The sequence below is a fragment of the Acinonyx jubatus genome, chromosome X (assembly GCF_027475565.1).
Source record: "Acinonyx jubatus isolate Ajub_Pintada_27869175 chromosome X, VMU_Ajub_asm_v1.0, whole genome shotgun sequence".
Classification (NCBI taxonomy): Eukaryota; Metazoa; Chordata; class Mammalia; order Carnivora; family Felidae; genus Acinonyx; species Acinonyx jubatus.
In genome coordinates this window covers 44995960-45065940 of record NC_069389.1, presented here as the reverse complement: position 1 = coordinate 45065940, position 69981 = coordinate 44995960, and the positions used below count along the sequence as shown (strand labels likewise).

The 69981-nt window shown below is 44.9% G+C and overlaps 3 protein-coding genes across 5 annotated transcripts; 2 read left to right on the top strand and 1 right to left on the bottom strand.

Moving 5' to 3' along the window:
- The first annotated feature begins 13987 nt into the window (after positions 1-13987).
- On the top strand, positions 13988-16499 carry HSD17B10 (hydroxysteroid 17-beta dehydrogenase 10). The gene is made up of 6 exons (XM_027053506.2): positions 13988-14084; positions 14405-14569; positions 15165-15329; positions 15442-15570; positions 15652-15760; positions 16166-16499. The coding sequence occupies exons 1-6, from the start codon at positions 14058-14060 to the stop codon at positions 16354-16356; spliced, it is 786 nt and encodes a 261-aa protein (XP_026909307.1). The 5' UTR covers positions 13988-14057; the 3' UTR covers positions 16357-16499.
- Positions 16500-16645: 146 nt separating this feature from the next.
- On the bottom strand, positions 16646-32091 carry RIBC1 (RIB43A domain with coiled-coils 1). Of its 3 annotated transcripts, XM_015083551.3 has the most exons (7): positions 31710-31884; positions 23716-23829; positions 22298-22379; positions 21750-22094; positions 17802-17920; positions 16969-17363; positions 16646-16867 (listed from the first exon to the last, which is right to left on the bottom strand). In XM_015083551.3, the coding sequence occupies exons 2-7, from the start codon at positions 23827-23829 to the stop codon at positions 16786-16788; spliced, it is 1137 nt and encodes a 378-aa protein (XP_014939037.2). In that variant the 5' UTR covers positions 31710-31884; the 3' UTR covers positions 16646-16785. The 3 variants fall into 3 exon arrangements, with proteins under 3 accessions (XP_014939037.2, XP_026909306.1, XP_053058328.1); XM_027053505.2 differs by lacking the exon at positions 16969-17363 and having other exon boundaries at positions 31710-32091; XM_053202353.1 differs by lacking the exon at positions 16646-16867 and having other exon boundaries at positions 16965-17363; positions 31710-32091.
- SMC1A (structural maintenance of chromosomes 1A) lies at positions 32015-67938 on the top strand. Its single transcript, XM_053201642.1, has 24 exons — positions 32015-32225; positions 36229-36417; positions 36528-36640; positions 37623-37826; positions 37920-38158; positions 38816-39074; positions 39157-39297; positions 39984-40066; positions 40222-40429; positions 41489-41674; positions 41767-41946; positions 42044-42190; positions 42290-42427; positions 43234-43350; positions 43457-43563; positions 46513-46654; positions 48652-48797; positions 48886-49039; positions 50089-50199; positions 59577-59764; positions 60706-60769; positions 60846-61022; positions 61306-61416; positions 61858-67938. Exons 1-24 carry the CDS (start codon positions 32117-32119, stop codon positions 61939-61941), a joined length of 3597 nt encoding a protein of 1198 aa, XP_053057617.1. The 5' UTR covers positions 32015-32116; the 3' UTR covers positions 61942-67938.
- Positions 67939-69981: the final 2043 nt, after the last annotated feature.

Sequence of the window (69981 nt, the reverse complement as noted above, 5' to 3'; positions counted from 1 at the left end):
TTGGTCCCAGAGCGGGCGTCTTTTCTTCTCCACCTGGAAGTCGCACAAATAAAAAAGGAATTTGCCGCCTGCCCGAGCTCCTTCACCAGACCTTTTGGGTTCCCTCAGACCCCCACCATTAGGACAGTCTCTCATGACGCAAGTGGACTAAGGTAGAGGGCATAGCACTAAGATTGATCACTACTCACCGCTTTTTTTGTGGCAGACACAGTATGCTCTCATAAAGCGAGTGAGTAGTCGTATTCCCACTTCACAAAGGAGGAAATTGAGGCTGGGAGACGAAGACGACTTGACCCGTGTCCCACGAGTGCCCCTTCAGTGGGTGCGTGGTCAAGACTTATTACAGACACTTCCTCAAAAGCCTCACACCCAGAATGGGCACCCCCACACCATGGGCCCCCAACTTCTGGGTGCTGCTGCCCCACCTGGGTCGATTCATCTCCCCCATAGTCATTTATTCTATGCCAAGTCTTTCCTAGCTGGACCCCGGCTTCAGAGAGGAGGGGATTATCAGAATCTCTCCCTGGTCCACATGATGTGGAGGCTGGGAGAGTTGGAGAAACTAGGTAAACTCCCAGGCTGGAGAGCTAGGAGGCCTGGAGAGGGCCAAGCCCCCTGTGTCTGACTCTGACCATGAACAGGGGTGGGGGTCTTCTGCTTTGCCTTCATTAGGAGGAGAGGTGGTGTTGATGTGGGAAACAAAGGCAAAAGAAAAAAATTAAATTTCCTTACTACCTACAGCCCATTGACAAGTCCCATTGACAGGCAGAGTGACCTTCCTCTGGGAGCTCAGCTGCCACAATGTTGACGCTTTGCTAAGGGCAAAAGGCAATCTTAGCTTAACATTATCCTGATGCCCCCAGGATCCTGTGAGTCTACTTTAACATATAGAAATTCCTTTGGAAACTTCCTTTCTATCTAGCCCCACCCAAGATATATGTTAGCAATCATCCTCCAAGCTGATGGCCCATTGATATACAGCTGAGGGGAGTAAACTCCTGAGAGTTTACCAAACACTAATAAATGACGTTTTCCTAACAATAGCTAGTCCCCTCAGGGTCCTGGAAACCTTGTTTCCAAAATTCCTTGGAGGCTTGTGTTGTGCCTAACCCCCTCCCAACTTGAAAGTATATAATCAGTCACCCCTCACTGCCCTTGTGCAGCTCTTTCTGCCCAGGGGTCCTGTCCCCATGCTTTAACAAAACCACCTTTTTTTTTGCACCAAAGACGTCTCAAGAATTCTTTCTTGACTGTTTGCTCCCAAACCCAACATTTCCACATCAGTGTGGCATCCTGGAGGGAGAAGAATGGTTCCATCCATATTGCCAGAGCCTCCCTCCTCTGGCTGCTGGCTCCTGCCCCCTGCCACCTGGCTGTACTCCTCCTCTGGTGCCAGGTGGCCCCTTGTTTCTAGCCTTTGTTCCTACCTGCTTGCTTTTCTGCCTTTCCTTCAGGCTGTCCACATCGTCTTTCCTTCCTCCCCCATTTCCTCCCTTGCTCTGGTCCTTTTTGCCTTCTTCGACCTCCATATAGCCAGAATACCAGCTGTCTTCCTCCCATTCCTTTTCTCCCTCCAAAAAGAGCCCCAAACTGGTCCTATAATGAATGGCTTCTCTAAGCCTTCAGATGACTTCCACGTTTCTCGCTTGTCTGCTGGGTGCATGTGTAAACCATGAGGTAATTCTTCCAAAGCTGTGAAGGGAAGGTGGATGGATATAAGTGGAACTGACACTGTGTGATGATCACAGCACTTATTGATTTTGTAAAAATTAATAAAAGAAAACCCCATTTAGAATGGAATTCGGAGGCTGCCAAGGGGAGCTCTCACCCCTAGTACTAGTTATCATTGAAGACCCAAAAAGAAGAAACTGACTTTGCAAGTCCATACTACTTTACTAACCCAGTGGAAGGTTTCTTCCTACTCTGCCAACAGCCCCGCCAATGAGAAGCCACTATACTTCCAACCCCCCAGTTTATTTCAATAGATTAAAAAGAATTTTTTTTAATGTTTATTTTTGAGAGAGAGAGCACAAGTGAGGGGAGGGGCAGAGAGAAAAGGAGACACAGGATCTGAAGCAGGCTCCAGGCTCTGAGCTGTCAGCTCAGAGTCCAACGTGGGGCTTGAACCCATGAACCGTGAGATCATCACCTGAGCTGAAGTCTGATGCTTAACCAACTGAGCCACCCAGGCGCCCCTCCAATAGATTTTTTTTAAGTTTATGTATTTATTGTAGAGAGAGAGCATGCTCTGGGAGGGGCAGAGAGAGAAGGAGAGAGGGAGAGAGAGAGACAGAGAGAGAGAGAGAGAGAATCCCAAGCAGGCTCTGCACCGTCAGTGCAGAGCACAACTCCATGGGGCTTGAACTCACAAACCATGAGCTCATGACCTGAGCCAAAAAGTCATAGGCTTAACTGACTGAGCCATCCAGGTGCCCCTACTCCAATAGACTTTTAATTTATAATAGCTCCTCCCAACTGTCCCCTGAACACACATACTTTTCCTCTATAAAAGAGAGTTCCTCTCCTTTGTTCTCTGGACTTGTCTATGGTTTTATCATACCTTGCTTGTCTTGAATTGTAATTCTCAGCTATTCCTGAATAAATCCATTTTTTTGCTGGTAAAATAACAGTTTTATTTTTAAGTTTAACATTACTTGGTGGCCCAAGAGGGTATCCAGAGAAGACCCCCCTCCCCAAAAACTCCAAGGCTGGTGAACAAACAGGTGTTTACATGCACAGAGCCCATTGGGCTCACTGCTTTCTTGCTGACTCTGGGGTTTTGAGAATAAGTTTTCTTCTGGTTTTTATGCTGAATGCTTTGTGTTTGAGCTCCCCATAATTTATTCAGGATCTATTTTTAAAGCTTTGCTTGTTTGTTTTTTTTAAATCTCTTGACAGTACTCATTTGGCCTTTGGGCTGACTCCTTTTTGCAATCAGACCATTCCTGATAGAACTGTGCTGGCCTTCAGTCTGAATCCTGTTTGGAACCAGACTGTTCCTGTTGGAACTTGTGCCAGTTTGAATTGTGTAGGACTCTGAGCCAACTCCTTTTTGGGATGGGACCATTCTAGTTGAGCTGTTCTCATTAGAACTGTGCTGGCCTTTGGTCTGATTCCTCTGGAACCAGGCTGTACCTCTTGAAACTGTTCTGTTGAGGAATTTTCTCTTTGCTCTAGAGAAAAACCTGTAAGAAATAGGATTCCAGTCATCAAAATGCTTTGAGGGCACTCCTCTCTACTGGGACACTGGCCAGTTTTATGTTTAAAAACTATGGTTCCTCCACATGCACAGTCATAAGTCAGTGGACTGACTTAACCAAAGAAATTTAAGGCTTTAATGGACATGATCTTGAACTTTTGATCTCCCCAAAGTTGTTTGCTCAAGATTAAATTAGAAAGCTGCAGCTCCTAAAAATAAATACATACATACATACAAATTTTTAAAGGGTAAAAAAGGGAGAAAAGAAAAAAAGAAAATTAATGGAATGTCTATTTTATTTTTAAAAAATTCTTTAACATTTATTTTCAAGAGACAGAGACAGAGTGTAAGTGGGGGAGGGGCAGAGAGAGAGGGAGACACAGAATCAGAAGCAAGCTCCGGTCTCTGAGCTGTCAGCCTAGAGCCTGATGCTGGGCTCAAACCCACCAACCATGAGATCACGACCTGAGCTGAAGTCGGATGTTTAACCTACTGAGCCACCCAGGCACCCCTGGAATGTCTATTTTAAATGGTACCTGAGGCTTCCAAATGTTTTCAGGATTCTAAGTGTCTCTCTTTGCAGAAACACTATTTCTAAATTAACTGAAGAAAACAATTGAAAGAAGCCAAAATGGCTTCTGAGGCCTCTTTTTTGCCTCCCCTATTTTCTTTGCAGACCCATGGTGGCCACCTTGTCCTCAGGCTCTGCAGTGGCTGGCTGGTGCCTTTTTCCTCTATTCTGTCTGCGGAGCTTAACTTTCCTCTGAATCTCTCCCCTCTCGCTCCTCTCCTGCTGCCGTTTCAAATTCTTCTGAGGATCCAAATAAACTTCAAATTATGTTGCCTGGATTAAGGCCAAATTATGAGCCATAATTAAAGAGTTTCCTAAAGTGACTGAGGACCCCCATAAGATTTCCAAATAATTTAACATAGTTATTCAAATTTACCAACCTGGTTTTTCAGATTTCTATCAATAATCCACATGCTTGTTGGCAAGGACCAGGCCAAGCATTGGATGAAACTAGCTAGAATGGATCATCCCAAAGGGGATTTAGAGAAACAAACCCCTAACTTTTGGCAAGATGCTAGAGCACTCACTGGAAATCTCCACCGAGCAATCACAGTAGCTTTTCCCAAGACTGCTGATTGGAGCAAAATTCAGGCCTGTACACAAAAGCTTGATGAGCCTGTTCATGACTATTCCAAATTGTTTTTTAGAGTATTCTGGTCTTCCTTTAGATGTTGAATCCACTGGGTAGCATTTAACTCTTTTTTTTTTTTACATTTATTTATTTTTGAGAGAGAGACAGAGACAGAGAATGAACAGGGGAGGGACAGAGAGGGAGACACAGAATCCAAAGCAGGCTCTAGGCTCTGAGCTGCCAGCACAGAGCCCGATGCAGGGCTTGAATCCACAAACCACGAGATCACGACCTGAGCTGAAGTCAAACACTCAACCGACTGAGCCACCCAAGTGCCCCTAACTCTATGTTTACTAACAAGCTGAACTGGGATCTTTCTCTTTTGGTTAAAAGGGCCAGGATGGGGGCGCCTGGGTGGCTCAGTCGGTTGAGCGTCTGGCTCTTGATTTCAGGTCAGATCATGATCTCACAGTTCCTGAGATTGAGCCCCACTTCAGGCTCTGGGCTGACAGTGTGCAGCCTGCTTGGGATTCTCTCTCTCCTTCTCTGTCTCTCTGCTCCTCCCCAACACGTGCACATCCTTCCTCTCTCTCTCTCTCTCTCTCTCCCTCTCTCCCTCTCTCAAAAAGAAATAAATAAAGATTTAAAAATTAAAAAAAAATTGGGGCATCTGGGTGGCTCAGGTGGTAAACATCTGATTCTTGATTTCGGCTCAGGTCATGATCTCGCAATTCATGAGTTTGAGCCCCACATTGAGCTGTGCTGACAGTGCAGAGCCTGCTTGGAATTCTCTCCCTCTACCCCTCCCAGCCTTTGTTTGTTCTCTCTCTCTCTCTCTCTCTCTCTCTCTCTCTCTCTCTCTCAAAATAAATAAATAAACTTAAAACAATAAATAAAAATAAAAAAATTTAAAAGGACTAGGGTGGAATGGGAAACTGCCTACTCCAGATTTAGTTAATATGGCAAACCAGCTTGCTTGCATCCTAGGTGAGTCATCTAAAAGACTGCTTTGATTCTCAATTTTCAACTCTGGCAAATGAAATCCATTAAACAAAACCAAAAACTTTCAAGTTTCTGCTATTATTGCAAAGAGCCAAGGCATTAAAAAAAAAGAGTTTTACAAATTTAAGTACTCCAGGCACCTTCAGCCCTCTAGTCAGTCTTTCTAATGTCCTCCTAATTCCCAGTGACTGGGGCTCTGAGGAACTACAAGGGCTCATCCCAATCCTCCCTCTTAACTGGCCCAGAGAAACCGTTCTTCAGATCGGGAATGAATCTCTGTCCTTATTGACACCAGAGCTATATTCTCGGTGCTTAACCCCCCTTCTATAAAGCAGTTCCTGCCTTGGAGTCCTAAAACAGTTCAAATAATGGAGATCTCTAATACACTTCAACAGGTTCCTGTCTCTGAACCTATTCCCTTTTGTCTAGGCTCTTGGAAAGCTACTCAACCTTTTTCTCTTTAGTTACTCTGCCCCTATTCATTTATTGGGTTGATATTTCTTAGAAAAGTATCATGCCAGAATTTCTCCCAAAGCAGGAAAATAATTCTAGAATTTGACAGAAGCAATAAAAATAGCCAACTCGGGGAATTAAATGACTGTTTTGACCTCTTTTATTTGTTCTGTCTCTTATGGCACTGTAGTTGAGCCCAGGGACACTGAGCATTTGTTCCTATTGGATCAGCTACCATTCTCTTTATTGTCAAAATTCTCAACTGCTGTTGACTGAATCCACACTGCACCTCCAATCAAGATTCAAATAGATCCCTCAAAAACTCTTCCCATAAATAATGCCCTATAAATAAAGGAGCCCTTCATGGCATCAAGCCCATAATAGAAGATTGCAAGGCTCAGGGCCTCATTATCCTGTGCACTAGTTCCTGTGACAGCCCTGTTTTACCTGTGAGAAAACCCAATGGCCAAGGATGGAGGTTTATTCATAACCTCTGAGCAATAAATAATACTGCTATTCCTTGGCACCCTGTTCTTCCTAACCCCCATGTGCTGCTAACATCCATCCCCACTGAAAGCAAATTTTCCACTGTAATCTATGCAGTGCATTTTTAGTATTCCAGTTGACAAAGATAGCCAATATCTTTTTGCTTTCACTTGAGAAGAATGGCAATACACCCTGACAGTAATGCCCCAGGATTTCACAGAGAGTTCTTACTTTTCACAAGCCTTAAAAGCTCATTTGGATGATACAAAGTTTTCATCAGGCTTTACCTTGTAATACATAGATGATTTGCTTCTCTGCTCCCTTTCCCACACCTCTTCACAGGAGACAGCATCCACCTGTTAAAACTTTTGGCTTTGGACCCTGCTGGAGCCACTTCTGTCAGCAACACGTGCAAGGTAATTTAGAGGTCTGTGGGGCCAGCCAGCCTGGGTCTGCTCACCTTCAAAGTCTATGCATCACCTGAAAAGGACTCATCTCAAAAAACTTTTCCACAAAGGTTAATGAGTTTTCACTCTACTCCATTCCTGAGGCTCAGTCTAAATTTGTGGAGGAGCCAAGGACCCAACTTGAAGAAAATTTCTCACATCTCTGACATTATTGCAAGCCATATGCAAGTCAGTGTCAGGAAATATACTCCCAAACTAAGCCCAAGGTGCAGAGCTTGGTTCAGTAGGGGTTAGACAGCTATGACTATCTCCAAAATGTACCTTCTGGATTTTTTCCCAAGACTTGGTGTTATTGGTTTTGCTGGCATTGTTGGACTTCCTTTGTATGTCCCAAATATTTCATGGGAGATACTTAAACTGAAAATTATTTATTGTTCATCTGAATTCAAATTTAATTACTGAGCACCCTGTATCTGATCTGGCAGCACTACTGTGAGAGGTATCAAGTAGTGCATTGCTGCTGGAAAGTACAGTGTTTTACACAGACTGAAGTCAGGCAGCAGGCAGCAGATTATGCAGAGCACTGAAAGTGAGCAGGAACCACTTAAAGGGTTTAAAGAAACGAGGACAACATAATAAAATTTGAGTTTTAGGAAGAGGCTTCTGCTGGCTTCTTGAAGGATCCTTTTAAGAGGGATAACTGGGATCTGACCAGTTGCAATAGTACAGACAAGAGATTTGGGGTGGTGATAATTGGAAGAGAGGAAAGAGGAGGTGCCAGATTCAAGAAATATGTAGGAGTTAAATCAACAGGATCTGGCAATTGATTTGAAGCAGTGAAGGGGGGGGGGGCGCCTGGATGGCCCAGTCAGTTAAGGGTCTGACTCTTGATCTCAACTCAGGTTTGTTTGTTTGTTTGTTTGTTTGTTTTTGTCAGCTCAGGTCTTGATCTCACAGTCATGAGTTCAAGCCCCATGTTAGACTCCGCACTGGGTGTGAGGCCTACTTATAAGAAAAAAAGGAGTGAAGAGGGCATCAGTCCCAAGATCCAGTTTGAGTGTCTGGGAATATGGTATTACTACCAAGATAGAGAAGGTTTAAGGGGCAATGATTCAGTTTAGTTTATGCCATGTGTTGTAGGTGCCCAAGAGACATCTGGTGTAGGGGACTAGCATATGATTGGCTATCTCATTCTGAAGTTCAGTGGAGAAGGTGAGCTGGAGGTAGAGATTGGAAGTCCTCAGTAGAGAGGCAGTATTGAAACTAAGAGATGGTTGAGCTCCCCAGAGACAAGGGGTGCAGAAGAAAAGGAACCCAGGAAGACCAAGAAGGAACAGTCAAGGAAGTAGGAGGAACCAGGAGAGTTAGGTGTCACAGAAGCCAAGGGAGGGTTTCTAGGAGGAATAAGTGATCAAACATGTCAAATGCAGCCAGAAAGTTTTGATTATACAAAGGCTAAACAATGGGGGGCACCTGGGTGGCTCAGTTGGTTAAGTGCCTGACTCTTGATTTCGGCTCATGTCATGATCTCATGGTTCATGGGATTGAGCTTCACTACTAGCGAGGAGCCTGCTTGAGATTTTCTCTCTCTCCCTCACTCTCTCTGCCCCTCCCCTGCTCACATGCTCTCTCTCTCTCTCTCAAAATAAATAAACTTTAAAAAAGGCTAAACAATGGCCATTGATTTGAGTGATGGTAAAGTCATGATGAACTTAGGCTGGCATCACACAGATTCATTCAGACATCAGTGCTGTTTATTCAAATGGTAAACACTCAGCCAGCATGAATTCTCAGCATGGTCTCAGATGCTGGCCACATTCCCATGTTGCACACATGCTTTCAGAATTTAAGCCATTCATTCAAATTGTGCCCCAACTTACTCAGGAGTTACAGGCGCACATTTGGATGCTCCCCACGCTCATCATTTGGGGTCCTTTATATTTGTCAATGCCAGCTCAGAGCCAGCTGGAGCCAATGCACTCTGTCATTGCCGGGGTAATGGAAAGCACCTAAAAGGCTTAAACAGGTTATTTTGTGGTTTTTATCTCCCAGGAGTGAAGATTGTCTATGTTTTTCTCTCATCTCCTGGTATGGCTAATACCCCCTGGGGATTGTGAGGTAATGCTGGATGTTGCTGGTTCTGGTGTCCCTGACATGCCCTTCCCTCACTTCTCAACCTCGTACAGCCAAACTCATGATTATCTGTTGTGTGCAAAAATCAAGTTTGCTCAGTTCCCTGTTTTCTAATGACCTTGAGACAGAGGTGTGAACAATAGAGAATGCTCAATGGCACAAATGCCTGAGCCCAGTGGGAAGGGCAAGCCCCAAACAGGACCTCTCTTCTCTGAGATCCAAGGAAAGGCTAGTGTGGGTAGAGACAATGTTGGAGATGACGAGAGGAAATGTTCACTTAATGGCCTCCATTTGCTCTAAACAGAGGAGTTCTTAATCCAGGGTCCACAGCCCCTTTGGAGACTATAGGGAGAATTCAAGCAGCCCATGGACTTGGATAGGGGGGAAATTGCATCTTTATTTTCACTATTACCAACACAAGTTAGTATGTCCTTCTAGGGGATGTGGATAACAAACTACAGTAGTATTAGCAGTACCCATGGCTCTGTTACTAATAGAAATCAGATTTTCATAGCGTATCAGGGTTGTTACAGATCTCTCAAAATAACATCACTATTTTGAAACCATGGTAGTCATAAGACATGTTGATAGAGCTTGGGATTTAATGTATAAAGAAGCACATATATTACCACACTACAGATATATTTCTTATTATTTTGGTAATTGTATTTCTTTTGTAATCCTATTTATATCCTAATACATTCATTATTCTGAGAAGGGATTCCTTAGACTTCACCAGACTGCCAGAAGTTTTCACAGCATAAAAAAGGCTAAGAGACACTGCTCTGAAGAGTAACAATAGCTACACATTTACATAGCTCTTGCTAAAGGCCAGGTACTGAGTACTTTTTTTTCTTATATAATAGTTCACTCATTTACTCCTAACAACCCTACAAGGTAGGTGCTTTGATTATACCCATTTTTTTGATGTTTTTTAAATTTATTTTTGAGAGAGAGAGAGTGTGAGCAGAGGAAGGGCAGAGAGAAAGGGAAGCAGAGGATATGAAGTGGGCTCCTCGCTTACAGCAGAGAGCCTGATGTGGGACTCGAACTCACAAACCATGAGATGATGACCTGAGCCGAAATCAAGAGTTGGACGCTTGACCGATTGGGCCACCCAGGCACCCCTGATTATACCCATTTTATGGAAGAGGAGACTGAGGCACAACAGTTAAGTAACTTGCTCAAGGTCATTCAGCTATTAAGGATGGAATTGAGATTCAAACCCAGGCCTTCTGGCTTCAGAGTCTGTGCTGAAAAGTCAAGAAGTTGAATTAGTAGAATGCCAAGGGGCAAATGGGTTGAGGGTGCCAGCAAGACTGTTTAAAGAGAGAAGAGGAGGGGGTGCCTGGTTGACTCAGTTAAGCGTCTGAGTTCAGCACAGGTCATGATCTCAAGGTTAGTGGGTTCGAGCCCACATCAGGCTCTGCTGACAGCTTGGAGTCTGGAGCCTGCTTCAGATTCTCTGTCTCCCTCTCTCTCTCTGCCCTGGCCTGCTTATGCTCTCTGTTTTTCTCTAAAAAATGAACAACCATTTAAAAAAATTTAAAAAAAGAAGAGGAATGAGTGAGGGTCTACGCTGGCCAGAAGAAAAGTAGGAAGAGGCTACTAGGCTGGAAGGAAATGGGAAGGCCCACAGAATAACAGGGTTCAAGGAGATAAAAGAAGTGGTGGAAGGAGAGTCAACATGACCGGGAGAACATGGTCAGAGTAAGAGATGGTGGTGTGTAGATGCTGGGGAAGTGGGAAAGTCATTCCAGGGCTTGGCAAGGTTAATAATGTGACCTAGGCAGAAGTGGTTAAAGTCAAGAGGAGGTGAAGGTCCTTGCAGTTGAGCAGATGAAGGAATCATGAAACTGGGCCCCCAAATTCTCCCAAGATTGATTGACCAACTGACTCATTCATTCATTCATTCATTTTTATCGTCTGTCTAGTACATGCTGGCAGTTTTCTTGGGATTGGGTAGCCAAGAAGTGAACCAGCAGGACAAAATCCTGTGGCCATGGGGCTTACCTTCCAGCAGGGAGAGAACCACACCACACACACACATACACACACACACACACACACACACTCTCTCATACATAAATTAGACAAGGCTCAGGGCACCTGGGTGGTTCAGTCGGTTAAAGGGCTGACTTTGGCTTAGGTCATGATCTCGCAGTTCGTGGGTTCGAGCCCCACGTTGGGCTCTGTGCTGACAGCTCAGAGCCTGGAGCCTGCTTTGGACTCTGGGTCTCCCTCTCTCTCTGCCTCTTCCCAACTCATGCTCTCTCTGTCTCTCCCTCTCAAAATTAAACATTTAAAAATTTTTGAGGGGTGCCTGGGTGGCTCAGTCAGTTAAGCATCTGACTTCAGCTCAGGTCACGGTCTCGCGGTCTGTGAGTTCGAGCCCCGTGTCAGGCTCTGGGCTGATGGCTCAGAGCCTGGAGCCTGCTTCCGATTCTGTGTCTCCCTCTCTCTCTGCCCCTCCCCATTCATGCTCTGTCTCTCTCTGTCCCAAAAATAAAATAAAACGTTAAAAAAATTAAAAAATAAATAAATAAAAATTTTTGAAAATTAGACAAGGCTCAAGTGCCTTTAGGCACAATTCCATGACCCCAAAAGTTCTGAAAAGCATAAGGTTTTTTTTTCATACTTTGGAGCTCAAACCCATCAGGTGGCAAAACCTGACCTGAAGTAATATGAGGCTATCCATAGTCTTGATTCACACTTAAGTGTTATTGTTCATACTTTTCACTCTAGAAATATTACATTTTAATTATGTGATGCTCTAGACCTTTCTCAGTAGTTATATAGAATAGACTATATGCAGTATACAGAATTATGTTATATAAAATATGTCTTCTTTTCTAAAATTGAAAAAAATATGAATTCCAAAACACATCTGGTCCCAAGATTAGAAAAAAGATTACAGACCTGTAAGGGCTATGCAGATAATTCAAACATGCAATGTGTTGGTTCACAAAATGGCCCCTGTACAAAAAGGGCATGGAGAGACCAAAGAAAGAGGCAAACCACTCCAGATTGGTAGATGGCAGATTTAATAAGCAAGGGAACTTACATACAAGGCTTGTCTTAGCTGAAAGACAAGTAGATATCTGCATCCACCCACCGAAATCTTAAAAATGTATAGAGAGGCTTTAACTAGGTTCAACCATGTATTCAGTCTAGATAGTCTCAACAATACCTTATTCTCTCAAGGCTATGTCCCTGAAATGGCTCCAGCCATGGGAACATTGGGCAGAGTATACATTCCAAAGACAAGGGAAGGGGTGAAGAGATACTCATTGCCTGGCTCCAACTCTCAGGTCAACCAGTGGTCACATCCTCAATGACTTTCTCCAACACGATGGGATAGTAACTAGGTGTCCATAGCTTGAATGATCAGGGAGAGAAGGTGACATTTAAGTTTAGTTCTACATGATGAAAAAAAGAAGAAGAAGAAAAAGGCAGTCATGCAAACTTCACGGAGAGAGAATTCCAAGCAGAGGGAACAGCTAATGCAAAGATGAACACAAAGAGGCCAACTGTGGCTGGAGCATATTGGACCCCGTGAAGAGTGCTATATATTGCTGGGCGGACTTCATGTAGTCAGAAAGATGGTGAATCTGGTACTAAATCCTTTGATGAATATGGTGTAGTGTCCATGAGTGTGGTGATTGTCAACAACTAGGAGGCCTAGAGGGAAGTCATCCTGGTGGGAAAGCATGTGGGGAGATACTTTAGGTAGAGGAAACATAAAGCCAAATGGGACTGAAAATGTAGACTAAGATTTATGGCCTGAAGACCTTGGTTTGGGGAGAAGTATGAAAGGAAGTCAGATTAGGTATATTAGGTGGGTCCAGTTTCATTCTTCTGCATTTTGCTGTCCAGTTTTCCCAGCATCATTTGCCAAAGAGACTGTCTTTTTTCCATTAGATATTCTTTCCTGCTTTGTCGAAGATTAGTTGGCCATATATCTGTGGGTCCACTTACAGATTCTCTGTTCTATTCCATTAATCTATGTGTTTGTTTTTTGTGCCAATACCATACTGTCTTGATGATTACAGCTTTGTAATCTTAAAGTCCAGAATTGGGATGCCTCCAGCTTTGGTTTTCTTTTTTCAACATTACTTGGGCTATTTGGGATCTCTTATGGTTCCATACAAATTTTAGGATTGTTTGTTCTAGCTCTGTGAAGAATTCTGGTGTTATTTTGATAGGGATTGCATTGAATGTGTAGATCGCTTTGGGTAGTATCAACATTTTAACAATATTTGTTCTTCCGATCCATGAGCATGGAATGTTTTTCCATCTCATTGTGTCTTCTTCGATTTCTTTCATAAGTTTTCTATAGTTTTCAGCATACAGATCTTTTACCTCTTTGGTTAGGTTTATTTTTAGGTATCTTATGGGTTCTGGTGCAGTTGTAAATGGGATTGATTCCTTGATATCTCTTTCTAATGCTTCATTATTATTGTATACAAATACACTCGATTTCTGTACATTGATTTTTGTATCCTGCGACTTTGCTGAATTCATGTATCAGTTCTAGCAGTTTTTTGGTGGAGTCTTTCAGGTTTTCCATGTAGAGTATCATGTCATCTACGAAAAGTGAGTTTGACTTCCCTCTCTTAGTGGCTCTTTACATCCATATCTTTGTGATCCAATCTGGCATCTCTGTTCTTCTCAGTCTCTTAACATATTTCTCTCTGGTGGCTCTCAGAATCTACATCTTTGCATATCCATGTTTATGTCTCAGAACTTTGTTCTCTGTCCCTTTGTCTGTGTCTGTACTGTAATTATCTTTCCCGAACTGAACTGTGTCCTTCTGGAAGGCATGAATCTTAATATTCCTTTGGGTATCCCCAGTGACCCGCACAGAGCCTGGCATATGAGAAACTCTCATATGTGTATGCTTGAATGAAGGCTTTTTCTGAGTAAGGAATACTCTCAATCTCCTGTCCGCCTACTCCCCGCGGAGCTGGCCGACTGCTCAAAGACTAGCTAGGGAGTAAGTAGTGCGGCAGGTGTGATGGTATTGTGCTGCTGCTATTGGGTTCTTTATCTAAGTGAAAAAACTCCGGAGGCACCTGGCCTTGGCTTCGCGCAGTGCGCAGGGACAAAAACAGCTGACACCACGCCCCGGAGTCTTGCGCATTGGCCCGTCCCTTCGCAGGCCCCGCCCCATCCCTCCGCCTCGGCCAATCAGGGTCTGCCTCATGGCCAGGCTCCTGGAGAGGCCAGGGCAAGATGGCTGCGGCATGTCGGACTGTGAAGGTAGTGGGGCGTTCGCTCCTGCTGGCTGCCCCGCTGCGCCAGCTGGGACCGCGCGGTCGTGGAACTAGGGGGTAGAGATCGGTGCTGGGAGAAAGGGTCACCCTTATCTAGGCCTGGTAGTGCGGCAGTTGGGCTTGGGAGGTGAAGATCAACTCTCCGCTGCATGTGTATGGGCTGTCTGGGGATGAGACACCACCAAAAGGTCCCACCAGTAAGGAGAGGAAACACACCTGGGTTACACCGCAGGCGTGACCAGGAGTCTCCCTTGCAGGAGTGGGGGTGGTCTACACAGCATAGCCATTTGACCGTATCCTTCACAGGGCCTAGTTGCTCTAATAACCGGAGGAGCCTCTGGTCTGGGTCTGGCCACGGCGGAGCGACTGGTGGGGCAAGGGGCCACTGCTGTGCTTCTGGATCTGCCTAACTCCGATGGGGAGGTCCAAGCCAAGAAGTTAGGGAAGAGTTGCGTCTTTGCCCCAGCTGACGTAAGTGTGTACATGAGGTCACTGAAATAGGCCTGGGAACTGGTGGGGTCCCCTTCCATAAGGGTGCTATCCATGTGGACAGTGGACCCATCTCCTTGCCCCTTTTGGCCTAAGCTCTCTGTCAAGCACTGTGGGAGCATTTGCAATAAGGAATGTACAAAGCCCGGATCCACAGCAGTGGGGATGGAGATTGGACATACCAGAATCTCCTGGAGTTGGTATGTACAGTTTGAAAATGCATATTGTGCTCTGTAGTTTTATATTTACAAAGTTGAAAAACTTTTAGTGAAACTACAGAAAGTGAAGCTAGTTATCTTCATATCACTAATTCTCAAAGCTGCTCTGATCCACAGAAATCTCCAGGGCTATGTGAATTTATCAAAAGAGGGTATAGATTTGAAAAATGTTTTGAACACTGCTCTATACTACCTAACATTTTCACCTTTGCCCCACTCTTGAGTTTTCTTTTGGCCTCTCCCTTGATTACAGAATCCTGTTGTCACTCAAAGACTGGACCTGCTCCCTCCTCCTCCAGGTTTAGTGGTGAGTGTGTGTGCTGGGAGATGTATACTTTTCTCCACTTCTCCCTTTGAAGGTGACCTCAGAGAAGGACGTGCAAGCAGCCCTGACTCTAGCAAGAGAAAAGTTTGGCCGTGTGGATGTGGCAGTCAACTGTGCAGGCATTGCAGTGGCTATGAAGACATACAACTTAAAGAAGAATCAGGCCCATACTTTGGAGGACTTCCAGCGAGTTCTTAATGTAAGGCCTTGGAGGTTCTCCAGGGGTACAAGCAAGAGATATTTGACTGTGGGTGCCCCCACAGCTTTTAGGGGACAAAAGGTCCTACACCATGTTTCTACTGGTCTTCCAGGTGAATCTCATGGGCACCTTCAATGTGATCCGCCTGGTGGCTGGTGAGATGGGCCAGAATGAACCAGATCAGGGAGGCCAACGCGGGGTCATCATCAACACTGCCAGCGTGGCTGCCTTTGAGGGCCAGGTGTGTGGGCAGGGACAAGGCTTGTGTGTCCTTGGTGACTTGTTAAGGCTCTTCCACCTATGACTTCTACTCCTTCTCCAGGTTGGACAAGCTGCATACTCTGCTTCCAAGGGGGGCATAGTGGGCATGACACTGCCCATTGCTCGGGATCTGGCTCCCATGGGCATCCGAGTGATGACCATTGCTCCAGGTAGATATATTCCCTCCCTGCCACACCTGGGATTGGGTAGGATTCATGGGCAGTTGAGAGGGGAAGGTGTCTACCAACTAAGCAGCAATAGTCTTCCATTTCTGGGCATCATAAGTACATAGTTGGGGCTAAGGTGAGGAGGGAATGAGTAAATATGAAAGGAAGGGCAAAGGCGCCTGGGTGCTCAGTTGGTTAAGCATTCGACTTTTGATTTCGGCTCAGGTTGGTGAGATCGAGCCCCGCGTTGGACTCTGTGCTGACAGCACAGAACCTGCTTGGGATTCTCTCTCTCTCTCTTCTCTCTTTCCCCCTCCCCAACTTGAGCATGTGCTCTCTCTCTCTCAAATAAATAAACATTGAAAAAAAAAGGAAGGGTAGGCCTCTGACTCTGACTGTCTTGTCTAGGCCTATTTGGTACCCCACTGCTGACCAGCCTCCCAGAAAAAGTGCGCAACTTCTTGGCCAGCCAGGTGCCCTTCCCCAGCCGCCTGGGTGACCCTGCTGAGTATGCTCATCTGGTACAAGCCATCATCGAAAACCCATTCATCAACGGAGAGGTCATCCGGCTAGATGGGGCCATCCGCATGCAGCCTTGAAGGGAGAGGGCACAGAAAACACCTGTTCTTCTGCCCCTCCTTCCCCTGGAGTACTGTACTGCAGCTTGAGAGGAAGTCCAGTAGCCATCTTGTAACTGCCCAGCAGTCACACTCTGTGCCTAATAAAGCCTCTGTTTCTCACAGGGAGTGGGTAACGCTGTGTGCTGGGTAAACTGGCATGGGGAAGAAAGGTGAATTAGTGACAGAGTCAGATCCTCCAAGCCCAGGGGTGGGTGGGAAAGGCAGTACCTCACACCTTTTGTGTCCTGTTACAACACATGGCCTTGATTTTAGTGAATAACTTTATTAACTAGGGTCAAAGGTAGGGATATTGGGGGGATGGATTGGTGGAGGAGGCCTTCAGCATTTTCATCTCTGACTCCAAGCCTTTGTGAGCTTGATGAGGGAGAAGAGATGACCATCCTGAGCTCAGTGGCTGCTGGTATTGAACTGCAGGTGATATTGGGCTGTAGGTTGATTGGTGTAGATTATCGAATTCAGATAATTCTGCCTGTGAAAGAAGTGCAGAGGCCTCAGCTGATGAGCTTCCCTCTCTCCCTGACCCTTCCCATCCCTCCCTTGGCATTCATGTTGCCACCCCCTAGAACTCACTGAGCTTTTTGCTCCGTAGCCAGCTGCTGATTGAAGGAGCCCAGCCCCCTTTGAAATACAGCACAAAGTTCCCTCTCTTGCTCTTCTAGCTGCAGTGCTGCCTGGGCCAAGCTCAAGGTCTGACTTTCCCTTTTGGCATCCAGTGCTTGTTCAGCCCGGCGCTGTGCCTCCTTTTCATGGTGTTGCACCTTTTGGGCTTTCTTGATGGCAGCACACTGCTCTGGAGTCATGCCCTTCCAACAATGGAGTGGGACCTGGTGGGGAGCCACAGGGTTTTGGGTAGTCTGGGGGTTCTCAGTCAGTACGTTACTCGTGACCTGTTTCTGGATCTCCTTGAGGTTAGCCTCCTGTTCATGGCGTTGCTCATGGCGCTGCCGCTGAGCCATTTCAGCTGCCTGGTGGGGCCCCAAAATATGAGCATTTGGGTACCCAACGTCGGGGAACCCTCAGTCACAGGGGAGGGGAAGACATGACCCTACTCTCCTCTATCTCGGAGAGAAGGAACAGATACTGCCTGACCTTTGACCTAATATGGGCGGGGGGGGGGGGCGGTGGGATGACAGGGAACTTCCCTGTTCTCTGGAAACCTTTAGACTGAGAGGCTGGGGAAGGGAGGGTGGTGTTCCATTTTCAGGTCATCCTGAGTCTGGATGTGGGGAAGAGCATCTTCTGCCCTAAGAGGGCCCTTAGGTGAAAGGGGACATCCTCAGCTAGATGAGAGGGCTGGTGTTGATTCAAGAAAGTTTATGTGGGCAAAGATACGGCTAAGGTTCTCCAGGACTTTGTTCAAGGGGTTGGGGAGAGCCCAGTACACTGAATGGTTCAGGCCATACCTGGGCTTTGTTGGCGTTGACCATGGCAGTCATCATGGCCACGTGACAGGACTCCTCTAGCTTGGCCAGCTGGGTGGCCCGTGTATCCATGGCTAGGCACAGCTGGTCATCGAGCAGATCTACACATAAATATGGCCAGGGCACTATACTGGTCTGCCCCATTGCTGGTTCATTCATTCAGCTATTTGTTCAACAAGCTCAGTGGATGTGTGTATATGTATGTTTGGGAGGGGAATGTCCTAACTGTAGGGATGTGGAGGAGTTACTCTTTGGGGCTAGGGATAGCCAAAATAGCAGCAACAAAGGATTTCTCAAGTGCCTACCTGAAAGATACAGGGAGATGGATCAAACATAGATCATCATACCACATTTTGATAAGGGCAATGATAGAAATGTATACAGGGCATCATGAGAGCTTTGGGTGGTGGGTCAGAGGAAGGCTTCCAGGAGGAGGTGATCTTTGAAATGTGCATTGCATATAGAAAGAAAGAGCAAAGGGCATTCCAGGCCGTGTTTTAGTCCAGTCACACGAGCCTCATTGCTGTTTCTAGAACATGCCAGGCACTACTGCCCCAGGGATTTGCAATAGATGTTACTCTTGGCTCATGTTCTGTTGCTCACCCCAGGTCTTTGCTCAAATATTGCCACCTCAGTGAGGCCTTCCCCGTCTCTCCTACCTAAAATTGCAACCTTCCTGTCCCCAACATTTATCCCCCTTCCCTGATTTATTCTTCTCCCTACCATTTGCCACCATTGAATATACTCTACATTTATTTTGTTTATTGTCTATCTCTCTCCTCACTAGGAAGTAACCTTTGTGAGGGCAGAGATTTTGTCTGTTTTATTCACTACCATGCCCAGCACCTAGGTCAGAGCCTGGCACATAGTAGGTCCTCAATAAATATTTGTCAAATGAATGAAGGAAACCAAGAAAAAGTATGTTCTCTATCTTAAACTACAAATAGTGTGCTCTTGCTGGAGCATAAAATGCAAGTGGCTAGAGAGCTTTGCAGGGGCCAGACTAAGAGCCAAAAACTTGCCCTGAAGGTAGTGGGGAACATGGAAGGATTTTAAGCAAGGGGGTGGGGTGGGGGACACAGTTAGCTGTGTATTTTAGAAAGTTCCTTCCGGGCCGGTATAGAATATAGTCAGGCTGGTGGGAGACAATAGAGGTAGAGAAGCCATCTTGGAGGGCTCAAGCCAGGTCAAATATATAGGAGGCTACATTAGCAGTACACGATTGATTGCATGAGAGAGTAAGGGAGGGGAAAGATTTGGATGCTTCCCAGGGTCCTGGCTTGGATGACTGGACGTATGGTGTGGCCACCACTGGAAATAGAATGAAGAGCAGGCTAGGGAATTCTGTTTAGGAAGCTAAGTTGAAGGTGGTCAACAGGCATCTGCAGATCTGATTCTGCAGGTAGAGAGTCCACAGCACAGAGGTGGTGACATGGTAGCTCAAACCAGAATGAGGGCCGAGGGCACCTGAGGTAAGTATGCAGGGTAGGGAAAGCAGTGTGCCAGAGACCAAGCCTCAACAAGGAAGGAGTAAAGGAAGAGGAGCCCACAAAAGGCAGATACTGAAGAAATGGTCAGAGAGCTAAGAGCGGAATGTACTATTACAGAAGCCAAGGAAAAGAGCCTCAAGAAGCATGTGATTAGAGTCAAGTGTAGCAAGAAAGGTCCAAAGAGGAAAGACTAAACAGAACCTCTTGTACTTAACACAAACACATTGGCGATTTAGCAAGAGCAGGGTCAGTGCATTTGTGTGGGGGAGAAAGGAGATCTTGGGGTTGAGGTGTGACTGGAAAGGAAGAAAAAACAGCAAGCAGAAGCAGATTTTTCAAAAAGTATGGCTGTAAAGAACAACAGCTAGCTCACAGCATCTAGAGGAATCACAGGGTGGAGGGAGGCTTTTTTTTTTTTTAAGATGGGTTAGACATAAGCATGTTTACAGCAGGCACAGGAGGGACCAGTGAAAGGGGAAATGTTGAAAACACAGTGCAGGGGATATCTGAGAGACCACAGCCTGGGGGCAGGTAGAGGGAGGCACAGGGATAATGGGGTCCAGAACATAGGCTTAAGGCTTGGCTTTGAAGAGGCACAGGGACACAGACTTCAGATGCTAGAGGATGGCAAGGGTGGGGTGGGGAGGATGGATAGAGGTACATGGTTTCATTTCACTCTTCACAACAACCCAGAGAGGAAAGTATCAGCACCATTTTTCAGGTGAGGACACTAAGGTCCAGAGGTGAAGCAAAATGCCCAAGGTTGCACAGCAAGTAGTCGGTCAGGATTTGAATCCAAGTCTCTCGAGGAATCAGCCTATGCTCCTTCCATTACACTGTGTGGACTCTCCCTTGGTATTCTGCTGTCCCTGTTGCCTAGCTCTGCCTTCTCATACACTTGCCTGCTGCCACAGGGTAGCTGGGCCCCATGGCGCCACTGCAGCGCTCTGACAAAAATCACCAAATACTCCCAATTTCCAAATACAGTAGACAGGTTTCTGTTCCTATCTGAACTTCTCCAGGGCCTTTGACATTATTGATGACTCCCTCTCTGAAACTCCTCCCTTGACCTCTGAGTCCCTACTTCTCGTGGCAACTGAGAGAAGGCAAGCATGGTGTCATGGTCAAGACATGGTTGGGCTCTGGAGCCAGCTTGCCCAAGTTTACTTCCTGCGTCCATCACCATTAGCTGTATGACTTTGGGCAAGTTATTTAACATCTCTGTTCTTCAGTTTCCTCCACTGAAAATGGGGATAATACTAGGACTTGCCTCATGCACTGGTTGTCAGGATTACCTGAGTTAATATATGGTAGCAAACTTAGAGTGTCTGGTATACAGTAAGTGCTCAATACAGGTTAGCTCTTTTTATTATTTGATGTATCTTTTATCCTACCTCCCTGATCCCTTTGTTATGGGCTCCTTCATTCACTCAAGATACATTTACTGAGCATCTACCATGTACAAGGTAGTGTAGTGTGTAAGTTACTGGGGTTGTAGTGGTTAATAAGACAGCTCTGACCTTTGTCCTCACAGAGTGTACCATTTGCTCACCCTTTTCCAGGCTCCATTCAGGCTTAGCATCCTGCTCATCTGCACAGCTTTCCCCTCTTGGACCTCCAGATCTCTCCCTACACCCAGGCTGGCTGGCTATATGCCACCTCAGAATCATATAGCTACATGGCTGCCTGTTGGCCACCTCCTCTTGGCTGCAACAGCATTCTAGCTAATCTCCTTGCCTCTAGTCTTCCCCTCTAACCTAGTCTCCACAATGGCTGGCAAAATTTTACAGCTAAAATACAAATCACGTGACTCCAATGCACAAAACCCTCCCATGGCTCCTACCTCACTCAGTAAAAGCCAAAGTCCCCACCATGCCCCGTAAGGCCCTCTGGATCTGGCCCCTTCCATCTCTCTGAACTTGTTTTCTATCACTTTTCCCCTCAATGGGTCTACTTCAGCTACTCTGGCCCCACTGCCATTCTTCAAACATTCCAGACACCCTCTCTCCTGCCTTGGGGACTTTGTACTATTTCTTCTACCTGGACAGCTCTTCCCTCAGATGTTTGCATTTCTCACTTCCTCATCTTCGGATCTGTATTCAAACGTTACCTCAGTGAGGTTTTCCTTACTTAAAATTGCAACTGTGCACCCGTCTCCCAAAGTCCTCATATCCCCCTTTTGTGCTTTATTTTTCTCCCTAGCAACTATCTTAACCACATTATAGAGCTGACCCTTGAACAATGTAGGGCTTAGGTGCACCAATGCCCCCCACAGTCAAAAATCCACATATAACTTTTGACTCCCCCAAAAGTTAACTACTAATAGCCTACTGCTGCTGTTGACCTTACCAATAACATAATGTTGACGAACACATATTTTATATGTTATATGTTATATATTGTATCCCTACAATAAAGCTGGAGGGCTCCGGCTGCCTACCTGAATACTTCTTATCAACCCTGACTTGTTGTCGCTCCTTCAGCTGCTTCTCCAGGCTTTGCCTGAACTGCTCCTGCTGCATTTTCAGGCATGTGGCCTTCTCCAGGTCCTCCCTTGCAAAGTACTGCAGGCTGGATGGACCATAGCAGGATTCGCTGTCCCTGAGATAGGCTGGATACTCCATCCACTGTCGGCTAGGATCCCAAAAGTCAATTTCCTGCTTGTTCTTGACCTGCTGCTTTTGCTCTCGAAATTCCTGGACTTTCTTGGCCAGCCGACGTGTCCGTTCTGCCTCTTCCTTCTCTAGCATCTGGGCTACCATATCATACTGCTTCTGGTAAGTAGCTGGGAGTGGTGGGAAGGAACATGGAAAAGCCCCAAGGCAGAGACAGAGCCCACTCAGCATGGCCTCTGCTCCCAAGGCCCATCAGATTTGTCCCACCACACCCCAGGCCTCAGGCCCCACCCCAAGGCAGTACGGCCCTATCTCAGCCCACTCAAGCCCTTATACTAGCCTTCTTGGCTTGCCCTTTGCCTTGAGTTTTTACCATAAGCTGCCTCCTTGCTCTGCTCTGTTGCCTCTCGAAGCTTTCGCTCTTCCACCTGGCTGTTGAGGGCTTTGACATCCACCTGATCCCAAGGAAAGAGGTAGATCAGGGTGGGGGAACAGCAGTGGTCCTTGGATGCTCTAACACAAACTGCTGAGAATTTACCTGCTTCAGAATCCTCCAATAGACTCCCAATACCTACTGGATAATATTCTATCATCTGAGCATGGCTTGTAAGCCCCTCGGTGGTCTAGCTTCTGCCTCCTTCTCCAGCCTTATCTCAGTACCTTTTTCACCCACCCCACCCTCAAGAGCTCTGTGCTTATGTTTCCCTGTACATCTTAGGTTGTTCTGAACAAATAGCCTTTGCTCCAGCCTCTCCCTCCACTTGGAACTCTTTCTTCCTCTTTTTACCCAAACTCCTATTCATCCTTCAAGATCAGCCCAGGCTTCACCTTCCTAATTCCTTAGGCATTCCTTACTACCATAGAATCTAGGACCCATTGTCCACATTATATTGAAGTTTGCCTCTCTTGATGATCTCCTCCACCAGACTGTGAGCCCATTCAGGGTGGAGACCGGGCCTTAGTCAGTTTTGTACCCTTCTGCCCAACCCAGTGCTTGGCACAGAGCAGACCCTGAGGAAAAGCTTGCCAACTGGATCTCAATCACACCACACATCTCTCAGCCAACTACTTACTTATGTCAGGCACTATACCTCTGGTTTCCAGAGCCATCACCATATGTTAATATTCACTTTCACACTTCCTTTATTTAGCTTCATTTTACCAAGGAGCCTGGAGCTCAGAGAAGATAGGCGACTCATTTAAAGTCATGCATCTAGTAAACAGCAGACCTGGCCTTGAGCATAGGTATAAGGTCTTTTCCAGAATACCATGCTGCATCCCCCCATCTATCCACCTACTTAGCAATTTATTTTTTCTTAAACTATCAATATTTTCTCTTTATTTTGATTATAATTCATTTAAAACATTTCAAGATAGTGCAAAAGGTAATATAGTTTAGTGAAGAGTAAGTCCCTCCCATCTCTCTCAGCCTAGTTAACAGTTTCTTATGTGGCCTTCCAGATAGCATTTAGGCATATACAATACCAAATATTCTTTAGACTTCTTTTGGCTCCATGTTGTCTGTCTCTCGAGAACCAGGCCACTCAGCCCAGAGCTGACTGGAGGAGAGTCAGCTGTCACTGGCTCCTCTTCCCCCAGTCTCTTCCCCTGTACCCCCAGCCCTCTTCCTTCCCACACCTGGGAGTGGATGCCTTCTCTCCATTCTCCTTCCTTTCCAACCCGAGGGCCTGCTCAAATCAAGGAGGGCTGTAACAGACACTGCTATGTTCCACTCCGGGTGCAGGAGTGATGTTACTCCTGGTCCCAATAAAGTCCCCATTTCCCACTCACCCCCATGACCTGGGTCCGCACATTGACGTATCGGCTCTGTCGCTGTTTTTCTTGATTTTTTCTAGCCTCAATGGCTGCCACCTCCTTCGGATCTGGCAGGTTTGTCTTATTCATCTGGAGCAAGGGTGGGGTGGAATGGCTAATCAGTGCTAACCATCACCCTTGACTACACCCCTAACCCCCATTCCTTTCTCCCTACAGTGTCTGACCACTTATTGATTCCTACTGATTTTACCTACTGGTATACTTCACATATGTGTCCTACATCTCTGTTGTCACCACCCTAACTCATGCCTCACAATTGGGTGCCAGACAATATTCCCAGGAGCCTCAGTGGTCTCCCTTGCTCCAGTGTTACCCTCTCTACTTCTCTCTCTCCGCTAGTTACCAGAGTGACCTTTCTGAAAGCAAATCTGACCATTGCACCTCAGCTTAAAACCTTTAAAAGCCAAGGGAAACCAAAGCAAAAATGAACTATTGGGACCTCATCAAATTAAAAAGCTTCTGCACAGCAAAGGAAACAATCAGCAAAACGAAAAGGCAACCGAAAGAATGGGAGAAGATATTTGCAAACTACATATCAGATAAAGGGTTAGTATCCAAAATTTATAGAGAACTTACCAAACTCAACACCCAAAAAACAAATAATCCAATGAAGAAATGGGCAAAAGACATGAATAGACACTTCTCCAAAGAAGACATCCAGATAGCTAACTGACACATGAAAAAATGCTCAACATCATTCATCATCTGGGAAATACAAATCAAAATCACACTGAGATACCACCTCATGGCGGTCAGACAGGCTAACATTAACTCAGGCAACAACAGATGTTGGTGAGGATGCACTGCTGGTGGGAATGCAAACTGGTGCAGCCACTCTGGAAAACAATATGGAGGTTCCTCAAAAAATTAAAAATAGAACTACCCTATGACCCAGCAATTGCACTACTAGGTATTTATCTAAGGGATGCAGGTATGCTGTTTTGAAGGGACACATGCACCCCAATGTTTATAGCAGCACTATCAACAATAGCCAAAGTATGGAAAGAGCTCAAATGTCCATCGATGGATGAATGAATAAAGGAGATGTGGTATACATATACAATGGAGTATTAACTCGGCAATCAGAAAGAATGAAATCTTGCCATTTGCAACTACATGGATGGAGCTAGAGGGTATTATACTAAGTGAAATTAGTCAGAGAAAGACAAATATCATATGACTTCACTCATATGAGGACTTTAAGATACAAAACATGAACATAAGGGAAGGGAAGCAAAAATAACATAAAAACAGGGAGGGGGACAAAACATAAGAAATTCTTAAATATAGAGAACATAGGGTTGCTGGAGGGGTTGTGGGAGGGGGGATGGGCTAAATGGGTAAGGGGCTTAAGGAATCTACTCCTGAAATCTTTGTTGCACCATGTGCCAACTAACTTGGATGTAACTTATAAAAAATAAAGAAATGATAGAAAGTAAAAAAAAAAAAAACCAAAAACCTTTAAAAGCAATAGAGTGCCTGGCTGACTCAGTGAAACATGTGACTCTTGATCTCAGGGTTGTAAGTTCAAGCCTCATGTTGGGTGTAGAGATCACTTAAAAATAAAAGATCTTAAAAAACAACAACTTTAAAAGCAGCTTTAAAGCAAATGGCTCCCCAGTGTTTACAAGATAAAATGTAACCCTCTTTGCCAGATTTATCAGTCTTCATGATCTGACCCCTGCTCATCTTTCTAATTCTCAAACTCATTTACAAGTCTCCTCTATTTGTATTATGCTCTATTCAGTTTTCCCTATTTCAGTAAATGGCACCACGTTTTCCTCTTTATTTGCTACTTATTCTCTAGTCAAGTGACAGGATAGAAGGCTTAAATTCACCTGTGTTCTTTCATATTTTGGGAAGCTCACTTTTGGCATTGTGAGCTAGCCAAAACCACAGCCAAATACACTTTTGCAAACATGAATCTGATCATGTCTCTCACCTGCTTACAATCCAATGGCTTCCCACTGCACTTAGCATCAGATCCAAATGCCTAACCACGAGTTTCAAGATCCGGCTCCTGCACACCTCTTCAATTCATCCCACGTCACAGCCTCCCTCACTTACAGTCTTCCAGGCACACTGGCCTCCTATCAAGTCCTCCAACGCAACAACCATTCCCACCTCAAGGCCTTTGTACATGGTGTTTCTTTGTTTAGAATACCATTCCTCAACTCCTCCTAGAGCTAGTTCTGGTCTTTTTTTTTTTTTTAAACATTTTGTGGTTGAAATATTTGACACATACAGGAGAATATATATATAACCCATTTACAAGTTAGGAAGCATGATAAAAGAGACCCATGAACCAACACCCCAACTTAAGAAATAGAACATGATTAGGGCACCTGGGTAGCTCAGTCGGTTAAGTGTCCAACTTCAGCCTAGGTCATGATCTCGCCGTTCCCAAGTTCGAGCCCCGCATCGGGCTCTGTGCTGACAGCTCAGAGCCTGGAGCCAGTTTCAGATCCTGTGTCTCCCTCTCTCTGCCCCTTCCCCACTCACACTCTGTCTCTCTCAAAAATAAACATTAAAAAAAATTTAAAAAAAAAGAAATAGAACATGATCAATACTATTGAAGTATCTTATGTCTCTTCTCCCTCATCCTTACTCTAAGAGGTAACTACTGTGCAAATGTTGACATTCACTTACTAATGGGCATTAATATACTGTGTGTGTATACGACTCCCTGGACAATATTTTGAAATATTCTCATTTAAGAACTTTATAACGTATCATGCAGTGTGCATTCTTCTTCATCTTCCTGTGTTCACTCACGTTCATTCTATCATTTGACAAATCTTTGGGGAGTGCCTACTGTCAAGACACTCCTGTAAGCATTTGGGAGACATCAAAGAACAAAACTGACAAGAATCTGAGTCTTTGTGGAGGTTGCTTTTGGGGGGGCACAGACAATCAACAGCACATTAAATAGTTTGTAAGATGATAAGTCCTCTGGGAAAAAATATAGAGCAGAATAAAGGGAACTGGAAGTGCCAAGGAAATGGGGAGTGTTACAATTTTAAATGTTGAAGCCAGGGGAGGCATAATTTAACAGGTAATATTTGAGCAAATACTTGAAGGTGAGGGAGTCACCTATGCTGATATCTAGGAGAAGAGCACTCAGGCAGAGGGAACAAGTGCAAAGCCCTTAAGGAGGATGCAAAAGGCACACATTCAGGGGAACAGCAGGGAGGCAAGTGGGTGGAGGAGACGTAGGTAGGAAATGCTATTAGAGAGATAATGTGGGGTGTGTGCAGAGCCTGTAGGACTTTGCAGAACATTTGCTGTGGCTTTTATTCTTAGAGAAATGGGCAGCCATTGGAGGATTTTGAGCAGTGGGAATGTGTTCGGCCTCTGCTTTTTAAAGGTTCACTTCTGGATGTTGTGTGAACAGACTAAGGGGACCGGAGGCAAGGCTAGAAGCAGGGAGGCCAGACAGAAGGCTATTGCAGCCATCCAGGCAAAAGATGATGGTGAATCACATCAGGTCAGGAGCAGCAAGGATAGTGAGAAGTGGTCAGATTCTGAATATATGCATGTATTTTAAAAATGTTTTTATTTATTTTTGAGAGAGAGAGAGAGAGAATGAATATGAGTGGGGGAAGGGCAGAGACAGAGGGGGACAGAGGACCCAAGTGGACTCTGTGCTGACAGCAGCAAGCCCGATGTGGGGCTTGAACTCACAAGCTGTGAGATCATGACCTGAGTCGAAGTCAGATGTTCAACCGACTGAGCCACCCAGGCGCCCCAGATTCTGGATAGATTTTGAAGGCAGAGCCAACAGGACTTCTGATAGATTAGATGTGCAGTATGAGAGCAGTATCAAGAATGATTTCAAGGATTTGAGCTAAGGCAGTCAGAGGGATAGAGTTGTTATCAACTGAATAGTCTGTGTGGGAGAACAGTGGAATGGGGAGGAGTATCAAGAGATCATGTTTGGAAGTGTTGAGTTTGAGAAGTCTATTAGATATCCGTTGATAGCGTACAGATGGTATGGTGGATTTCATTATTGTTCCAAAAGATCTGGTGCTTCTCCCTACAGAAGGCTTATACATCTCATTGCCCTCAAGGTTAGCCATGTGACTGGCTTTGCCCTTTGCAATGGGAGAATTGGCCTGTGTTATTTCCAAATAGAACTAAGAGCTATTATGTGATTGCCACGTTTTCCTCTTCAGTCTCTGCTAGGAGTCTGGCAATGCCCCAGGTAAGAGCTGCTCCTTCAGCATTGGTCCTGGAATGATGACATAGAGCAGAGATGTAGCCAACTCAAATCAGACAAGATGCATGAGAAATTCTTGTTATTTTAAGCTGCTGAGATTTTGGGGTTGTTTGTAACCTCAGCAAAAGTTAGTGTATCCTAATACAAAGGAATTTCATGTTTATTTACTTTTGAGAGAGAGAGAGTGAACAGGGAGGGGCATAGAGAGGGGGACAGAGAATCCAAAGTGGGCTTTATGCTGACAGCAGAGAGCCCAATGTGGGGCTTGAACTCATGAACCCACGAACTGGGAGATCATGACCTGAGCTGTGCCACCCAGGCACCCCAGGAATTTAAAGCTTTGAGGCTGTAAGAGATCTTACTCTAGGGCAGTAAATTTAGATGCCCCAGGGGAGATGGGGAGTGGAGGAGTCAGCACTTGAGGCTGAGGAGGAGGAGTGTCTGGTGAGGTGGGAGGAAAACTAGAAGTGTGGTATCTGAGAAGACTTCGGGAAAGAGTGAGCAACTGATGTTATGTTAAGATGAGGACTGAGAACTGACCGGTTTAATAACATGAGGATTGTTGACGATCTTAACAAAAACATTTTTGGTGGGGTTGTGGGGATGAAGACCTGACTGAAGTGAGTTTAGGAGAGACTAGGACTCTGCAGCACAAACAACCCAGTTTATTTATTTTTAATTGCAAGAGAAAAAAAAGGAGGAATCTGTAGATTAAAAGAAACCTATATACAGGTGGAAAAATTTCTCTAGCATATACCTCAGAGTGCAAGGGCTGATCATAGGGCATAAATGTATTTAACTTTACAAGTTGTTTTCCAAGGAGACTGTACCAATTTACACTTTCACTATAGTGTATAAAAACTCTAGTCACCCCACATCCTCAGGAATACTTGGTATTGCAGACTTTTTAATTTTTGCCAATTTGTTAACATAAAATTATAATTATCAATTTTTATTGATATTATCATTATTGCTAACGAGGTTGCACATCTATTCATGTATTTTGGCCATTTTTGAATACTCCTCTGTGAAGTGCTCACTCATACCTTTTGTTCATTTTAAAGAAATTAAGTTGCTTGTCCTTTTCTTATTAATTTTAGGAGTTATGTATTCTACACACTAATCATTTATTAGCCTAAATGTGGCAAACACCTCCAATCTGTGGCTTGTTTTTTCACTTTATTATTTTTTATTATTTTATTTTTTTCATTTTAGAGAGAGAGAGAGAGCACAAGCAGGAGGGAGGGGCAGAGGGAGAGAGAGACAGAGAATCTTAAACAGGCTCCACACTCAGTGCAGATCCCAATGTGGGGCTCAAACCCACACCCCTGGGATCATGATCTGAGCTAAAATCAAAAGTTGGATGTTCAACTGATTGAGCCACCCAGGCGCCCCAGATTTTTAAAAATAATATTTATTTTTAGGGGCAGCTGGATGGCTTAGTTGGTTAAGTGTCTGACTTTGGCTCAGGTCATGATCTCACAGTTTGTGAATTAGAGCCCCATGTCAGGCTCTGTGCAGACAGCTCAGGACAGCCTGGAGCCTGCTTTGGATTCTGTGTCCTCCTCTCTCTCTGCCCTCCCCTGCTCATGCTCTCTCTCAAAAATAAATAAACATTAAAAAACTAATAATATTTATTTTTTTTTAAATTTTTTTTTCAACGTTTATTTATTTTTGGGACAGAGAGAGACAGAGCATGAACGGGGGAGGGGCAGAGAGAGAGGGAGACACAGAATGGGAAACAGGCTCCAGGCTCTGAGCCATCAGCCCAGAGCCCGACACGGGGCTCGAACCCACGGACCGCGAGATCGTGACCTGGCTGAAGTCGGACGCTCAACCGACTGCGCCACCCAGGCGCCCCAATATTTATTTTTTAAAAAGCTCTATGCCCAATGTGTGGCCTGAACTCATGACCCAGAGATCAAGAATCACATGCTCTACTAACAGAGTCAGCCAGGTGCTCCCTCACTTTACTATTATTTTATGGTAACAATTGATACATACAAAGGAATCTGGTTAACATACATGTAAGTTATGAAGCACAACAACAAAATGAATACCTGTGGATCCCCTAGAGAAGCCAGAAAATAAAACATAATCAATACTTCAGAAGCTTTCTGTGTGCACTTACCCATTTTTTCATTTTCTTTATGTTGTAATTTGGATGAATTTAAATGTAGTCCAATTCACAAATCTTTTCCTTTAAACTTAGAAGTTTTCATTATTCAAGAAATCCCCTGAGGTCATAAAGATATCCTGTTATATGTTCTAAAATGTCTAAAATTTTGCCTTTCTCATTTAAGTTTTTAATCCATTTGGAATTGCACTTTATATATGGTGTGAGAGGTAGGGATCCAATTAGATTTTTTTCCAAGTTCCATCTCATCTTTTTAAAATGGAACACTAGTTCCTGTCAATTATATGAGATTGCTGTCCTTTGGTCATTCTGTCCCCTCAGCCTGATTGTGATTGTTTCTCCCAGTTGAATTCATTTACGATTACTCTACTAGATTCCATAAACCAAGCTTTCTCACTTTCCTGGACTTGTCCTAGAACTTTTAGACTCTTCCCAGCCTCCAGACATCATTTTTAAAATGGTTTCAGGAATGGCTATGGCAACCACCAGACCTTTTCCATGTCTAAGCCTAAGCACCAACCCCAGCCTATTCATTCCATCTGTCACCACAATGTAAGGTCATTAAATGGGAAGATTTGGCAGATATTTTAAGCTTCTTGGACTGCTAAGGCCATGACCTTGTGGTTTTTTTTGTTTTGTTTTGTTTTGTTTGTTTTGTTTTTTGAGAGAGAGAGAGAGAGTGTGTGAGTGGGGGAGGAACAGAGAGAGAGGGAGAGAGAGAGAATCCCAAGTAGGCTCCACATGCCAGGCTCGATCCCACCAACTGTGAGATCATGACTCCAGCCAAAATCAAAAGTCAGACAGTTAACCCACTGAGCCATTTCGTTGTCCCAGCCATGATCTTGTAATGAGCAAGTATAAGGTGATAGGGGGATGAAAGTATGAAGAAGGATAGAAAATATGGGGAATGGAGGGGGAGGGAGAAAAGGAAAGGGGAAGAAGGGCAACCTATTACCAATAGGAATGGAGGACAGAGAGCAAGAGAAGGGAAAGGAGGAAAGCGAGGGAGGGGGCAGAGGAGGATGGAGAGGAGGAAATGGGATGGGGATGAAGCATGAAGAGAGATAGATAAAATGGGGGGAAAGGAAGAGAATAGAGATGGAGAGCACTGGCTCAGGAACCCTGACTCCAGGGAGTTCACACAAAATACTTTTCTTAGTAAGGAGTATCAATTTTGAAGCTCCCAGGTTGGATCTGTGTTCAAGTAGCCAACAAGTGGCTCAGGTCCAAGACTATTCTTGGGCTACAGCATCAGTCTCTGAATTCTGCTTGGAAGAACAGGTGGGAGGCGGGAGACAGAGGCAGTACCTGTGGCCGTAGCTTTCCCTAGCCCATAGCCTGCCGCTCCAGAGTACCCTCCTCTCCCTTCACACTCCCTCCCCCTCCCATCCCAACCCATTCCTACCCATATTCCTAGTGGAAATTCCAACTCTACTTCACCATCAGCATGGTCTGAGCTCACCTAACACCGAATCATCCCACTGGCCCCTCCTTCCCATACAGCCCTCGCTCCTCGGGGTCCTTCCAATTCCCGACCCTGTTCTTGTTTGAGCCTTCCAGCCGGCCAGGCTAAAGCCACTGCCAAACTCCCACCTTCCTCTTGCCCTGGAGGGCATAACCCTGCTGTGACTTCTGTCTCAGTAAGCTTGGGCTCTGGTTCTGCCTGCTTCCTCGGATCCCAAAAGCCGCAGAGTCCTGCGTAACCGCCTCCTCTGCGGTTTGGTAGGCTGTGTCAGTTGTTGGCGTTGCCACGCAACAAGAAAGGGGGCGGGACCCAAACGTCCGTGGTAAGCTCGCGCCCTGGCAACGGATCAACAAAACTTCCACACCACGCCCCTGGTTCCGCTTGCGCCGGAAGCCGGAAATCCCGTTAGGCCTGGACTTATTCTCGCGAGGTTTGTCTTCCGCCCGGCCTGCACTGCGGTGTTTCCCGCGCGGGCTACCCCAGTTCCCGGGCGTACGGCGCGGCCTTTTGTACAGCCGCCGGCGCCGCTGCTGTCATGGGTTTCCTGAAACTGATTGAGATCGAGAACTTTAAGTCGTACAAGGGTCGGCAGATTATCGGACCGTTTCAGAGGTTCACCGCCATCATTGGACCCAATGGCTCTGGTGAGATAAACCTGGCTGCGGCCCTCCGCACGTCCCAGCCTGGACCCCCTATCCGGCAGCAGAGTAGTCCAACCCAGCCCGTGTGACCTGAAATGTCGGGAACCCTCACAGGTTCCTCTCCCTCCTGAGCGGGCTCAACTCGAACCCGCTTTGCCCGCTCGAGTGCTATAACTCAAATCTCTTCCCCAGGTGTCACTTGCCCGCTCTCTGTGCGGCCCCCTCCCCGGAGCAAGTGGTACGGGCCGATCTGTACGTTACCCCGCCCACTGCCCCCTCCCGCCAAAAGTGGCGCGTCCGGAGCCGACTGCCAGCGGCGGGCCGTGCAGTCCTCCGCCGGACCTGCTGCTTCCGGCTACTTCCCCTTGCCTTGTTTGAACCCTCCGGAGGGTGTGGGACCGCTGGTAGCCCTCCCTTGGCCCCCGGTCTCCAGCGGTACACTTCTGCCTCAGCCCAGCGCCCCCTCCCGCTTCGCTCTGGTATGCTCCAATTCGTCCTTTTTTTTACTCTCCTCCGGAGGCGGCAGTTTTGAATTTCTGATCCCGCGCTCGCCTCTCCAGCTGGAGTGCTTGGGGTCTCCACCCTCCACCCCCATCTCAGAGATGGGGGTGCTTCGGAATCCCTTTAATTTACCACTGAAGCCGTTAAAAGAACTCTTCCGCTCGCCAAATTTATTGAATGCTTACAGTTTTGTAAGGAGTTATTCGAGGTGCTGTGGAAACAGTGAAGAATAGAGTAAGCCTTACTCTCGGGACTTGCATTCCAGAGGGGAAAGACAATAATAAAGAAGGAGAAAATAAGACTATTCGGCTGTGATACATGCTATGCAGGAAATTAGGTTGATGGGATACAGTGACTTGGGTGGTGTCTTTGGAAAGAGTGGTCAGTAAATACTGTATTGTGTATTTGAAAGTTGCTGAGGGAATAGATCTTAAAAGTTCTCATCACAAGAAAAAAAATCGTTTATGTGAGGTGATGGATGTTAACTAACTAAACTTATTGTGGTAATCATTTCTCGATATAGACAGCTATGGAATCATGTTGTACACCTGAAACTAACACAATGCTATATGTCAGTTATATCAACAAAACTGGGGAGGGGCAAAGAGTGGCTAGGTAACACCTCTATTTCATATCTTAACGCCTCATTTCTAAATGATACACCATGGATTCCTTCCATCTACCCCCATAGGCAGTCTGTTTGGAATCCCACTGTGTTCCTCCACGCCAGAGATGTTTTCGCTAAATCATTTCCTAGTATGAGGGGCCTTTGCTTGTCTTTGGTGCTCTTTGTAGAGCAGGGTTTCTCAACAGCGGCATTGTTGACATTTCTAGCAAGATAATTCTTTGCTGTGAGGTAGGTCCTGTGCATTGTAGGATGTTTAGCAGCATCCTTGGCTTTTTCCCACTAGATGATAGCACCCCTACCCCCCAGATGTGACAACCAAAAATGTTTCCAGTTATTGCCTGTGTCCCCCTGAGAGGTGGGGCAGATCACTCCCTGCCTTCCCCATCCTCGCTTGAGGACCACTGGCTTAGAGGACTAATGCTTGGGGTTTCACTCCAGTTTCTTAGGATGTTCGAGTGGTGGCCCCTGTGGAAAGAGCCAGGATGCACCTCTTGGCATTCACTCCCCTCAGCGTGGGTAGATTTGTATACCCAGCTGTTCCAAAAAGACCCCCTTGGTCTGGACCCTGTCCCCTCCCCCAATTCTTCAATGCCCACCTCCACAACCCATTCCTTGGCAGAGAAGAAGAGTGAATTGCGTTTCTTCTGTGGCACACAGTAGACACTTGGCACATGTTAATGTTTACTTTCTTCTGTCTTGTATTTATGGTATATGTTTTTGTGTTTTCATTACTGGTTTATGAGTGCCCCAAAGAAGACATTCCTTAAAACATTTTATCAGTGTTCAGCTCATAATGCATGTTATAAAAATGTTTACAATATCGAATGATTGCTCATAGGGAGGGCTTTGATTGTGAGACATTCTAACCATCTCTGGAGAGCATGGGAGAAGCCTAAAGGTTGGAAGTGGGTGCCTAAAAGTCTGACTCCTGGTCAGCATGGTGTGCTAGTCCTGCTCTGATAAGGGAGACAGAGCTGAGTTCAGACCTGTGTTAAGATAGGAGTGCCATTTATTGAGCACCCGTGTGTGTCAGGTACTTTATTTATTGGGACCTTTTACATTTAAATTCTCAAAATGACCCAATCAGGGAGGTACCATTATCTTTGTTTCATAGGTGGAAGAGTGAGGCACAAAGTGATCACTTGCACACTAATTGATTCTCAGAGCCAGGGTCAGAAATTGTGCCTGTCATACTTCAAAGCCTTGTGCTCCTGCCACTCCCAACAGAGAACTGTGTGCTAAGCGTTATTTTAGAGGCTTTACCTATCAGTTGTGGTTTTTTAGATTTTCGAAGTGAGGGAATGGAAGGTCAGCTAAGAATTGGTGAAACTAAGAACCTGGTCTATTGGACTAGAACCCGAGCTCTTAATCATGGTGTTGTACTGCTTTGGAAGGAACTGGGCTGTTATTTTTATACCTGAGTAGAAAGGTGTGGGAAATCAGGTCTTCCGTTCAAGGTCATATAACATGCTGGGGTATAATCCTGAAGTAGCATTTATAGAGATTAAAGTGTTCTCCCACCCCCAACCCCCAGTCTAAATTGAAAAAAATTTTTTTTCCTGAGTCTAAAATGAAGAAAGTAACAATTGTGACTCCACTATTGAAAAGATAACCACTCTTAATGTTAAAAAAATCTTAATTATTTGAATAGCTGATATATGCACACAGTATAAAATTTAAAAAATCCCAAAGGATAGACAGTAAAAAGATACCCTTCCCTGACCTGTTAACCTATTTTCCTTCTGGGAAGTGACCACTGGTTACACTGTTCACATTTTCATGTATTTTTTTTCTATGCCTTTGCCTCTCCCCAAGTTTTTATTATGAAAATATTCAAACCTACTTGTGTGTTTTGCTTAATCATTGGAAAGTAAGCTGTGGACTTCATGACATTTCACCTCTAGGGATTCAGCATTCGACTCCTAAAATCATCATTCTCTTGTGTCACCAGTAGACTGTGATCACACCCGGGAAAATTAATTTCCTTGTTGTCGTCAGTTATCTAGTTCATATTCAAGCTTCCCTAATTGTTCCCCAGAATGTTGTTTTGGCTTTGGCTTTGGTTTTGGTTTTGGTTTTAAAGGGAAACTCGAATGCAATCAAAGTTCGTGCACTGCCTTTGCTTATTTCTCAGTAATCGCTTGTGTTCTGGAGTGGTTCTCCACAAGTTTCTTTTTAGACATTCACTTTTTGAAAAAATCAGGCCAGTTGTCTTGGAGAGTATCCCACATTCTGTGTTTGTCTTAAGGTTTCTTCATAGTGTCACTTACTATGTTCCTCTAACTACTATATTTCCTGTAAACTGGAAGGTAGGTCTAAAGGCTTGTTCAGATTTAGGTTAAATATTTTGGCAAGATACTTCATAGATGATGCTGTATGCGTCATATCGTATCACAATAGGAATATGCCTTTTAAAAAATATAGTAAAATACACATAGCAAAATTTGTCATCTTAACGATTTTTTAAGTGTACAGTTCAGCCATGTTAAGTATCTTCACATTGTACAACTGATCTCCTGAACTTTTTCATCTTGCAAAACTGAAAATGTACACAGGAAACAGCAACTCCCCATTATCACCTTCCCTTAGCTCTTTTTTTTTTTTTAACTTTTAAACTTGGTTGAGATCAAACTATATTTTTTGTTATATATTATCTGCTTATTTCTTCTATTATGGGCATTTCCCCGTGTCGTTAATGGTTGTAGAACAATCCATTATGTGAATATGCTGTTTCCTTAGATGGGATTCTAGTCTTTAACTGCTGTAGGTAATAGCTGCAAAGGGACTGTTTTTCTCAGCCCTTGAACCAGGGCTCCGGTGGGGGCAGAGCAGTGTTCCCTGACTTCCCCTCCTCTGCTTTGTCCCCTACTCCCTTAGGTAAGTCAAATCTCATGGATGCGATCAGCTTTGTATTGGGTGAGAAAACCAGCAACCTGCGAGTAAAGACCCTGAGGGACCTGATCCATGGAGCTCCTGTGGGCAAGCCAGCTGCCAATCGGGCCTTTGTCAGCATGGTCTACTCTGAGGAGGGTGCTGAGGACCGCACCTTTGCCCGTGTCATTGTTGGTGGGTGAGGCTGGCCAGAAGGCTCCCCTTGGGTCCCGGGAGGTGACTAGACTAGTTGACTGGGATAGGTGGATGTCTGACCTTCAGCTAACTCATGCACTGTCTTGTAGGGGGTTCTTCTGAGTACAAGATCAACAACAAAGTGGTTCAGCTACATGAGTACAGTGAGGAATTAGAGAAGTTGGGCATTCTCATCAAAGCTCGTAACTTCCTCGTCTTCCAGGTGAGCATTTTTAACAATTATTGGCTGTCTGCTCTTTGCTGATCCTTGTCCCATCCTCACTGGGCCTGCTTCATCTTGAGCTTCATCTCTCCCCTGAATTAATGTAGCAGCTTCTTCACTGGGCTTACAAGACTCCAGTCTGTCCTCTTCCAATTCATCCCTTAGGCTAGGTTCATCTTACAAAGACACAAATCTGTTTCTTTCCTTTTCCTCCTTAAAGCAGTTCAGTGATTGCTCATTGTCTTATGATGGTGGTTCTCAAATTATAGTCTCTGGATCAGCATCAACTTGGGGACATGCTAGAAATGCACCTTCTCTGGTCCCATCCCAGATCTGTAGACGTAGAGACTATGGGATGGGGCCCAGCACTGAGTGTTTTACCAAGCTCTCCAGGTTATTATGCATGCTAAATCATTGCTTTAGCATAAACTCCAAACTCCTGGCATTCAGGAAACATCATCCTTTGGTTCTTGCCCACCTTACTAGCCCCTCACCTGTCGGTATTTTTCCCTTCCAACCCTGCATTCCAGCTCAGTTAAACTGTTTATAGTTCCCCAAATTCACTTGCTTTCTTTGGCCTGCAGGCCTTTGCATATTAATTGTCCTTTACATGAAATGACCTTCTCTCTTAACTTTCTTGGTTAGTTCTTCCCCATCTTTCAAACTCAACTTAGATGTCACCTTTGGGAAGCTTTCCTGGATAGACACTCCTATCAGTCTCCTACCCCCAAGCTTCACTTAGTGCTTTTTCTGTGTTGCTTCTGTCACTGCACATAACACATGGTGTTGTCTTTGCTTTTGTCTCTTTTGCTCTGTGTGCACCTCAAGAGGCAGGGAACGTGTCCTCAAGGCCCAGTGTGAAATGTGGCACCTAGTGCGGGGAGAGGGTCAGAGACCTTTTTCTGAATAACTGAGTAGAAATAGGTAGAAGGAACTGGGTTGGATAGGTTCTAAATGGGGAGAGTGTTTTGATCTTTACTAGGGTGCTGTGGAATCTATTGCCATGAAGAATCCCAAAGAGAGGACAGCTCTATTTGAAGAGATAAGTCGCTCTGGGGAGCTGGCCCAGGAGTATGACAAGCGAAAGAAGGAAATGGTGAAGGCTGAAGAGGACACACAGTTTAATTACCATCGCAAAAAAAACATTGCGGCTGAACGCAAGGAAGCCAAACAGGAGAAAGAAGAGGTAGGTGGCTAGGCTACCTCTGGGCTCTAAGGGGCCAGGGTCGAGCCAGTGCCTTACTGATGCACACCTGCCTCCGTGCTCCTGTTTGCGCAGGCCGACCGCTACCAGCGCCTGAAGGATGAGGTGGTGCGAGCTCAGGTGCAGCTGCAGCTCTTTAAGCTTTATCATAATGAAGTGGAGATTGAGAAGCTCAATAAGGAACTGGCCTCTAAGAACAAGGAGATTGAGAAGGACAAGAAGCGTATGGACAAGGTAGAGGACGAGCTGAAGGAGAAGAAGAAGGAGCTGGGCAAAATGATGCGGGAGCAGCAGCAGATTGAGAAGGAGATCAAGTAAGAGGCAGGCCTGGGCCTGCAACCTATGGGAAACCAAGAGGCTGTGCTGTTTCCTAGGGCTCCTCTGAGCCTAGAGTCCGGTGTTCGTCCTAGTTTGTCTTCCTCTTGACTTGCTTTGGCCAGAACCAAACACATTTCTTGACTTGCATTTTAGACAAAGCATTTGAGTACTCAGACTCTGGGTAGATGGCTACTCATGAAAGAGAGAACTTGAAAGGGGTGGGGACCTTGCCAAGTGAGAGGAAGCAATGGGAGGCCTGGCTACTAGAGTGGCTGGGAATGCCTTCCTGGAAGAGGAAAACTGGCGCTAGAAGTTTAAAGGACATGAAAAAGTTAGATCAGATGGGGGAAAACTCCATGAACATAGGGCATTCTTGGGAGCTGTTACTGAGGGTCCTGGCCTGGCTAGGGCTGAGGCAGGAGTGGCAGCTTTACCTTATGGAATGGCCGGAATGCCAGGCTGAAGCCATCAGTTCCAGGGAGTAGTCAGACTGCCCCTTTTCTGAGGATCTGTGGGGCATCAGGTCCTCGTTCTTTAAGCAATTCCCTGAGGCTGGCTGGGACATCAGGCCCCCCCTTTGGGTAAAAAGCCTGGGAACCCTCTCTTCTGCCACAGTGCTAACTGATTTACCCACACCCCCCCTCCGGCAAAAGGGAGAAGGACTCAGAGCTGAACCAGAAGCGACCTCAATACATCAAAGCCAAGGAGAATACCTCCCACAAAATCAAGAAGCTGGAAGCAGCCAAGAAGTCCCTACAGAATGCTCAGAAGCATTACAAGAAGCGTAAAGGTGACATGGATGAGCTGGAAAAGGAGATGCTGTCAGTAGAGAAAGCCCGGCAGGAGTTTGAGGAACGGATGGAAGAGGAGAGTCAGAGTCAGGGCAGAGACTTAACCTTGGAGGAGAATCAGGTAAGCTCTGGGAGGTTGGGGGTGGGGTGGGGGATTGCTGTGCTTCTACAGAGACTGATTTGGTTACCTGTTCCTAATACAGGTGAAGAAATACCACCGGTTGAAAGAAGAAGCCAGCAAGAGAGCGGCTACGTTGGCCCAGGAGCTGGAGAAGTTCAATCGAGATCAGAAAGCCGACCAGGACCGGCTGGATCTGGAAGAGCGGAAGAAAGTAGAGACAGAGGTGGGCATGTGTTACAAGATTAGAGATGATGGTCCAGAGAAAAAAGAAGTGATGAAAGTCTTTTTTTTTTTCTTTTTAATGTTTATTTTTGAGAGGGAGAGAGCGTGAGCAGGGGAGGGGGCACAGAGAGAGGGGAGCAGAGGATCCAAAGCAGGCTCTGTGCTGACAGCAGAGAACCTGATGCGGGGCTCAAACCCACGAACCGCAAGATCATGACCTGAGCCGAAGTCAGACACTTAACTGACTGAGTTACCCAGGTGCCCCTTAACAGTAATGACAATAGCTAACAACTAGTAAGCATTTACTGTTTGCTAGGTACTATATTTTACATGTATTTACTCATTTAATTCCTCATTTTCCAAATGAGGAAACTATAGTGCAGAGGTGAAGTAATTTGCCTAAGGTCACATCATTATGAAGTGGCAGAACCAGGACATGTTCTACCCAGGCTAGGTAGAACGTCATGAGAAGGTCTCAGGACTCTGGGAGGGGCATCAATTAGCAGAGCCACACTGAACACTGTTGTGTGTCTGCTTTTTAGTAGGTCTCCCCCATTAGTGACAGACTGTCCTGGACTGTTGGGCTTTTTGATCAGTGGGCACATAGCAGGTATAAGCCAGGGCCCCATGGTCTTAGAGTTAGCTTGCTCAGCCCCTGGTGATGGTGTATATTTGTCTTTCTTCCAGGCCAAGATCAAGCAAAAGCTGCGGGAGATTGAAGAGAATCAGAAACGGATTGAGAAACTAGAGGAATACATTACCACTAGCAAGTATGTGGCTCTGCAGCCTTTCCTCTTATTTCCAGGGCTGTTGTTGTGAACCCTATTTGTCCTGCCCCTCCTCAGGCAGGATCCCCAGAGTCCCTTTCAGCCAGGTATATTTTCTCACTAGCCAGGGTAACCCCTTGTGATCCCTCACTTTGTAGGCAGTCCCTAGAGGAGCAGAAGAAGTTAGAGGGGGAGCTGACAGAGGAGGTGGAGATGGCCAAACGGCGTATTGATGAGATCAATAAGGAGCTGAACCAGGTGATGGAGCAGCTAGGTGATGCCCGTATTGACCGCCAGGAGAGCAGCCGCCAACAGCGAAAGGCAGAGATTATGGAAAGCATCAAGCGCTTGTACCCTGGCTCTGTGGTAAGAATGGAAAGGGAACTCCTTTCCTGAGCACCTACTCTCCCACTGGCTGTCAGCAGCCCTGTGAAGACAAGATTGCTGATCCCTTTTTTACAGCTGGGGGAACAGGCTCAGAGAGATGAAATGACTTACCCAAAACAGCACAGCTTATAAGAATTGTAATCCAAACCCAACTTATGTCTGACTTGGAACCTCCTGTTCTTTCTATCACACCAGTTGCAACTTCTTGAAGGTTTTGTCTTGCTGCTTCCACTCCTCTGTGGGATGCTGGGAAACTGGAGAGGCCTTTGGAAGTGGGAGGAGCCACAGGATATGATTTAGTCTCATAGGAAGTAACTCTGCAGGCTTTGATATGAGCTCACATGGCCTGTACCAAGTGGTTTGTTTACTTGTAGGGATATCCTAGGCTTTATCAGAGCTCTTGGCCTCGTAAACCAAATCTTGAGTTCCCTGAGTATTCTCTCTCTATTGCTATCCATCCCTGGGTTCAACTTAATTTGGTCCCATAGATATTTCCTGATCTGTCCTCTAGACACTTCTGGGGGAGTTTATAAGGATCTCTATTGCTATAATTCCTTCCCTGGGTTTAACTTAATTTGGTTCCATAGATATTTCCTGATCTGTCCTCTAGACACTCCTGGGGAGTTTATAAGGATGATTTAGGCTCATTTCCTGCCCTTGAAGATCTTACCCATTATCTGATAGTTCTTAGAGAACCAGGATTAGCTTCGGGGGCATGGGGGACATGAACTAGAAAAAGATTTATTTTGCTGGGTGCTTGTGAGAATTTGAGGTAATGTATGTAAGGGGTATCTGACATAGTGCCTGGGGCAGTAGTGGTCTGTGAAATGATAAAACTGAGGTTTAGAAAGATGATTTTGGATTCAGGCATGACTGGAGTGATTGTTGCTTTGGGGACAGAGTAGGCTTTTCCTCCATAGCATGGAAGCTACGTTCCTCATGCAAGTTTTGGTCTGCCACTTCTGAACTGGAAATTGGGGTTCCTGAGTCAGTCACCAAAAGCCTCATGCTTCAGTTTTCTCTTCTGACTTTCCTCAGTATGGACGCCTCATTGACCTCTGTCAGCCCACACAAAAGAAGTACCAGATTGCCGTGACCAAGGTTTTGGGCAAGAACATGGATGCCATTATCGTGGACTCTGAGAAGACAGGCCGGGACTGTATTCAGTATATCAAGGAACAGCGTGGGGAGCCTGAGACTTTCTTGCCTCTTGACTACCTGGAGGTGAGGCTGGTGGGGATGGGGTCAGGGCAGTGTGAGAGGGCCCCTTCTCCTAGCCCTCCATGTTCTCCCACTTACTGAGCTTCTTCCCATAGGTGAAACCTACAGATGAGAAGCTCCGGGAACTGAAGGGGGCCAAGCTGGTGATTGACGTAATTCGCTATGAGCCACCCCACATCAAAAAGGCCCTGCAATATGCTTGTGGCAACGCCCTTGTGTGTGACAATGTGGAGGATGCCCGCCGCATTGCCTTTGGCGGCCACCAGCGTCACAAGGTATGGATTCCCTTGTGCACATTGGAGCTGGACAGGCTTAGTATTGGAGACTCTTCATCTTCTCTCCCTCCTTCTCTCTTTTCCCTACTGTGTATAGACGGTGGCACTGGATGGGACCCTGTTCCAGAAGTCAGGGGTGATCTCTGGTGGAGCCAGTGACTTGAAAGCCAAGGCTCGGCGCTGGGATGAGAAAGCGGTAGATAAGTTGAAAGAGAAGAAGGAGCGGTTGACAGAGGAGCTGAAAGTAAGTCATGGGCATTACTGTCCCCAGGGTTTGGAGTCCTAAGCCCAGGCTGGCCACTCCTGTTCTTATCACTTAGCTGTTCTGTCATGTCCACTTCAGGAGCAGATGAAGGCAAAGCGGAAAGAGGCAGAGCTACGTCAGGTACAGTCTCAGGCCCATGGACTACAGATGCGGCTCAAGTACTCGCAGAGTGACCTGGAACAGACTAAGACAAGACATCTAGCCCTGAATCTGCAGGTGGGGCTTAGTCTTCAGCTCTGTCCTCCAAAGGCCACCCTCACATTCCTGGTCAGAGTTTCTCTGGGAGTGGAAATGTATCCCATTTCCCTCTCTCCTCCCAGCCTGCCTCAGGGAACCAAGCATAGCAGCCCGGGCTTCAGATCTCGACTTTATGGTGGGAGGCAGCTTACTTAATGTGTCATCATCAGTTTTTCATCTATTTGTAAAATGGGAGTTAGAATACCACCTGCTTTATAGCCTTCTTGCAAAGATTGAATGATTACATGCCTGTAAAGTACTTAGACTGATTCCTTGCGCCCGGTAAGTGCTCAGTAAATGTTAGATGCTATTATTAGCATTATTCGTTCAACAAATATCTGAGCTGCTTCTGAAAGTGAATTGAAAGTGAATGCTGGCATTTCAGTCCCTCTCGGTGGGGGTGCTCTTCTAGGTATATTAATGTGTTTGATCATAGGGTGCTTCCCGAGACCACCTGGAGGCATTATTTAAAGTGTAGTATAAATATCCCTTTACCTTCTTCTAAAATCAAAAGGTCTGAATTCTGAGGGTTATAGATAAGGAAATGTGGACCTGTAACTGATGATGTTTACCATGTGGATTAAAGCTAGCCGAAAAGGAGCCCGAGGAGGAAGCTGTGTGATGGTTCAAGTGGGAGATGATGGAACCTTGACTGGGGAATTGTGAGCCATGTTCTCTCAGCATGTGGAGAGCTAGCCCTTCTTTTGCAGGGGCCGGTGAGCTCTGGGTGGCTCCGTTCCTCCAAAGAGCCTGGTCTCTTTTTCCCTCAACCCTGTTTCCTGCAGGAAAAGTCCAAGCTGGAGAGTGAGCTAGCCAACTTTGGGCCTCGCATTAATGATATCAAGAGGATCATCCAGAGCCGAGAGAGGGAAATGAAAGACTTGAAGGAGAAGATGAACCAGGTTGGTAAGGGATGAACCATGCCAGTGTGTGCAGTGGGGTGGGACTGGGACTGGCAGCAGCACTCTGATCCAGAGGGCCTTTGCTGTCCCTTGCTTCTCCCCTCAGGTGGAGGATGAGGTGTTTGAAGAGTTTTGTCGGGAGATTGGTGTGCGCAACATCCGAGAGTTTGAGGAAGAGAAGGTGAAGCGGCAGAACGAAATTGCCAAGAAGCGGTAAGTGGAAGTGTGGGGTACAAGAGGACACACTGGGGTGCCCTTGAGCCCCCAGCCTGATATCCTGGGAAGTCACATGCCATCATAAGACAAAGAGCAGCTCTTAGAACGATGGGTGTAGTAGGTCGGCTTTAAAGAACAGGAACATCAGGGAGGCAGTGTGGCATGGTCTCATGCTTAAGAGTGCCAGCTTTAAATGTGATTTACCTGGGTTAGAATCCTAGCTCCATAACTCATTATCTTGGGCAGTGACTTGACCTCTCTGAGGCCCAGTTTCCTTATCTGTAAAGTGGGATAATAAGGATGCCTGTCTCATGGCATTTAGGCAGATCAAATGAACTCGTCCTTGTAAAGTATTTAGGATAATACTTAGCACCTACCAAGAGTAGTAAATGCTAGTTTTTATTATTGTCATTATCCTGATGGGCATTGCAGAGGGGTGGGGATGGAATGAAGTTGGAAGAATAGTAAGAACAACACAACAGTTCCTCTTCTCTTCCCCCTCTTTACTATATTTAATTTAATAGACTTTTCTTGAGTCCCTATGTTGTACAAAGTTGTCCTGTGCTAGGTATTGGTAGGGAGATTGGGGTGACACAGACGAACGTGACAATCTTTAAAAGAGGTCACCCCCTGGACCCTGGGTCTCAGTCTGCAGTTTATGTAGCTCATGGCCCATATAGTAAATACTCATTGCTCTCCTACCCATAAGCCAGGCTCAAGGGATATAGAATTGAATCAGAGACTGTCCTTGTCCTCAGGGGGTTGTGGAAGTGGGGGAGACAAACAAGTAGATCACCAATTTCAGAATAGTGTCATTGATGCTGTACTTGAGGTACATAGACAGAGGAAATGTTCAAAGAACTGCAAATCAAGAAGAAAGATAAAAACGAGAGACCCAATAGAGAAATGGACAGAGGGTGTAGTTAGCATTTCATGGAAAAAGAAGCACAAATGGCTGATAACTACAGATTGATGTTCAGTCTTGTTTCTAATCAGAGAAATGCAAATTAAACAGTCTTAGCAGTATTTGGTGAAAATAAGTCTGCATAAGCTCTATGACTTAGCAAAGCCACTTCTGGATATATAGCTCAGAGAGAGTGTTGCCACAGGGCAACAAAGAGACACATTCGGGGTTGTGTCTTAGCATAATTTATAGTAGTTGGGCATTGGTAGCCACATAAATGGCCATCACTTGGAGGAAAATATAAGTAGAATGTGATGAATATATAGACTATGCAATACTGTGTAGCAGTTCAAAGCAAGAACTAGATTTACAGGCTGTAACATACATACGTTTATAATTGTATTTGTGTACATTTAAAAACAAGTATATTTTACAAGGGTGTGTATTCTTAAGGCTATATACGTATGTATGTATGTACGTATGTATGTATGTATGTCACTTTGGAGTGTGTGCTCACTGTAGGGAGAGTAATGGGAGTGGAAATCAGGTATTGAGCCAAAGGAGACCATGGTCTTGCACAGACAGTGAACATAAGCGTGTTACGAACTGTGGGATATAATTAACTGCACCAAAAAGGGAGGAAACCCAGAAACATGTAATAAAAGCGGAGAACCTGCTCACAACTGTCAGGAAAGCTTTTCCAGAACAAGAAGCGATGAACTGGATGCCTGTAGAGTGAGTAGGACTTGGCCAGCTGGGCAGCAGACAGAAGGGAGTTCCAGGCAGTGAGAACAGCATGCTCGGAGGTGTGAGAGAGTGTGCCTTGTACTGGAAACTAAGTAGTTTTGAATGTCTGGAGCATAAAAATGGGGTCAGGAGGAAGGCGGGGGTGGTGGACAGGTCAGCAGGGGCCAGATTGCAGAGGGCTTTATGAGTCATGCTTGGGATATTGGACTTAAAATTGCATAGCTCAAAATTATAGAGTTAATTACATTCCATTTGGATTATAGTGACTAATAGGGTTAAGCTGCTAGCATGACATCTGGCAGCATCTGTCACACCATATTGCGGGGGTGGGGAGGCAGTTGGAAATTAGCCCTGTCTGGCCTGCTAGTATCTGGATGCTGGTTACATACTCTTTGAGTTTCTGAAGAGATGGGGAGCAGGGCAATAGCAGAAATCTAGTATTTTCTCTATGTTTTGTTTTTACTACCTAAGCTCTGCTCCTTGAAGGTTCTGGGATGGGGGAGGGTGGGTGGGCTCATGGGAAAGAGTCAAAGCCCATGAGCAAGTATAAGCTGAATGCAACCAGGATACTGTCAATAATGATGGTAACTAAAATTTATTAAGTATTTAACTGTGTGTCTGGTATGCTTCTAAGGACTGGATGCATATTAACTTGTTAAAAAAATTCTCCCAATAACTATGAGGTAAGCACTACTGTTATTTCCATCTTAGAGATGAGGAAACAGAAGCATAGAATGTATAACTACCTTGGCCAAGATTACACTACTAGTGAATGGCAGAGTTTGGATGCCAGACCTCTTATTCTGCCACATTACATTGCGATGGTGCCATAGGAGAAACAGCCTGGGTTTGGTGTTAGACCTGGATTCCTGTGTGGCCTTGGGCAAGGTCTTTTACCTCTTGGCCCATGTTCCCTCATTTGTAAAATTAGGATAATCATGCTTACTTGTGGAGCTATTAATTAGAGGATTAGAGGTAATTTTGTAAAGTACACAGAAACTTAATAAGTAGGAATTATCATGGCTGGTGGGTTCAGGTGGACCTTTTTGTGCCTCCTAGGAACTTGGGAGGGTTCTGGAGTCTTCCAATGTATAAAGGGGGAGTAGTGGAGTTTGGCCTGATCTCCCTTGCCTTGTGCCATATCCACAAGGCAAGGCTGAGGAACTTAGTTCTCCAGCGTCAGTTGGAGTTGGAATAGTTTTATGTGGATATGGAGGGATGAGCTGAGTGGTGACTGAAATCTGGTAGTACCTGAGTCCCTGCATCCTGGGTCTAGTTCTTTTTTCTCCCCACAGTTTGGAGTTTGAGAATCAGAAGACTCGCTTGGGCATCCAGTTGGATTTTGAAAAGAACCAACTGAAAGAGGACCAGGATAAAGTGCACATGTGGGAGCAGACAGTGAAAAAGGATGAAAATGAGATAGAAAAGCTCAAGAAGGTAAGGAAGGAGAGCATGAAAAGACATACTAAAAACTGGGAGGAAAAATTGGAAGAGATATGATAGAAGGATAATATCCATTATTGATAAAGCCCTGTTGAAATAAGAAAACACCAAGACCTAAATAGGAAAAATGAAATGAGTAAGAGGCACAAACAGTTTAAGAAGGTTCAAATAGCCCATAAACACATACACATAATTTAGCCTTATTAGAAATCAAAGAAATGCAAATTAAAGCAACAATCAGAGGTAATTTGTTTCCTATCACATCCAAGATTAAAAAAATGATTAACACTGGCCACGGTGCCCAAGACCAGCATTCTTTTATGCCATATGGCACCATCCATCAAGATTCTTCAGAATGTATTTATCCCCTCTTACTCAGTAATACCTGAGGAAATCCAGAATGCTGGCACAGCTTTGTGCACGGAGGTTGATGTTTATTACAAACATTTATAGTTCTATATTGGAAACTCTCCAATGTCCTCTGGGAATTAGGAGTTTAGCAAATTACACTACATTCATATATGTGTGTAGTTAAATGGTCTTCAAATTTTAGTAATATACAGAACCTGTTTAAAGACCTAAGATCTTTAGCGTTGGCTTAAAAAAATCCTTACTGTTAAATATATACAAACATCCATACTTAGAGCACTTAACCAGAAAGCCAGGATAAACTTACAAATTAATTTTTATAATTAACCACATTAATTCAGTGCAACAGATGATGGTGTTTTGCTGAAACTGAGTCCCTTTTCACAGTGCGCCTGTGCTGCTGACTGCCACGGCTCAGTTTGAGTCAAGCATGCCTGTGTCACTGGGTATTGTCTAACAACTCCCTTTTCCCACATTCCTTCTCTTTAAATTCCTGTCAAACCTTTGTTCTTCTCACAGCGTCCCGTCCTGAGGTGATTTGATCCTCTTCACTTGGTTTAAACCATTTGACTTTTATGTCTGCCTGTGTTTGTTGGTGGTAGTGGTGGTGGTGGTATGTGTGTGTGTGTTTTCATTAAACCCAGATAATTAAAGTAGTTCTCTTTGGTGTCACCAGAATCTTAAATGCAAATGAAGATCAGGCAGGCATACATGGACATCTAGATGATCCAGAGTCATGTTTCTATGACTTTTTATTTTGAAATCATTTGAAAATGAGTATTACAAAGAACTCCCCCCTACCTGTCACCAAGATTCATCAGTCACTGACATGCCATATTTGTTTCTGCATTGTCTGTGTATGCATATTGTTTTTATGAGCCATTTGGGAGGAAGTTGCAGATATGTCTCCTTTATGTGACTTTAAGATCAAAATGAAAACCAAACATTCTTCCTTTAAGAAATCTGATCTATTAAGTAAGACTCCGATCCCCTTGACTGACCATGCTCAATGCCACTCCCTTTCCTCTTCCTGGGGCTAATCCCATGTAGTGTGTATTCTTCCAGAGCTTGTAGGCATTTACTTAAATACTTGTATATTCATATAGGTACACTCATAGAAAATACACAGTATTGTTTGTGTGGGTTTTTAAAAAATTGATGTTATATTGCTCATGATGGCAATTTTGATGTGGAAAAGATGCTTAAATATAATACTAAGTCAGAATATAGAGTTTTAATTCTAATCTAGTCTCAAGTCTGTAGGGCTATCTAGAAGTGATATGAGGAGGAAACAGACTAAGATGTTAATTGGTTATCTGTGGCTGGTGGGATTATGAGTGACTTTTTCTCCTCCTACTTGATACTGTTTCAGTACTTTGAACTTTTCTACATCAAGCAACTTGTATTATGGGGTATGTAGGGGAGGGCAACCAAATTTGAAAAAAGATAAAAAGAAGCCCAGAGGGTGATGGTGGTATGTGAAAGTAGAGCTTATTGAAGAGGTTCTGACACACCCAGAGGCTCCTTCTGCCTGGTGGAAAGGGTGGGGGCAAGGGGAGAAGATCCAAAGGTGAGATGAGGAAAACCTTCACTTCTTGTCCTGTTCCCCCTGCTGGGACCAGGAGGAGCAAAGACACATGAAGATCATAGATGAGACCATGGCCCAGCTACAAGACCTGAAGAATCAGCACCTGGCCAAGAAGTCGGAGGTGAATGATAAGAATCATGAGATGGAGGAGATTCGTAAGAAACTGGGGGGCGCCAACAAGTGAGTGGGTTCAGGCCTGGGGTGGGGGAACTAGGTAGAGCAGGCAGCCTGCTGGATTTGGATCTCACCTCTCCCTGGACCTTCTTAGGGAAATGACCCACTTACAGAAGGAGGTAACAGCCATTGAGACCAAGCTTGAACAGAAACGCAGTGACCGCCACAACCTGCTACAGGCCTGCAAGATGCAGGACATCAAGTTGCCACTGTCTAAAGGCACTATGGACGACATTAGTCAGGAAGAGGTGTGTGTCATGGCTGGTGGTGGGAGTGGGCAATGAACAACATTGACCAGAGATGGGAGGTGAGAGTGACCAGGGAGAGAGAGAAAAGGATGGTGGGTGGAGGTGGTGGGGAACATAAGGAAGGATGAAGGGGAGATGAGGCAGGGTGAGGCTGTGAAGGCAGGTGAAGTGAAAGGCAATAGCCTTGGTGTGAGAGGGAAGTTGAATTGAGGGGTAGTGCTGTCAGTGGGTGGTGAGGGAGTGAGGCCAGGAGAAGATGAAATCATTCTGTATGTAACCTTAGGGACTTGAGGAAAAAGTTAGCTCCCGCAGGTGATGACTATTGGGAAGAGTGCATGTTGAGGGACATTAGCCAAGAGCAAAGGAAGACAGAAGCTGAGGGACCTGAGAAATGATGGCCTAGCTGCAGTGAAAGAGGCTGGCCAGGAGAGGGTTGGGTAAGGGACATCAGGAATGCAGAGGTGACAAAGTTTAGTCATAGGAAAGGGAGGGACACTAGCCAGTAGAGGAGCCAAGGCATCTTATGTCCTGGAATTGACAATTGGTAGCAAGGGGTGGGAACATTAACTGAGAGGAGGTTTGCATATATCTGTCTTAGACCTGGGCACGGATCTCAGGCCCACATGTCTTTCCCTCCCTCCTCCCAAATAGCATTTCAATTTAATTCAGCAAAATATTTTGAACACCAGAAATGTGCCAGGCGCCATGGTAACGGGTGACATAATTACTCCTAATCCAAAACAATCCTGCCAGGCAGGCGTTGTCCCGTGTTACAGTTGAGGGTTTGTGTGTTTAAATCAGGATTCAGGTGTCAGGATCTGACAGCATGACTTGCCCAGGATCCCACCGTTAGTGGTAGAGCCCAAATTTGAACTCAGGTCTCTGTGCCTTCAGAGCTGCTGTCCTTCTGCCACAGGTGTTCTCTAGCAAGGTGCTTCTCAAAGACTTTGAAGGCTACATAGGAGCGCCCCCCCCCCCCCCCCGCACCCTCTAGAGGAGCATTCTCATGGCCAGTGTGCTCCATTGGACTCTCCCTCTCACCATTGCAGGGTAGCTCCCAGGGGGAGGATTCAGTGAGTGGTTCTCAGCGAACTTCCAGTATCTATGCACGAGAGGCCCTCATCGAGATTGACTACGGTGACCTGTGTGAGGATCTGAAGGTGAGGATCAGCCACAGGGGTGGGGACATCTTCCTAGCTGTTCAAAGGGAAGAGAGTCAGCCCACCTGGGGGCCCCATGGAGACCATGGCTGGAAAGAGGGGTAAGCTGGCAAAGGAGGGAGAGAGTTGTGACTTAGGGTCTCCCCCAGCTATGCACATACAGACACAGGCACATCTTCCACCACCACCCCAGTTGTCCCCATCCCTGCCTGCTGCCAGTCTTCCCCTTCCACGCATATACACGTCTCAGCCCAGATGCACACACAGAGAACATGCTCCTTTACAGTGAACAGATGGGCCTTGGGTGTTCCTCAGTACTCTGTCCCAGGCACTCTTCCTTCTCACTTGGCATTCTCTCATCCTGGGTATCTCTTTTACTCCCCTGGCTTCAGCTGCCATGTATGCTATGCTCCACAGGTACCTCAAATCCCAGCCTTCCTCCCCAAGTCTTCCCCTTCTCAGTGCCAGCCACAGGTTTAAACCAGAAATCTGAGCCTCATTCTTGACTGCCTCTCTCATTTTGCATACTCATTGAATTACCAAGCCCTATCCATTCTACCTCCTTAGATATCTAGTGAATTCTACTTTTTTCTGTTTCTGTGGTCTTTCTAGTACAGGCCATTTCACCTCTCACGTGGACTACTGTAGGAGCCTCCTAAACAGGGCCTGATGCTTTCCAATCCATCATCATAGCCAGGGGTACTTGATTTTTTTAAAGAAACCTTTACTGCGGAAAACTTCAAATATACACAGAAGTAGAGAGAAGAATATAATGAACCCCAGGTACCCATCACCCAGCTTCAGCAATTAGCAACATGTGGTCAGTCTTGTTTTTTATACCCTTCCCTCCCCACTGGCATATTTTAAATAAAATTCCAGATAATATTCATAATTACCTCAGTATACATCTCTAGAAAGAAGGACATTTTAAAAGACGTACTATAGTATCCTACCAAAAAAATTTTAAGACTAGCTGCAATGTCATCTAATATTCAGTAAATCTTTAGATTTGCACAAATATCCCATAAATACCTTTTTTAAAAACACAGTTTTTAAGTTTATTTTATCTTGAGAGAGAGTGCACATGCGCACACACAAGCAGGGGAGAGGCAGAGAGAGAATCCTCAGTTGGCTGCACACTGTTAGCGCAGAGCCCGATGCAGGGCTTGAAGTCAGGAACTGAGATCAGGACCTGAGCTGAGATCAAGAGTCGGATGCTTAGCCAACTAAGCCACTCAGGTGCCCCACAGTTTGTGTATTTAAATCAGGATTCAAGTGAGGTTCATAATGTTAAAAGTGGTCTCTTCTAGTCTGTAACATTTTCTTATCCCTTTTTATTTTTTCTACCTGTATATGGAAGAAACTAGGTTATTGGCCCTGTACAATTTTCTACATTCCGAATTTGGCTGATTATGTCCTATAATGTTATTTAACGTGTCCTCCCATCCCCTGTACTTCCTGTAAACTGGTACTTAAATCTGGGGTTTGATTGGATTCAGTTCATTTTTTATTTTGGGCAGGAATGTATCATAGGTGGTGCTGTCTGCTTGTGAACTTTCTTTTGCATCACATCAGTTGACATTGAATGTCATTTCTCTCTATCTTTGTAATAAGTTTGAGCAGGAGTCAACGTTACCTGTGAATATTCTTGTCAGCAACTCAAATAAGGATCTGATCAAGCCTTATATCCACCGATTATATGAAACACCGGTGCCAGAGCAACATGTTAAATAAAAACACAGGGATGCAGTTAGCTAAATCCAGGCTGTGGGAAACTCTATAGATCTGGTGTCTTCCATAGAGAAATGAGAAGAAAAAGGGAAAATTTTTATTGGCTATAAGAGACAAATCAACCAGTTGGAACATGTGGCACTCCCTTAAATCCATTACGAAGAGAGGAAGGGGAATTTATAGACGAGACATAAGAGACAAATCAGCCAGTTGCAGTGTGTGTACCTTATTTGAAACCTGCTTTGAAAACCCTGTAAAAAAATTTTTTTTTTTAATAAAACAATCAGGACAATTTGAACACTGACCGGATAATTTATGATGTTCAGAAATTGCTATTAATATTTTTAGGTGAGATGATAGTATTGTGGCTTTTTTAAATGTCCTTATCTTTTATAGCAGTGGTTCTCAATGGTGCATGGATTTTGCCTCCCAGGGGACATTTGGTAATGTCTGGAGATACAAGTGACACCCACTTGTCATAATTGGTTGTTGACAGTATTGAGTAGGTAGATACAAGGGATGCTGCTAAACATCTTAACAGTGCACAAAGGACAGCCCTTACAACAGTGAATCATCTGGTCCAAAGTGTCAGTAGTGCTGAGATTCAGAACCATTTTAGAGACACATACTGCAGTATTTATGGATGAAATGGCATGCTTGAGATTTGCTTTAAAATAACTGAGGGACACCTGGGTGGCTCACCTGGGCTCACCTTGGTTGAGCGTCTGACTTCGGCTCAGGTCACAATCTCGCTGTCCGTGAGTTCAGGCCCCGTGTCGGGCTCTGTGCTGATAGCTCGGAGCATGGAGCCTGTTTCAGATTCTGTGTCTCCCTCTCTCTTTGCCCTTTCCCCACTCATGCTCTGTCTCTCTCTCTGTCAAAAATAAACATTAAAAAAAATTAAAAATAATTGAAGATAGAAAGGAATTGAGTATAGGTGGCAGAATACTGGCCCTGAGTTGATAATTATAGCTGGATAATAGGTACACAGGGGTGCTTTGTATTATCCTCTGCATTTTTGTGTATGTTGAAAATTTACATAATATAAAGAGAAAAATAATTGGAGGGTGTGGAGGAGCTGATCACCAGGTTCAGGTGTTGTTAGCCCATCAGTTTTTATAAAATTCCCTGTCAGTCTTTCACAAGTTGGTTTTAGCAGCTCTTAATCATCATTGCCTAGCCCTATTAAGGGTTGGAAAGTGGTAATTTCCTGATTCTTCCATTCCTCCTCCATTTATTTATTGGAATTCTAAATAGAAGTTTCTCATATCAACTATTTAGTTCCCTTGAAATACAGCCAATACAGAAAGGGTAGGATAAATGCTTCATTCTTTTATTTACGAGCTTTCAGAAAGAGGTGGTTGCCCTTGTAACCTTTAAAGGTGACCAGTGACTTTTTTAATTTGTATTTATTATAAACTGTTTAAAGGTATTTTGATGTTTATCTGTTGGAGCCATTTTTCTTCTTTATGTTCATATTGTCCCATCTTTGTCCAGCAGGAGCCACTTCAAGTTGATTTTTTGCTCTTATGTTTAGATTTTTATTATGGGAAGTTTTCACAGGCAAAAGCAAAATAGCACAGTGCCGTCTCATGTAGACATTGCCAGTTTCAACAGTTATCAACTCATGGCCAGACTTGTTTTCTGTGCACCTCATACACTTCATCCTCTCTCCCTACCCCTGGCTTCTTTAAAAATACAGTCAATCCCAAGGCACCTGGGTGTCTCAGTCGGTTTAGCATTTGACTCTTGATGTTGGCTCAGGTCATGATCCCAGGGTTGTGGGATCAAGGCTCAAGTCCACTCTGTGCTGAGAATGGAGACTGCTTAAGATATTCTCTCTCTCTCTCTCTCCCCCCCCACCCCTTCACCCCTTCCCCACCTCCCTTTCTCTCTCCTTCTCCCTCCCTCTCCCCCTGCTCCCTTCCCTCCCTCAGCCCCTCTCCCCCACTTGCACTCTTTCTGTCTCTAAAAAAAAAAATACAGTCAACCCTTGAATAATACGGGTTTGAACTGTGCAGGTCCACTTATACACAGATTTTTCTTCAATAAACACAGTACTGTACATGTGTTTTTTAATGATTTTCTTAGTAACATTTTCTTTTCCTTAGCTTACTTTAAAAATACACGTTAATTGGGGCACCTGGGTGGCTCAGTTGGTTAAGCATCTGACTTCAGCTCAGGTCATGATCTCGCGGTTTGTGAGTTCAAGCCCCACATCGGGCTCTGTGCTGACAGCTCAGAACCTGGAGCCTGCTTCAGATTCTGTGTCTCCCTCTCTCTCTGCCCCTCTCCTGCTCATGGTCTGTCTCTTTCTGTCTCTCAATAATAAATAAACATTAAAAAAAATTTTTTTTAAATAAAAATACACATTAATCACTGTTTATGTTATCTGTAATGCTTCCGGTCAACTGTAGGCTATTAGTAATTAAGTTTTGGGGGAGTCACAAGTTATATGTAAATGGATTTTTGGCTGTGTGGGGTGGGGGTTTATGCCCCAACCCCCTTGTGTTCAAGGGTCAGCTGCAAATTTTAGACATCATGTCATGTCGTTTGTAAATATTTCAGAATATATCTCTAAATGATAATTTTTATCTTTATTTAATGTTTTAAAATGTAATTTGTTGTCAAGCTGGCTAACATACAGTGTACTCTTGGTTTTGGGGGTAGATTCCCGTGATTCATTGCTTATGTACAATACCTAGTGCTCATCCCAACAGGTGCCCTCCTCAATGCCCATCACCCATTTTTCCCCTCTCTCCTGCCCCCCCATCAACTCTCAGTTTGTTTTCTGTACTTAAGAGTCTAAAAGAGATCATTTTCAGATCTTTAGAAATATTTAGAATTATTACACCAAAAACCCAATAATTCTTTAATATTGGAATTCTATATTATAAAATAATTCCTTAATATCAGTATTAGTATTCACATTTCCCTGATTGTCATGTACACACACAGTTTGCTTGCTTGAACTGGGAGTCAAATAAGATGATAGATATAGATAGATAGATAGATAGATAGATAGATAGATAGATAATTGATATAGTGATTGGTTGATATGTCTCTTAAGTCTCAATTAATCTACAGGAGTGCCCCCTTGTCCATGCCTTTGCTTTCTGTGGTTTCAGTTACCCGCGGTCAACCGCGGTCTAGAAGCAGATGATCCTCCTTCTGACCTATTGTCAGAAGGTCGGTAGTAGCCTAGTGGTGTATCACAGTGCCTACGTCATCCACTTCATTTCATCACGTAGTCATTTTATCATCTCCTGTCATCACAAGAAGGGTGAGTTACAGTACAATAAGATAGTTTGAGAGAGAAGACCATTCATGTAACTTTTATTATAGTATATTTTTATAATTGTTCTATTTTATTATTGCTGTTAATCTTTTACTGTGCCTAATTTATAAATTAAAGTATCAAGGGTATGTATGTATGAGGAAAAACATGGCATGTCGGGGTTGGCACTGTTCATGGTTTTAGGCATCCACTGGGGGTCTTAGAATGTACCCATGGGGATAAGGGGGACTACTATATAAATGCCCCTCTATCAGTTTTTATTTTTCTTTGCAGTATTTTTTGTTGTTGAAGAAATTGGCTTATTTCTCCTGAATGATTTTCTATATGCTATACCTTTTTGATTGTGTACTATGATTTTTTAATGCTCCCCCAGAACAAAAAAAAAAAAAAAAAAGTTCTGGTATCCCCTGTAGTTCCTGAAAGTGGGTAGTTAGACATAGATCAGTGCTGTTCAGTAAACATATAATATGACTCACATGTGGCATTTTTTAAAAAGTAAAATTAATTTTACTACTGTATTTTGTTCAACCCAGTATATCTTAAAGAGTTATTTCAGTGTGTAAACAATATAAAATTATTGATGAGATATTTGACAATCTCTTCGTACTAAGTCTTCAACATACAGTATCTATTTATGTTTCCAGCACATCTCAGTTTGGATGCTAAATTTTCCTTGGATATACTTGATCTGTATTTTGCTACCTTAAACTTTACAATTGAAAAAGGAGAACCACATAGCCAGGTTTTTTCCAAATATACTTAAAAAAAGTTTTCTAGTAACTAAGTTGAATATTGGTTTTTACATCCATCAGCATCCATTAAAATCGGTCATATGTGGCTTATGGCTACCATACTGGACAGCTCTGATCTAGGGGTTTGATTAGATTCAAGTTTGGGGGGTTTGTTTTGGTCAAGTTTGGGGGTTGTTATGACTGATCATAAGTGGCGTTGTTAACTTTAATCAGGAGGTTGGTAATGTCTGATTGTGATTCTTTTTGTGTGGTTTGCAGCCATGGTGGTTATTATCTAGATTCATTAATTTGTCTGTGGTTGCAAAATGGTAATCTTCTTACTCTGTCATTCTTCTTTGTTAGCTGGAATACTGTAAAGAGAGATTTCCTCTTATCAATTACTTGGTTACTCTGAGGTATGCAGTTTATATTAAAAAGGCAGGGTATGTAGGCTTGAATATTTTATTACTAGTTTATAAAATAATGAATTTGTTCTTTGGCATTCTCAAGATTTGTTCACTGAGTTTTCAGGTATATCATTATGAACTCAAGGATTTAAACATATTAGATGTGTTGCACTGTTGTGGTTGTTATCCTTCTTGTTGATCAAGTTGTTGCATCTTTGGCCAGTGAGAACTGGTTCAAGTTGGCTTCTGAATCATTTTGACATAACTGTTACAGACTTTTGTCTTCCTTGCTTTCTGGTATGTCCAGGTTCATCCTTTACATTTCCCCAGATCTATAATTAGCCATTTCTCTCTGAGAAGCCTTGACTTCTTACAGTGAGAAATGCTATTTAGCAACCACCAACTGAGCACTGGAGTGCTCATGACTGCTGGGTTGCTGAGTGCTTCTAGAACGTTTCAGTAGACCGGGCTACAGGATGCATTTTTTATTTTGAAGGAAAAATGTTACCATGAGTTCATTGATTCAATCAATTCAATTGATTCAATTGATACTTCAGTTGAAATTGTAATTTTCACAGTTTAACATCATTGGTTTTATGTTTGAGTTCCCTCAGTTATTCTTGCTAAAAATCTTGGTTCCTAGCAACACTAACATAATAATGTATTTTTTATCCTATTCTCTATATATGTAATAGTTTGAAAATATCAATGAGATATTCTTAGTAATAATTTGATTATTGAATGCTATTGAAGATTTCCTTGAAGTCCTCTTTGCTGTTAAGCTAATGGCTCGTTGAACATGTACGGCATGTTCCTGTATTTTAAAGTGATTCGAAAGAATCCTCTGAGTGTTTAATCAGCTTAATATATAGTCATGGTTCTTTGTTTAGTTTTCCATTTTTAAGGGGCTGCTCATTTTTGCATTTTGATTTTTTTTTCCAACTTTACTTTGAAAATTTTCAAATCCACAAAAAAATCGAAAGAATAGTACAATGAATGTTCACATGTCTTTCACTTTACACTCCCCAATGAATAATTTTCCGGTTTTTTTCCCTCTCATCTTGCTTGAGTCCCTCCCTCTGCACTACATGCGTTTTGTTTTTTGCTGAACCATTTGAAGGAAGTTGCAGACTTCAACTCTAAATACTTCAGCTAATAACAAGGGATTCTCCATAACCACAATTCCATATTACATTGAAGAAAATTAATAATGTCATATCTAATATCCTGCCCATTTTTAAATTTCCTTAGTTATTCCAAAAAAGTTTGTTTTTAATAATTGTTTTAAACTGTGATCCAATCAAGATTCACGTATTGCTTTTGGTTGATCTCTTTTTAGTTTCTTTTAATGTGAAGCATTCCCACATCATTGATCTTTTGAAGTCTATGTGTTGTCTTGAATGGATATGTTATGGGTATGTTTGTTTCCTTTCATTGTTGCTAACCTTGTTCTACCTACCCTTATTGTTTCCTATAAATTGGAAGTTTGATCTAGTCTGGGTTGGGTTTGGGTTAAGTAATTTTTTGGCCAGAACCTTTCATCGGTGATGCTGTGTACTCTGTATTGCATCATGCCAGGAGGCATGTAACGTGAGGATGTCCTACTATTCATGATGTTAAGTGTGGTCCTCAGTTAAGGTATCAATTGCCACATTTCTTACTGTTGTCAGTAGTAACTAGTCATCTTTAGGGTGATTGTTTGGTATATTGTGAATGTCTTGTTCCCAACAATCTTTTTACCTGGTGGTTTTCACATTTTGATCGAATTTTCTTTTATAATTCTATAAAATCTTAATATGGTTCTAAAACCAAAAGTATAACATAAGGTACATGAAAATAAGTTTAACTTTCTTTCCTGTCCCCTTCATCTCCCTTCCTTTATATGTAACCATTTTAATTGGTTTTTAGATTATCCTTTTTTTGTTGTTGTATTTTAAAAATACAAATATATCTGTAAATATGCAAAGATCCTCCCATTCCTTCTCTTAGATATAAAAAAAAAAGCATTCTATTGTGTACCTTTCATAGTTCACTTATATCCAGGAGACCACTTCATAGCAGTGTAGAGAGATCTTTAGAAGGGTTTTTCTAAAATGTGTATATTTGTGCATCCATTTGTCTATATTCATGTCCTTCCTGTGCTTGAAGCCATTCAGTGGTACCTCACCTCCCTTGGGATAAAGTCCAAACCTCTTACAAGGCTTAAAAAGCCCTTTATCATCGGGCTTCTGCACATGTCTCCAGCCTTACCTCATCCCCCAGCATGCTTATGTGCACGTGTGCACACACACATGCACACAGTGCATAATTATTGCCATATTGAATTGCCCCCCCACCTTTATTTGGCTTTTGAAATTTATTAAAATTGGTTACTTTTTTGAATTGGTTTGACTTCCCTGAATGAACCACAAGCAGACCCCTGGTTTTGCATGTGATGCTTCTGTCTGCATAGGCTGTTCCTTCTCTCTGTCTTCACCATTCATCCTGTAGACCTGAGCTTAAACATATTTCTGGAGGCCTTCCGTAGCCCGAGTCTGAGTTAGTTGCCCTTCTTATGTGCTGACCCAACACCATCTGTTTATCATTGTTTTGGTATTCATTGTACAGTGTTCTGATTGTTTACTTATATGCCTTCCTCTGTTAATCCATGAGTTCTGTGAGCACAGGAGCCCTGGCTCACAGGATATGAGAGCCCCAGTGCCGCCTGGCATTTAGAAGGCATTTAGTAAATATTTATTGACTGAAAGTGGCAGAAAGGCACAGGCGCAGACAAGCATTGCAATACCATAAGACCTAAAACTTAAATGGAATTTGCTCAGATGTGGTGATCTGAGCAGAAAACGTGAGTTGCCTTATTCATTGTGGAGCCGTAAGTGGAGTCCAGACCAGCCTGTGTGGGAGCCTCTAGGTCACCGTGGGATGGTACTGGCTCATGGCCTGGGCTGAGAGCCAGAGAGGGGCACCACCAGCTGCTCTTCCTGAGAGACGGAGAGGTTGGCAGGGCCTGGGGGAAGGGCTAGAGATGAGAAAGTGGCGTCAGCCTGTAATTTCCAGGGTGGTAGGAATGGTTCCTGTGAGGAGGACCTGGTGGAAGGAGCTGAGCTAGGGCAGAAGAGCTTCTACATGGGAGCAAGTGCTCAGGCCCCCACTTGGTGGAGCATCTCTTATGGAGATAGCCCTTCTTGATGTTGCTGGGCCTGGGGTTTACAGGATGCCCAGGCCGAGGAGGAGATCAAACAGGAGATGAATACACTGCAGCAGAAGCTCAATGAGCAGCAGAGTGTACTCCAGCGTATTGCTGCCCCTAACATGAAAGCCATGGAAAAGCTGGAAAGTGTCCGAGACAAGTTCCAGGAGACCTCAGATGGTAAGATTTTTCCCTTTTACTTGGGTCTATGGTGAAGGCAGAAGGCCGGAATTACAGCAAGGGCCTGTTACATATCACAGCAGCTCCCCTTTTTACGTGCTTTCTTAACTTGAAATTCCCAAGAGCCCTAAACAGTAGGGGTTAATTACCACACTTGTTTTATAGAGTAGAAAACTGCTGAGGTTCAGAGGGGGTGAATGACCCACCCAAAGTCACATAGCCCCTACCTACTACAGCATATCTGGCCTTGGTTTCCTGGACCTGTCTTTCCCATCCACCCTCATCCACTCAGCATGCCCTCACTGGCCCCTGCATGTATTCAGTCCTACCACCAGGCTTTTGCTTACATGGTTGCTGGCTAACAAGCCCTTTCTATGCAAATCTAGCTTGACTGTCACCTACCACACCTTCACATCTCATTTTCCTCCTCCTGTTCCTCTAGGAAGCCTGCTTTGACCACTATGGCATACCCTGATCTCCCCCTCCTGAATGCCAATAGTACTTGAGTCTGACCCCCACAACTTAGTACTTGATTGTACAGCGTCATTCAGCGAGCATTTCTTGAGGGCTGCTCTGTACCAGACTCTGTTGGGGGATTAGGAACACAGATGAGTCAGACATGGTCTCTGTCCTTGAGGAGCTCATGGTCTAGTGAAAGCCAGATGTGTAAACAGCAAGCTAAGTGTCGTAACTGGGCGAGCGTGTGTGCTGTGGATGCACAGAGGAGGGATACCAACCCAGTCTGGGGGAGGGTCTGGGTGGTCAGGGAAGGCTTTTGAGGGCAGGTAACACTTGAGCAGGAAATGCAAAGGATGAGTAGAAGATAGCCAAGAGACCAGGAGGCATTCTAGGCAGAGGGTGCAGCATATACAGAGAGGCAGGGAGACACAGCAGCGTGTGCAGGTGGGTGGGGAGGACCTTCAGGTAGCTTGGACAGTGTGGCCAGAGCCTAGGACCGCTTTATCTCCCCAGCAAGTCTGGAAGCTCTGGAGAGAACCATGTCCTCTCCTGGTTCTGTAGGTTCCTGGAGCACAGGGTTGGATGCAGAGGAGGGCTCAGTTGGTATACTGGCCTTTGGGGGCTCAGGCAACATTATGACCTGGGGTTTTTAGTCTCTGAAGAAGTGGAGGGGGATGCTGGCCTGTGTGATGGGCCCTGGGGCTTTCCCGCCCCACCCCTGCCCCCATCAGTGTCAGCTCACCTACTGGTTCCCTCCCAGCTACAAGCCAGCCCCCTTCTTCGTCCTGGATGAGATCGATGCTGCCTTGGATAACACCAACATTGGCAAGGTGGGTGCAAGGAAAGTGGGGCCCGGGAGGGAGGCCCCTAGCTTGGGGCTGGGTTTCAGGGAGCAACTCCTGAGTGTGCTCTAGCCGTTCCTGCTGCCTGCTCTCTGTGCCTGGGAGGCTGGGCCCAGGGTCATTCACGCCGTGCTAGTCAGTGGCCTCTCAGCCTCTTTTCCCCCAACCCTTCACCCCTTACCCCACCCCCTCTGCCTCTGGTTCTGACTGGAAAACACAAGGGAGTGTTAGGGCTTCAGCCCTGCTAAGTGCCCGGCGGCCCCTCCCACAGGTGGCAAATTACATCAAGGAGCAGTCGACTTGCAACTTCCAGGCCATCGTCATCTCTCTCAAGGAGGAGTTCTACACCAAGGCTGAGAGCCTCATTGGAGTCTACCCCGAGGTAGGGCGGGCCTGGCTCAGGAGCCAGCCCCACTCCCTGCCTGACTCCCCAGGGCAGGAAGGGAAGGCTGCAGTGGAGGGCCATGGGGGTGGGGGAGCATAGGGACTCAGGTCCTGAACAACCATCTGGGCTTGTTGGAGCCCTGCCCTTGAGGCTTAGCCAGCCCAGCTGGGCAGGGCCACTGCGTCTGGGGACAAGTGGAACGGCCAGGCAGAGGCAGCCAGACAGCAGAGAAAAGGAGGAGAATGCAGAGGTAGGCAGGGAGAGAAGGCACATGGGACCGAGCACATCCTCTCACACCCAGAGAGAACCATTGCTTGGGCTTTGGGCAGGTATGTAGGGAGGAGGGTTTGAGGCCCCCAGTCCTGGGGCGCTAGACCCCCTCCCTCCCTTAATTCTCTCCTTACAATTTCATTTTTCTTTTTCTCCCTCCTCCTTCAGCAAGGGGACTGTGTGATCAGCAAAGTCCTGACCTTCGACCTCACCAAGTACCCAGATGCCAACCCCAACCCCAATGAGCAGTAGCAGTAGTTCTGCCCTCCTGCCCTGTCTGGATCCCTAAGCTGCCCCTCTCCCAATCTCTCAATACTTGGCTCCCAACCTTCCCCTACCTCCTGTCCCTGTTTGGTATAGTCATGGGATTTAGGCACTGCTGTCAAGCATGAAGAGGAACAGAGGTGATGTTAGGTCTGGAGCAAAAATTCCTGAGCTACAGGGAGCATCCTGGCCTTTGGAAGGAGGTGCTGAGCTGAACTGAGCCGAACAGGGCCATCTGTCCATTCTTTCTTCCCTCCCCCCCGCCTTCCCCTCCCCAGACCCCCTCCCATCACCCATAACCATAGGTCCCTTGGGCCTCTTGCATCTTGCTTGTGTGTGGGTATGTATGTGTGTATATATGTGTCTGCGTGTGTGCATGTGGGTGTGTTAGCACAATAATAAAGATATCGGAGATTCATTTTAGAAGGAGCCTAGGCTGAACTTGATTCTAAGAGAGCTTAGTATGACAGCACCCCAGAGCTGGGCAAAGGTATTCAGGACCTCATAGGAGTCAGTCATGTGAAACTGCCCTCATTTCACTGATTCGTGTGTTCATTCATTTGTGTGTTTATCAGACATATATCGAGCACTCTTTATTTGTCAGGCTCTATTCTAGAAATACAGAGCTGAATCAGACATGATCTCTACCCTCCTACTGAGGAGATGCAGTAGGTTCATGATTTCCCATGGTCAGCTGAATTCTATGTATATGTACTTTGAGAAGAGGATGATCACCTCCAGGCTTCCTGGAGAAGGTCACATTTGAGCTGAACCTTGACAAATTGGTAGGATTTGCTTGGGCACTAGGAGCAGAGCCTGGGCTCTGGGGACAGACAGTTTTGGGTTCTCGTCCTTTTTTTAAGTCGCTAATCTGATGTTGAGCAAGTCATTTGACCTTTCTGTGCCTCAGTTTCCTCATCTGTAAAATGGGGCTAACAATATTACCTACCTCATAGGATTTAATGATGTCAAGCTCCTCACTGGGGGCCTTATCCCTGCTTGGAGCCCACTAGGTGCCGACCCCTCAGAATACAAGCCTTCTCATACCTAGACCCCTGTGGGCTCTGATCCCAATTGTTAGGGACAGAAAGAGCCTCCAAATCTGGAAGATACTGGATGCCTAGCTTTTTGAGAAAGTTCCAGGGCACCAGTGGGGTTTATCTGGTAAGTGAAGGGCCTAAGGAAGCCTATAGCTTCAATCGTGTGGTAACCAGGTGCCTGGGCCCCAACCTGGGTTGTGAGGAAGTCGGGGAGAGGTAGCCTGGGCCACATCCCGGCCGAATGTGTGTGAAGTTCCTTTTGGGAACTAACTGTGTCAGCTGTAGGGACCGTGCAGAGGCAGCAGAGCCTGCTGCCATGAGGTCAGCCTTTGCTCGTTCATGTACACTGTCAGACCATCACCTTGTTCTGATTGTATACTGCATTTTTGTTTTTTAAAAGTTAAGTCAGTTCTGATTACTCAAGTAATGCATGAATCCATTCTCTAAGACATTAGATTTATAAATAAAGGTAGCCTCATTTGACTACCATTCCCCATCCCCCTCTAAACTGCTATCGTGTGTGTTGTACATCCATCTAGACTGTTTTTAAGATTTTTACGTATATAATTCATTGAAAATACTGTTGTGTATTTAATATAAATGGCATATTGAGTCGTTCTACAATTTGCTTTCTTCAATTTAACGATGTTTTTGAGATCTATGCATGTTTTTACAAAATGTAGATTCAATTCATCCTTTGTAATGGCTATATAGACTGCCATTATAGGACTCTATCACATCTTCCCATTTCTTTTGTGATAGATAGTTAAGACTGTTTTCTCTTTTTGCTATTATGGAATACTACACAGGAACAACACGTGTGTGTGTGTGCGCGTGTGTGTATGAGTTTACCTAGGGTTGCTTCCTAGGTTGAACTGCAGAGTCATAGGCTATTTATATTTTTGTTTTAAATAGATACTTCCAAATTGCCCTCCTGTACTATTTACTCAATATTTTCCTGAGGTTGTCTTAGGTATAATGTTGTTACCTACTTCAGTTTCATCCTAGGTAGTGATATCCGTGAAACCACGGGTTTGATATGCTAATTATGTATTTTTCTAATACATATTAAAAGGCATAACTCAAATTTGTGTTCAACCAAAGAAGTCACATACCACCAGTGGTACGTGTGCTATAGTTTGGGAAATGCTGGCATATCTGAAAGAGCACAGTCTGGGAGTCACCCTGGTTCAAATCCTAGCTGTAGAAACTTTAGCTCGTTACTTCACCTCCCTGAATCTCAGTTTCCTCGCATAGGAAAGGAGGTCATATGTGCCTACTTTGCAGCAGTGTAGGCAAGATGAAGTGAAATACATTTGAAGCAATTTGGCTGGCACTTAGATTATCACAGGCCTTTCAAGGTAGCAGTTACTATTCTCCTCACTTTACAGTTGAGGATACTGAGGCCCAGGAAGGTTAATGACCAAGCTACCAGATAACAGGGTTTGAACTCAGGCCCTCCGATTCAGTCTTGTGCTTTCTCCGCTGCGAGGATGGTTATCAACCTTGGCTGTGTACCAGAATCACTTGTGAAGCTTTTTCTTTTTCCTTTTTAAAAATCAAAGCAATATATACACTGATTAGAAGGTGAAATAGTACAGAAGGGCTTATAATAAAAAGCAGCTGTTCCCTGCTGCACCTCCACATCCAAAATGATGTGGAGCTCCTTGCTCTGGTCCCGCCTCTGAAAGTCTAATTCAGTAGGTGTGGATAATAATATGGATAATAATCCTTACCTCACAGGGTGGAAAGGATTAGACGACATGCCTTGGGCTGAAGCCCTGGCCCACAGGAACACAAATGTGACAAAGGACTTAGGTCCTGGGGATCAGAGAGGTGAGAGGCCTTGTCCTAGAGCCCAGTGGTTCGTTGGCAGAGCCTAGACTTAACCAGGAGGATCGCTGTGCTTGCCCAGTGCTTGCCCACTGTGCCACACTGCCTCCTATCATCACAGGGCAACATGTGCTGAGTGAAGGCTGTACTCAGATGACAGCCAACACCACAGTGTTGCCAAGAGTAGACTATGTCCAAATAGAATCTCTAGGGCTAGTTGGATGGCACTAGGCTGACTCCTTTATACTCTGGACCCAGTAGCCTTGGTCTAGGGAGTTTAAGAAAACTCCATGGCAGTGTTTACCTTTAACTGGGCACTTCACTCTAGGAATCTCGTGTTGTGCGCCAGGGACACAAACAGGAGTTCAATCTTTACCCCGCCTTTGAGGAGCTCACTAGTTGGGGGAGGCAATTCATAGAACAGCCTTTAACCATATAGTGTGATAGCACTCTTGACGGGAGCATTGAAAAATGAGGACTATCTAGCTTAAATGTAGAGGTTCCGGGAAGGCATCCTCTAGTCTAGGAGGTGACACCTGAGCTGAGTCTCGAGAGACTGGTAGGAACCATCCAGTTGAAGTAGAGGGAATTTCCAGGTTGTGGAGACAGTATGCACAAAGACCTGAAGGCAAGAAATGGCAAAACAGTTCCAAAATCCTGAAACAAGTTTTACTGAGGTGGGGAAGAACAGCAGGAAGTGAAGCTGGAGAAGTATTCGAGAGCCAGAGATTTGAAGAGGGGAGTAAGAGCCTGGTGACAGAGTTCAGATTTACTTCCTTGGGACAGTGTGGTTCCCAAACTGGCTGTGCACCAGAGACGCATGGAGCATCCCAGGCCCCAGCCTCTAAACGTTCAATTTCTGTAATGGATGGGGCCTCAGGATCTTGAGTGCTTAGAAAAGTCAGCATGTGACTGTAGGGTGCAGCCAGGTTTGGGAACTAGCTGTAGGCAGTGTGGGAGCCACGGAATGGTTTTAGGAGACTGTGTGTCAGATGAGAACTTAATAAACCTTTTTCTGGTCAGCCAGTATGGAAATGGTTTAGGATAGATGTGCATGCTGTATGCTGCCAGACCTGTGGTTTCCCTGTTGCTCAACTACTCACTGTATTGGCTTGTTTTGTCTCTGAATAAGCTAAAAGCACCACAAGGATGGGCCTGGGGTTATCTTGCTACTGGTATATCCCCAGCAAAAAGCACAGTGCCTAACCCAAAACAGGCACCCAATAAATAGTTTTTGAGTGAGTGAGTGCGTGAATGAATGCACTTGTGAGGGAGAGAATGGAGACAGGGAGATCAGTTAGGAAACTATTGAGAAGACTAGGAGGACTACTCAAGGGCAACAGTAGTGAGAATGGGTTGGAGGCAACAAAAGTGAGCTGTAAAGGGAAGGTGATGAGCTGGACTTCGTGACTGATTATTGGATGTGGAGAGTGACTGAGAGGATAAATGAATGTCCATCAGTAGCCCACATTCCTACCCTATCCCAGTCATTCTCCTCTTTCCTCATCCATCTAAGTCAGAATCTCCTTCCAGCCTCAGCAACTGGAACTCCTCCCCTAAGTTAGTTAAACATTCTGTGTGCTATTTGGTGTCCCCCCCCCCACCCCGCCCAGCCTCCCAGCCATTGATTCATTCATCCAGTTCAATAAATCTTGGCTAAGCACCTCCTGTATGCAGTGAGGCTCTTCCAAGCCAGGACTCTGACTCCCTCTTTCCTACCTCAAGAGATGTTTTTGAGGGCTTCCCCAGGTAAGACTCCCATCCCTTAGACCATTACCTAAAGTGAGATGCCTAGATGTCAGACCTGTAAGGGAACTTACAGACTTTGTCCAACTCCCTCCTGAGGCCCTGGGAGGGGAAGGAGCTTGCCCAAGGCCCCATTACTAGAAAGTGTCAGAGCCAGAACTGGAACCTAAGTTCCTTTTCCACATCACTCCTAGAGCCTTGATCTCTCCCATCACAGATCAGGACAAGCAGAGGTGGCCAGGGAGAAGGCGGGACTTAGGTTGGCCTTGAAGGTCAGTGTACTGGACAGGCCAAACAAGAAGCTTGCCAATTACACTGCCCCCTTCTGGAAACCCTCAGCAAACCTGCCATGCCCACAGTCCCTTCTAAGGGGTTTCTTAAGCATGAGTTGCCATGCTCTGTACCATGTGACCTCACAATCCTGGCCACAGATGTTTAGTTTGGGATAGTATCTGACTTGAGGACAGCCAGTCTCTAGGTCGCAGCCTATGAGGTGGACTGATGTAAGAACTCTACCTCATAGGGATGGCCTGTATTAAATGGCCTCCAGGGAGGCTAGATGTGAGGCATTCAGAAGTGAACAATTAATTAGAATTTAGTGAGACAGAAGTGGTGGTGGATGAGGGGTGCCAGAAGCGAAACAGCAAAAGCAAGGAGAAAGCTGCAGGGACCATAGATGTTTATTATCGTGAGAACATGGGGCCGCAAGGTAGCAGAAGCCATGAAGCAGCAAGACAACAATGGGCCAAAAGGACAAAGAAGCCATGAAGCAATAGGAGCCACAATGTAGCAGGAGCCACGAGGAACAGAAACCATGAGGCAGAACCCTGAATCTGAGATCCATGAAGCAGCAGAAGGTTCAAATGGACAAGATCCACGAGGTAGCAGAAGTGATGAGACTGTAAGAGCCACAAGGTAGCCAGGCAGCAGGAATCGAAGAGGCTGCAGGATTTATAAGGCAAACAGAAGCTACAACACAGAAAGCCCTGGATTCATTAGAACTGAAGCCCCAGAAGCCAGGAAGCTGTGGGAGCCAGGAGGCCCAGAAGCTGTGAGGCCCCCAAAGGCCAAGGGCTAGAGAGGAGGGGAGCAGAGGGAAAAGAAAGAAAGAAAGATAAAAGGTAGTCAGTAGCAGTAGGAGGAGTATAAATACAGCCAGAAAGAAGTTGAGTCACCATTTTGGGAAGCACTAGAGAAGGGAGCAACAGATGCCTGCAGCTGAGGGGGTGATGAGATAAGCCAGGCTCTAGAGCTGCTTTGGATCATGAACCATTTTCGAGTTTCTGTTCCTCCATGAGGCTGCCTGTGTAGCTGTTCTTGTCTTCCTTATTTCCCTGTGAATGCTTCAATAAATCTCCATCACTAACCTGAGTGTGTGTGTTCTTGTAATCTGAAAGAAGTGAACATTGTGGTGTGCACTGTAGATGGGTGGAGAGCAGGGCACGAGGGCCTTCCCCAAGTGGGTTTGAAACAAGACACAGGTGGGAATTCACTCTGTCGCATAACCTCACTGGCACAGGCACTTCTCATTCATTTACTTATTGGCTTCTTTTTCTCGTTCATCCACTTATCATTCCTTTGTTCACCTATTCATGCATAACTCATTCATTCACTTATTCACCCAGGCTTCAGTATAAGCATTCACTCATTTGTTTGCTCATTTGTTCTTTCCTGGATCCACTCAGTCATCACTTGCACCCATGTGGCCAGCAGGCATACACTGAGTTCTTGCATCATGTCAGGCCCTGTGCTAGGTTCTGAGGATAAGCTATACTCCCTCAATTCTAGGAATTTGCAGTTTAATCAGGGACTCAGATGAGTAAGCAAGCACCAAGAGCGAGAGATTATGTAGCAGAAGTCTAGATGAGGCAGGGAGAGAATATAGGACCATTCCTATGTGGGGTGGGGCAGGATGGAGGGAGTACTCAGGAAAGCTTTTATAGAGAAGGGGGCACTTGAACGGAATCTTGAAGGAAGAGTTGGTGTTTACCATGTAGAAAGGGGATATGGAACATTCCAAGCAGAGGAGCTGCCTAAGCAAAGCTACATGAAAAGTGTGGAAGTGCATGAATTTTGGGGGGAGTGGGCATTGTCCCATGTGGTGGAAGATGTGGAAGCCAGGCATTTGAGCTCAGCTTTGACCCTATTGGCAGTGGGAGGCTGTGGAAGGGTTTGAAGCAGGAGAGTAAGTCAGATGGGTATTTTAGGAAGATCACTCTGGTAGCTGGCGTGAAAGATGGTTGTAGGCATGAAACACTGACCCAAGCAATATACTTGAAAGAATATGTAAGTGTCATAATTAGAGGCATGAATGAAGACTCAAGAGTCCCTGAGGAGAGAGGAAAAGAGTTCTCCCAGGGGACTAAGGAAGACTTTTTGGAGGAGGAATTTGAGCTGAGCCTTGAAAAATAGGATTCCAACTGGTGGAGATGAGTGAGGGCTTTTCAGGCCTGGGAGACGTGAAAACAAGCAAGGAGGTGGGTGTAAATATGGCAACTTCAGGCTAACAAATATCCCAGTTTGGCTGCAGCAGAGCTGTATCTAAGGGAGAGGCAGGAAGGGAGACTGTCAAAGTTTTTTGTATTCTGCCATTAGGTCTGCAGCGACAAGGGAATTTGGAGGGAGGGCATGAGTGGTGGACAGGAGTGTCCTTTTTCTGTGTTTTTCAAAATTAATTTTAACACGTTCATCTTAAAATAGAAGTAATGTGTGCATATTTAGAAGACAAGTCAATAAACTTAAATCAGTACAAAAGGACACTGAAAAGTGAGAGTCTACAGCCCCACTCCCACTCGACCACTTTTAGTTATTAGCCACTTCTAGTTATTTCTTCTGATTGTTACCTCCATATCTAAATGTTATGTGAGCTATGTGAACATTTGTCTCTCATCAGTTTCAGACATTAACCCATTGCTGTCCTGCTATGTATGACAAATGAGGATTTAGATCACTTACACCAAGTTCAACTCTCGTCTTCTCTGCTTCTAATAGAATTGAGTTTCTGTACAAGATACTTTTCAGAATTTAAGTAGCACCTTTCTTTCCTTGTCTGTGAATTAGAGACAATATTTCTTGACCAGAACTTTGTTAGATGAGAATATCTTTTCTTTTTTTTCCCCTTCTCCACTGTCAACCTCCCCAACTTCTGCCATCTGGTCTTTTATTATTGTCAAAGTTGATAACATTGAATTCTGTAATCACGATTTAAGTTTTTTTGTATGTGTGTTGCCAATAGTTTGATAGTTTGATTTGAAAAGTTGAAAAGCAATAAGCAATTATATTAATGTGACTGTAAGTATTGTTCATTGAGGAAGCCATTTAATGTACTTTTCAATTTTTCCTTGTAGTTTTTCATTTCTCCCTCACATTTCTAATACTCTATCTTTCACTATTTTATCATGTATTCCAT

Excerpts from the sequence above, each read along its gene's own strand:
- SMC1A (XM_053201642.1), top strand. The coding sequence starts at position 32,117 with ATGGGTTTCCTGAAACTGATTGAGATCGAGAACTTTAAGTCGTACAAG. Across the intron at positions 43,351-43,456 it reads TGAAGGAGAAGATGAACCAG|GTGGAGGATGAGGTGTTTGA; the intron begins GTTGGTAAGGGA and ends TTCTCCCCTCAG. Across the intron at positions 60,770-60,845 it reads GTAGGTTCCTGGAGCACAGG|TCTCTGAAGAAGTGGAGGGG; the intron begins GTTGGATGCAGA and ends TGGGGTTTTTAG.
- RIBC1 (XM_015083551.3), bottom strand. The coding sequence starts at position 23,829 with ATGAATAAGACAAACCTGCCAGATCCGAAGGAGGTGGCAGCCATTGAG. Across the intron at positions 22,380-23,715 it reads TGCGGACCCAGGTCATGGGG|GTGGATGTCAAAGCCCTCAA; the intron begins GTGAGTGGGAAA and ends CCTTGGGATCAG. Across the intron at positions 22,095-22,297 it reads GAGCAAGGAGGCAGCTTATG|CTACTTACCAGAAGCAGTAT; the intron begins GTAAAAACTCAA and ends CACCACTCCCAG.
- HSD17B10 (XM_027053506.2), top strand. The coding sequence starts at position 14,058 with ATGGCTGCGGCATGTCGGACTGTGAAG. Across the intron at positions 14,570-15,164 it reads GCGTCTTTGCCCCAGCTGAC|GTGACCTCAGAGAAGGACGT; the intron begins GTAAGTGTGTAC and ends CTCCCTTTGAAG. Across the intron at positions 15,330-15,441 it reads ACTTCCAGCGAGTTCTTAAT|GTGAATCTCATGGGCACCTT; the intron begins GTAAGGCCTTGG and ends CTGGTCTTCCAG.